This window comes from Eublepharis macularius, chromosome 1 (genome assembly GCF_028583425.1).
Source record: "Eublepharis macularius isolate TG4126 chromosome 1, MPM_Emac_v1.0, whole genome shotgun sequence".
NCBI classification, from domain to species: Eukaryota; Metazoa; Chordata; class Lepidosauria; order Squamata; family Eublepharidae; genus Eublepharis; species Eublepharis macularius.
Genome location: NC_072790.1, coordinates 253,682,248 through 253,752,264, shown reverse-complemented (window position 1 = coordinate 253,752,264; position 70,017 = coordinate 253,682,248). Strand labels below are relative to the sequence as shown.

The window sequence follows — 70,017 nt, the reverse complement described above, 5'->3', positions numbered from 1 at the left end:
ATTTTTTGCCCCTTTCAGCCATTTTGGTCCCAATTCTGGCCCCAAAAGTCCAGGATCGGGCCCGAAATGGCCAGGATCAGGCCTAAAACGGCCAGGATTAGCTCTCTTCCGGGCAAGGGAACACTCCCCCGTTCAACAGTCATCTGATCCTGGCCATTTTGGGCCCCTTCAGCCATTTTGGGCCCAATTCTGGCCCCAAATGGCCAGGATTGGGCCCGAAACAGCCAGAATCGGGCCCAAAATGGGCAGGATCAGGCCACTGCCAGATGGGGGAGTGCTCCCCATGTGGCAGCAGCCTGTTCCAGGCTGATCCGGGCCATTTTGGACCCGTTTTTGCTCAATTTGGGCTTGAAATGGCCCAGATCTGGCCACTGCTGGGCAGGGGAGTGCTCCTCCGTGGCAGAGCGGCCTGTTCCGGGCCGATTCAGGCCAGATCCGGGCTGAATTTAGCCTTATCCAGGCCAAATCAGAACACACACACACACACCATGGAGCACAGGAGCACTCCCAGGGTGGCCACGGCCTGCATGATGATGTCACTTCCCGGAAGTGATATGATCATGCAGTCCCAGGAGCACGTGCGCACACACGCGCATGTCGTGACAGCCCCATCACCTCCTCCCAGGAGTTGCCCTGGGTGAGAGTTCCCCCACCTCTTTCTCCAGAAAAAAAGCCCTAGTCTTAAAGGTGTGACCAGACTCTTTACTATTTTGCAACTACAGACTAACACAGCTAACTCCTCTGGATCTATTCCCTGGTAAAGCACCTGAAGAGGGTGCCCTGGAGGTGGACTTTGATCTTTGCTTTCACTGCTGCTCAAACACCAAGGATGGAGGAGCGGGTTGCACGTCTGGCTGCCAGTCAGTCAAGCATACAGAAGGGGGCAAAGGTCTGCAGCAATCAGACCATGTACAGGTCCGTATGCAGCAGGCTTTGATGCGTGTATGGATGTGTTCCAGGTAGACATTGCCACGCACAGAATTTCACTGAGAAAGCGCGACTATAAATTTATTTATTATTACATTTGTATTCTGCTCTCCCTGAGAACCAGGCTCAGAGCAGATCACATAAAATAAATAGATACGATCCACACAATCATATACTTGTATTATGGGGCTGTTAACGGTTCTGGCTTGTCTTCCAGGGTGACCGTAAGGAGTCCTGAGGGGGCACGCAGACCTCGGTCATTCAGCAACCCGAGGCCTCCCTGCACTCTGCACTGCTGGCAGGGTGGGAACGAATGTGAACACTCGGACACAGCGTATTTCCCCGTGCCTGCAGCTGCCAAGACGGAGCTCTTTGTGAGGGAGAAGCAAGGGGCAAGCAGCCCTAGGAGAGGGTGCCCTGAATGCCTTGGCTGGAGCTGTGGTTGGCTGAGCTGCCCTGATGTCACAGAAGATTCTCTGGCTGCTACGGCTGTTGACCTGCAGCGTGGCGGGGGCCTCAAGATAGCAGCAGCTCAAGGGGAGCAGGAGGTGTAGGAATGGTGGAGGCTTCTGGCTGAGCCAGAGGAACAAGGAGACCACCCCAAGCACGGATCTGAGAGCGAGGAGAGCAGCAGCGGTGCAGAGTGCTGAGATGCTGTCAAGTCGCTTATGGAAACCCGGTGAGTCGATGCACTCTGAAACATCGGGTCGTTAACAGACTGGCTCAGAGCCTGCAAACTGGAGGGCGCGGCTTCTTTGAGGGAGTCCAGCCGCCTCGTTTTCCGTCTCCCTCTTTTCCTGCTGCCTTCCGCTTTTCACAGCATTACTGACTTTCCCAGAGAATCTTGTCTTCTCGTGTTGTGACCAAAGTACGGTAGCCTCAGTTTTGTCATTTTAGCTTCTAGGGAGGATTCAGGCTTGACTTGTCTTTTGGCCACAAAACTCTCCTCCAGCGCCACATTTCCAATAAAGACTTCTGGGCTTAGCAAACTGCCTGGATGCAACTGTGGCCTCAGTTACATTACGTGATCATTATTACTCGCCTTCCGAAGCAGCTGTCATTTGGATCGCTTTCCCCCCCCCCCGGCTTCCCACCTAAAAGTATCCACCGGATGACCAGGGGGCCAACCTGCCTGCTTTATTCAAGGCCGGAAAACACGCAGGGGCTCGGGAGCGCAAGCCCAGGGGTCCCCTGCATTGTGGAGCCAAATCCCAACAATCTCTCAGCCACTCTTGGCTCCGGCCCCGAGCGAGGACAGGACAGGACGGAAGGCCAGGGGGGCGCCAGGGGGGTGTCGTCGGAGGGTCAGGCTCAGCCTGGAGAAGGGCCCTGGGTGGTAATTTACAGGCTGAGCAAGGGAAGGAAAGGGCTTTGGCATCCCGAGGAAGGCTCCGGTTTGGAAAGAGCAACCCTCTCCCGGGAGGGCAGGCAGGCAGGCAGGAATTGGCGGGAGTCGCCCTCCGCAGACTTTCCGCCACCCGTTCAGACAGAGGCTGCAGGTAGCTGTGCTGCTCCAAGGCAAACGCCATCAACAAAAGTTAGTGAAGACTTCTTCATTATAGCCAATGAAAACAACACAAAGTGGCGGTGCAGCATTCCGCTTGTTTTGAAATCTGTTCCCACCTGTTCAGCTGAACTGAAAGAAGAGACCTGTGGGATATTAAAGCCTAGCTTGTTTTCTGTTCAGAGGAGTTAGCCGTGTTAGTCTGTAGTTGAAAAATAGTAAAGAGTCCAAGTAGCACCTTTAAGACTAACCAACTTTATTGTAACATAAGCTTTCAAGAACTACTGCTCTCTTAGTCAGATGCAAGTGACAAAGAGCTGTGGTTCTCGAAAGCTTATGCTACAATAAAGTTGGTTAGTCTTAAAGGTGCTACTTGGACTCTTTACTAGCTTTTCTGTTAGAGAAGCTTCTCCTGGGGGCTGGAGTCCTTCTACCCTTCGGCGGGGAGTCCTGGCAGTAGAGGAGGTAGGGTTGGCAGGGTTGGGAAACACTTGGAGATTGGGGGGGGGGGGTAGGATCTGCAGAGTGTTTGGGGAGAGAAGGGACCTCAGCAGGCTATTAGGCCATAGATTCCGCCCTGCACAGCAGCCATTTTCTCCAGGGGGACTGATCTCTGTGGACTGAAGATCAGTCGGCGTTCTGGGAGATCTCCTGGCCTCACCTGGAGGCTGGCAACCCTTGGAGGGCTAGTCTCAACCAGAGCCGTACTTGGAGGCAACGTGGCTTTTAGAAAAGAACCAGGTGCAGAAGTGTGACTTTGCAGGCTGACGCTTCCCTCGCCCGCCTGAGGTCCCTCCGCTTCCTCAGCCATCGCAGTTAAGTTTCCCTAAAGCGGCAAGTGTGCCGTATTTCTTGCACCACCAAGGGGGCCAAGGGGGTGGCCCTGTGCCCAGAACCCTCCGCAGCACTCAGGCCTCTGCATGCAGACGTGGCAGGGTCTCTCAGCAAATGAGTCAAAAAACCCCGGGGGAGAAGACCCCCCCCAAGCAAGGCCCAGAGACCAGCCCCAGCACCCCAGCGCAGGAGCCAGGAAGGGGCCCAGGCGCTCTGGGCAGGCGTCTGGGATGCAGGGTGGGAAAGCGACAGCCCTGTCAATGCGAAAAGCCGTGGACGAGGCAGGCCCTCTGACACCCGACCCTCCTGTTTCCTCGTCCGGGAAGGAGTTAATTATTCACGTAAAATTATGGCTGAGCTTGGCGTCATGAAGCCAGATTAATCGGTTCCTGTGCTGACCTTGTGTTCTCTGCTAGCTGGGGGGGGGCTCATTCTTCCAGCCCCAGGATTGTATTGGAGCTTGCCACGTCAGGCCCTCCCACCCCCTTTCTGTGTTCCTCTGAGAAGGGTCCCAAAAGGTTAGCCCAGCTGGGACTTGAGGCCTGAGAAAACGGAGCCACCACGGCAGAGCACCAACCACGGCTGTTGCCTTTGGCGGATGACCCTGGCTCCCTCCCACGTAGGGTTGCCAGCTCCTGGTTGAGAAATTCCCGGAGATTTGGGAGTGGGGCCTGGAGAGGGTGGGGTTTGGGGAGGGGGGCGACCTCAGCAGGGTGTAATGCCATGTAGCCCACCTTCCAAGACAGCCATTTCCTCCAGGGACGCGGATCTCTGCAACCTGGAGATCAGTTTTTAATTCTGAGAGGTCTCTAGTCACCAACTGGAGGTTGGCACCCTCACTCCCCTGAGGTGCAGGGCTGAGCTGGAAGCCAGAGCACATCCGGGGGTGGAGCTGTTGCTCCTCTTTGCTCTGCTCCCATACAGTGTCAAGGACATTTCCGTGAACAGTGTCATAGGGTGGATGAGTACAAGTTTACAGAGACAGAGCATTAGCAAGGATCCAATACGGGGCTGAAGGATTGATGAAACAGAACATAATCCATTCTACAAGTTCCAGCTAGGGTAACCAACTTCCAAGTGGGGCCTCAAGATCTCCTGGAATTGCAAAGGATCTCCAGGGATCAATTTCTCTGGAGGTAATGGCAACGTCAGAGGATAAACCATAGATTCTAGGTGAAGCCCCCTTTCACAGGCCCCACTCCCCAAATCTCCAGGAATTCCCCAGGCTGGCGTTGGCAACCCTAAGTGAAAGCAGGTTCCGGGCTCAGTGATGCTTGAGCCCAGGCCCAGCTGAAGACAGAGCAGGGCGGCGCATGGTTCTCTGGCACAGCCTCTCGAAAGCGCTGAGCGACTGGCCCCCCTCTTTCCCAGGGAGGGGACGGCTGCTGGCTGATTTACTCAGGACATTTGACAAGGATGCGTTTTCCAGATACGCCAAATGGGAACAGGACCGGGGTGGGGACGGCATCCTTCCAGATCCTCCTCTCGGACCCCTTTGCGTGGATTTGCTCCCTTCAGAGACCCCTGCAAGACCACCCAGATCAGGGGTGGGGGAAGGCGTGAGCGGAGCTTTCCAAAGTGTGGGGTTTGCTGAGCTGAGCCATCCTGGGGCAGGCGGGCGAGAGCCCGGGAAGCTGAGCTCAGCCAGAGGCCCACTGGTTTGTTGAGGGTAGGAGGTGGGAACGTGCCCCGAGCCACACGGCACGGCCTCAGCCCGAGCCACTCAGTGCCTTTTGCGTATGAACAGCGGCAGCTGGAGCAAGAAGCAGCATCCGGCTGGCTCTTGGGTCAAAGAGCTTTGGCCAATTTGCCTCTGAAACCAGATTAAGGCACCAAGGGAATGAAGCACCTGAAGCAGGGACAGGTTGCAGTCTTGGAAACTTCCACAGCTATTGGCTGTAATGCTCTTCTATCCAACGGAAGGGAGTTCCACAGATGTATGGCAGACATCGATCTGTGTCACATGGATAGAAGAGCAGCTGATCAAATGGCTAATTGTTGGTAGTTGCAGCAGCAACGAGATATGATAATGATAATAATAATAATAATACGTTTGCTGAGTAGCAGAGTTTGATAATAGCACAGCGGAAATAAGTAGACAGACTTCTGTGATTCTAGCTCTATAAAAATACTTTACTACATAATAGGGTAAAAAGGGTACATTTGGTAGGGAAAACAACAGTTTCTGACTACATCTTGATAGTCTCAATAGGTACTAGAGAGAGAGAAGCTTAGACTGCATGGTCTAGTGAAGTAGTAGAAGTGTAGTAGCGGACTGAAGGAAGAGCAATAAAACCTTAGCATATGTTGCTAGCTAATTGCCCCCCAATGAACTGGCTCATCCAATAGACAATCCTGGATTCCCTCATTAAGACTAAAGACTCCCTCTTTCTCTGGCGGGAACTTCTCTCCAGCCCTAAGAGGTCCTACGCTAACTAGCTCTCTGACTAAACAAACAGAACAACAATTTAACTCCTTCACGACTGAGCGTAGGACACTCGCACAGCTTCCAACGCTAATCTTGATGGGGCTTTCCAGGGGGCTACCAGGCCCCTGCAGACCATGCTGGGTACCAGTAAGCTCAGCTCAGCATGAGAACAGGTGGGCAGCCGTGTTGGCCTGCGGTAGAGCAGCAGCATTTGAGTCCAGTGGCGCCTCAGAGGCCAGTGAGGTTTTCAGAGCGGAAGCTTTCCAGAAGAGCCAGGGGAGGAGCCTCTCTGCAGAGTGGGTTGTGTTGGGCTGCCTGCCCCCTCTCAAAGCTCCCGGGCCACATGCAAACCTCAGACAGAGCTACTGGGGGACTCGAGGGCTCCTTTGAAACAGTGGCGGCTTTTGCCCTGCAACAATAGCCCTGAAGCCGAGAGCTGGACCGCCAGTCGGACTGTGCCCAGGCGGGGCTGGGGTAGCCAGGCCTTGACACGGAGGCAGTCAAGCGCCTTCCCAGGGCTGACGTCTCGCAGCTACTTCTTGGATTCATTGAAATCATCTTTACAGACCTAGTTGGAGCCCTTCCTGCACAATTCAGCCGTTGGCAACGGATTCCCTGTCGTTTATCCACTTAAGACAATCCCCCCTTTCTCCCACAAGGACTCCAGGATACTAAAGCCCTTCCACTTACAAACCAGTGAAGCACAGCGATGACGCCTGGCCCAGCAGCGAAGGTTGATATCCACGGCAAAAGAAGCCTTCCGCAATTCCCTTCAGTAGCCGCAAAGCCCCTCGCCAATCGCTCAGGAAGCGCATTCCACAGCAGGGCACAGCACCTCATTTCTGTCTTGCCATCTTCTGTCATTCGCTCTCATCCTGTCCGACGCTCTCTCTAGGTGCTGGTTCGAGACCTCCACTGCATTATGGGACAGCGAAAGGGAGGAGGACATCACCGGCCTCCTGCCCATAGGATGTGCCAGCTCACCCCTGCGGAGGGGCCTCCAGAAAGAAGTGAAACAGATACGGGTCGACCAGGGCTGCCGGCTCCAGGTTGGGGAATTCCTGGAGATTTGGGGGCGGGGAGCTTGGAGTGTGTGAGGTTTGGGAGGGGAGGGGCCTCACTGTGGTATAATGCCATTTTCTCCAGGGAAACTGAACTCTGTCGGCTGGAGATCAGCTGTAATTCCGGGAGATCTCCAGCTGCCACCTGGAGGCTGGCAACCCTAGGGTCAACTATTAAAAACAGTTCAATCATAACTAATGGTAATGTGAGCCGTGTCATTCACATAGCATTGGAAGATGTAAGAGCATAAGAACATAAGAGAAGCCATGTTGGATCAGGCCAATGGCCCATCCAGTCCAACACTCTGGGTCACACAGCAGCCAAAACCCAGGTGTCCTCAGGAGATCTGCCAGTGGGGAAGGGACACTAGAAGCCCTCCCTCTGATTGCCCCCCCCAAACACCAAGCAGACAGAGCCTCACTGCCCTAGACAGAGTTCCATCTCTACCTTGTGGCTAATAGCTCCATATGTTGATCCAGTCCCCTCTTGAAGCTGTCTATGCTTGAAGCTGCCCCCACCTCCTGAGGCAGTGAGTTCCATGTGGAATTAATCACCCTTTGGGGGAAGAAGTACTTCCTGTTATCCAAGCTTCCAAGACCTATGGAAGGCCCTGGAGACTTGACCCCAAGCTCTTCCCCTTCATTCACCTGGAGCAATCATTCATGCACTTATTTTATTTATTCATTTATATCCTGTCTTTCCCCCCAGTGGGGGCTTAAAGAAGCTTCCATCATTTCCCCCTTCTTTTTATCCTCACCACAACCCTGTGAGGTGGGTTAGGCTGAGGGTGTGACTGGCCCAAGGTCACCCGGCGAGCTTCCATGACAGACTGGGGATTCGAACCTGGGTCTCCCAGATCCTAATCTGACAATGTAGCCACTGCCTCGCACCTGGAAGGGCAGACACAACCCGAGAAGAGAGAGCTCAACTGAAGTGGTCACAAGAGACCCGGAGCATCCAGGTGCGAAATGCCCCGAAAGGGGGAATGTTGGGAGCAGGCTGTTTCGCTTCTAGTATTTTCTTCGGGGACGCAAAGACCTGCAGAGTCCTCCTGGGGTCTGGGGGAGCGGGGGGGGGGCGCTTGCTTGCTCTGGGCCTCCTCGGGGCAGCCGGAATGCAAGTTTTGTGGTATGCAGCGAAGGCACGATGGAACGTGTCAAGCAGAGGGCAAGGGAGGTTGCGACCTTTGCCGGAGAACAGAGGCCCGCCAGACACGACAAGGGAGCTTCTTGTTTCGAAACCGAAAAACAAGGAAAAGCTGTTCGGCGGAGGGGGAGGCAAAGGGTCGCGTGGGGGAGGCTGCAGCGGGCGGGCAGCAGCAAGCTGCAAAACAGGGCGGCTGTTTCCAGGCACTGTTTTGCTGGTGGAAAGTTCAAGAATCAAGTTGGTGACGGAGTGGCTTGAGGCCCACAGCAGTGGCCAGGTGGCTCTGGCCCCCGAGCCGGGAGGGAGCCCCAGTGTGGGCCGCCAGCGTCCATCTAATCTGGCATCCTACATCCAGCTGCAGGTTGCCCCTCTGCAGCAGCTCAGGAGCTCCACATCGCAGTGCAGCCAACGGCCATACTTTGCTATTCCCCCCACCCCCCACCCCTCATATGGTATTCACGGCCTCTGGAGACAGAAATTCCATTTTGCTATCCTATCATAACTAACTGCCCTCCTCCAGAAACCATCCGATCCATTTCGAATTCCACCAGTTAATTACACTGTGTGTAAAGTCGGAGGTAATGCCGGTTGGGAGGCCGGAGGCCTTGAAGGACGTGGTGCTTCCCAGGGGTTTTTTTCTGGGAAAAGAGGTGGCGTCACTCTCAAGAGGGAAACGAGGAAGAAACACACGGGATTCTTTGAAATCATATTATTTTCAAGCACTATTGCCGAGTGTTTTCAAGAGGTGCCGGAGCTCCGTTCCCCCTGAAAAAAAGCCCTGGTGCCTCCATTTTTCGAGGGAGATCAGTTAACCCTGGTAACTCCGTTAAGAGCTTACTGGACCCAGCATTGCTTCTGAAGAAGCCAGTTAATGCAGCTGCAGAAAAATGCTTTCTTCCAACTCAGTTTAGCCCAGAAGACGGCCCCCCCTCTCTTGACGTGGCCAGTCTAGCCACTTGGGTCCACGTGGTAACATCAAGACTATCTGTTATGGAATGACCTGCCTAAGAAACTCAGGTTGATCAGCAGGGCATTATAGGCAAGAATGCAACGGTTCAAGAAGGTATTTTAATAAAGAGAATAGTAAAAAGTCCAGTAGCACCTTTAAGACTTACCAACTTTATTGTAGCATAAGCTTTCAAGAGCCGCTGTGGTTCTCGAAAGCTTATGCTACAATAAAATTGCATCTGACGAAGAGAGCTGTGGTTCTCGAAAGCTTGTGCTCGAGAACTAAGTTGGTTAGTCTTAAAGGTGCTACTGGACTCTTTACTATTTTGCTACTACAGACTGACACAACTAACCCCTCTGGAATAAAGAGAATGAGACACTAGGCTTCACAGCCGGGTATGGTATATATTGATGTATTGTCGAAGGCTTTCACGGCCGGAGAACGATGGTTGTCGTGGGTTTTCCGGGCTGTATTGCCGTGGTCTTGGCATTGTAGTTCCTGACGTTTCGCCAGCAGCTGTGGCTGGCATCTTCAGAGGTGTAGCACCAAAAGACAGAGATCTCTCAGTGTCACTGTGACACTGAGAGATCTCTGTCTTTTGGTGCTACACCTCTGAAGGTGCCAGCCACAGCTGCTGGCAAAACGTCAGGAACTACAATGCCAAGACCACGGCAATACAGCCCGGAAAACCCACGACAACCATGGTATATATTATCTGCCTGCTGTATTATCTTGCTCTTACTATGTAGTTTTCTATGTAATCCCACCGTTTGGTGTAATTAACATACTCCATCTAATACTTATGCTTTGATTTCCAGTTTCTGTAATCATAGTCCTATTACTTTGCTTATCAGATGTGCTGACTTACGTTATGGAATTTGCCTTGAGTTCCGATCAGAAAGGTGGACTATAAATAATGTAAATATATAAATAAAACACATTTCATTTCCCCAGGATCTGTAGCTAAGTTGTTTGCTTGTTTTGGCCCAGTCCAGAAAAATCTTTGGACAAAAGAACATGGCTTTTTGAGGTCAAAGGATAATGTGAAAAAGACTGAAAAGAAATTAAAGGAGACCCATTGGGAATCATTGTAATCTATCCAAGCAAAGCAGGTGCTTGAAACTGAACATCCGGAAAGGGGGAGAACACCCCCTGGCTTGAAGCATCTGCCTGGACTGGAAAGAGGCCGACTTCAGTCTGTTCTTTCACCACCAGAAAGTGGGGAGAGGGGAAGAGAGAGAAAGAAAGAGAGAAAGAGAAAAAGAAAGAACTTTTCTATAGCACCAATGCCACTTTTCAACATAACTTGGTGCTCAGAGCAGCTTGTCTGAGTGTTTAAAAAAGCAATGGAGTGTTTTACAAACAATAAGAACTAATAAAACGAACAAAATCACAAGACACCAGAAAAAACGTGCATTCCAAGAAGAAGGTTGTGTGTTGGTGCTAAACAACGGCCACCTAAATTTCCATCTCTTTTTTTTAAAAAAGGTTTTATTAGAAAAGAGAGGAAAATATTAAAATTTGCAAGCCACCGTGACCAAATCAGTTTTGAGTATCAAAACCTCCCATTCAGACTCAGGCGTGCTAATTCACTGAATGGAACCTCAAGACTGGACTACTGCAACCGGCTCTGCATGGGGTTGTCCTTGAAGACCTCACAGGAAGCCACAAATGCTGCAGAACACAGCAGAGGAGAAGCATTCTTCTAAGTGTCTCCCCCTGAGTTTAAGATCACTACATTGGCTGCCTCTGTCCCCAGTTCAAGGTACCCGTATGAACCTTTAAGGTCCTTCGTGTCACGGGAGCCTCATATCTGCAGGACCCCTCCCTACATACATGCCTTCAAGGCAGCTCCAACCATTAGACCAGGACCCAGGAGTAGTTCCTCCACTCTGGTCAGCCAGGACGGATTTACTTGGGCTTGGACTTCCTAGGGGGTGTCTCGTCTGCTTAGGAATGGACTTGCTGAGAAAGTGAGGAAGGCCCGGACCCAGCACAGATTTTGGAGACTCTGTAAAGTGGAGCTTTTCGGATGTGACTGTGACGGCTCTTAAGTACAGGTTGTGGTCCCCTTTTTTTGTATTCCTGCAAATTGTACTTTTAATTGCTTTCAGTTGTTGCAAGCCATTTCAAGTCTTGTTGAGCAGGAGACAGGTGAGATATAAATATTTTACATAAATACAGATGGTAGAGTTGCCCAATGGTGAGAAGGACCAGCGCATTCGGGGAGGGCTAGGGTCTGAAAGGCAGCAGGGGGAGAGACCAGGGTCTCAGCAGAGGCCAGAGAGACCCACTGCCTGCCAATGGGGGTTGTGTCTTTGTGTAGAACAAATGCCAAGTCCAGGGGCACCTTAAAAACCAACTCAATCTTCCAAGGTAGATGCTTTCAGCGTTCACTTAGTCGGATAACTAGTTCCTCACTGAATGGACTTCAAGAGTTAGTGTTGGAGACCAGTGGTCTTTGCAGTGGGAACTATTTTTTTCTTAAGTCAAACATTTTATTATTAATTATTATAAAACATACATAAATCACAACCAACCACAACACATCAAATTCAGAATCAATAACTACGACATACGAGCCAGTTTGGTGTAGTGGTTAGGAGCGTGGGACTCTAATCTGGGGAGCCGGGTTTGATTCCCCACTCCTCCACTTGAAGCCAGCTGGGTGACCTGGGGTCAGTCACAGCTCTCTCAGCCCCACCCACCTCACAGGGTGTTTTGTTGTGGGGATAATAATGACATACTTTGTAGACCACTCTGAGTGGGCATTAAGTTGTCCTGAAGGGCGGTATATAAATTGAACGTTGTTGTTGTTATTACAACCAGGATTCAAAGTAAGTTAATAACTTCTTTTAATCATTCCCATGGTTTGATGTTATTATAGTATAAAATAACAGGTTGCCAGATTTTTGTAGATACTGTGCACGTTTGTTCCCATCTCAAGATTTCTGTTATGTGCCTTTATGTTATAATCTTCCCACACTTTATGTTTGTCTTACTGCCAGACAGTAAAGAGTCCAGTAGCACCTTTAAGACTAACCAACTTTATTGTAGCATAAGCTTTTGAGAACCACAGCTCTCTTCGTCAGATACATCTGATGAAGAGAGCTGTGGTTCTCAAAAGCTTATGCTACAATAAAGTTGGTTAGTCTTAAAGGTGCTACTGGACTCTTTTTGATTTTGCTACTACAGACTAACATGGCTAACTCCTCTGCATCTATGTCAGAGACTTGAGTCTCCTGGGCATTAAGAGGGACGGCCCACCTCCCAGGGCCCTCTTCTATCCGCAAAAGCTGGCAGAGAGGAAATCAGGGACCGAGGAAGCTGCTCGTGTCTCTGCGCTCTTGAGCATTCCCCCCCCCCTCACACACACACACCATTTTGATGTCCCATCCCACCTTTAGCACACGTGTAATCGGGCCATAAGATGCTGCTGGACTCTTATTTTGTTTTCTGCGCCTGCTAGCTAACGCTGCAACCCCCCTGAAACTATGCTTGTGTGCGTGTCTGTGAGAAGCCCGTGGGTGCATTGGGTCACATGTGTAAAGCTGAGTGACAAACTGGGTGGAATCGCCCCAGAGCGGTCTTTGCATTGGAGGCAATGGGGAAGTTCTGCCTCGGGGGTTACATGGGGGAGAGCTCATTCACACATGCAAAGAATCTGTGGATGCTGGAACAATTAAGCCTGGCAGAGTGAAGCCCTGCCTCTCTCCTCTCCCTGTGTAAGACTAATGGGAGGGGTGCCCAACAGGACCCCCACAACAGGGCTTGGGGGAGTGAGGGGGTGTGGGGCTCCTGAAGGACTGCACAAGAACCTTGAGGGGGGGGGTAACCTAAAAATGGGAGGGAGGAGGGGCTGCCCTGGGTATTTCCTGTTAGCTACTTGATGGCCATGTGCCGTCCCCACGGCCGGCTCTTGTTGCTTCTTATTGCACAGCCAGCCAGCACTGTCCTCAGGCCATTTTTTGGTTTAAGCCTCTGGCCCTTGGGGTCAAGGGTGCCCCCCCCCACTTGATACTTTCTGGCAGCTGATCTAATTCCGAAGGAGGCCCTGCTAGCGGTGGCCTGACCTCCCCTGACCCTTCCGCAAGCAAATCTCCTCTTCTACAGTGGGAGTCTCTCCCTCTGGGGTCAGGCACTGGTCAAGGAATGCCAAAAACAGGCTGCAACCACTACTGGACGTTTGCCTTTCCAGGGGAAACAAAACTCAGCCCCTTGCATGGAACGCAGGACCACGGCATTGCTGGCTAGGGCCACACCCCTGCAAAATGCCCCTCGAAAGACACTCCGCAGTGGCAAGCCTGCCACCAAGGCGACCGAAGCCCAGCCCGGACCTCTAGAATCCCAGCGCTGCCGTGGGAGGCTCCAGAAGGTTCACTGCTGACTGCCAACTGCACAGAACCGCGAGATGGCAGCCTCTGGGGCCTGCGGCATCCCGAGATCATTGCAGGTCATTCCAGCACTGCCCAGAGGAGTAGGTTGGGACCCCCGAAACCAGAGACAGGCCAAGGGACTCTCCCGCCTATTCGATCAATCCTTTCCTTCCTATTGTCTCGCAGTGCCTGTTGTGCCAGCAATATATTAGGTGTCTGGTCCCGTTCTGGGGAACCACTCTCCTGATACAGCTCGGGGGGGGGGGGTTAAAACATTTAATTAACTTATTTAAAGTATTTATATCCTGCCTTATCTTTTCAGACTCAGGTGGCCAGTGAGTTGCTTCCCGTCTCGCTACCCCTGCCCCCAATAATCGCTTATTGAAATATATATTCATAGAATCCGAGGGTTGGAAGGGACCTCCAGTGTCATCTAGTCCAACCCCCTGCACAATGCAGGAAATTCACAACTACCTGCCCTTCCCCACCCACCCCCAGTGCCCCCTGCTCCATGCCCAGAAGGTGGCACAACACCTCCAGGAGCCCTGGCCAAACTGGCCTGGGGAAAATTGCTACCTGGCCCCAAGATGGCAGTCAGCATTACCCTGGGCATGTAAGAAGGGGCCGTGAGAACTAAGCGCTGACGCAGCCCTTCCTGCCCTCCCCCTCATGATCTGCCCAGGTTCACGGGATCAGCACTGCTGTCAGACGGCCCTCTAGCCTGATGGCTATATTGTTGACTACACAGACAGAAATCTTGCGGGACGTTCAGCATCTTTCTGCTGCCCCCAGACTTCTGTTTACTTTTGCTGCGAGGGACTGACTTGGCTCAGACGAAACTCATTGACTTCTAATGGACTTAGACTGGATTAACTCTGTTTAGGATTGCACTGTATGCTGTGAAGCGTGCTTGAGCGTCTCTTCCATACCTTAAATGCTTGGCTCATGTTTTTAAAGAGATTAAGAGGGCTCCCTCTTAGAATCAACTCAGCTCTTCTACAATTACCGGCTCCGCTGTGCAGTCAAGCCTCTGTTAGGCTTGCCTAAGGAAGCGAGCGAGGGAGCGCAGCCGGTTCACGATCGGGACTGTAGGCGGCTGCGTGCGGTCTTTCGCTGCCATTATGTCCCAACTAGGTAGCTTCTGCAGCGTTTACTAGGTCAGTTTTAATGGCTTGTGCTGCGTTTCAGCATCACCTCAGCTGTGTATCCGATTTCTGCTCGTTTTCAAATTTCTGCACATTTGCACCCCCCTTGCATTTTTGACTGCCCCTGCCGTTCGTCCTGTGGACTTATATTGGGTCAACTGCCCTTACTCGGGGTGAGACAGCTGGACTGGAAGTAACCTAAATCAATAAACAAATTAAGAAAAATATCAGGGACACGCCCGAGGCAATGAAGGGTGTCAACCATCACATTCATTTAGGTTTAATTCATTCCCAGCCCCAGTTCCTAGAAGGCTTCGCGAAGAAATAGCTTGTAGTGCTGGATGGGAAGCGCTTGGTGCCCTCAGATGCGCGCGGCTCTTTCCAGAGGTCCCTGCCCGGAGGAGCTTCCAGTCAAGAGCTTTTTCTGGAATTTGTCCCCCCAAGTTGAGCCGGATGTTGAGAAGGGCTGCCCCGATTCGCAGCCCCTCCTCTTCGGTGCCAAAAGGGTCCTCTGTGCTCGGCAGGAGCGGTCCGGTTTCAAGGCAAGGGCTGGGGAGGGGGGGGGGTTCGAGGGGCAAGTTCGCCCCCTCGTGGCCAGCCTGCCTCAAAGCACAGGCCGCCCGCAACTCCTCGGACTTGCCAGGGAGGGGGCGCCGAAGGAGGTGCCCGCTGCGCCCCGCTTCAGTCCCCGGCCGGGGCGGCTGCCTGCGCTGTCCTCCCGCCGCGGCTCCACTCGAGGGCGCCGGGAGCGCAAAGCTGCCCTCGAGGCCCTTTCGCGGTCCTGCCGCCGGGAGATCTTCGGGGGGGGGCGGGGGGGGACTTGGCCGCCTTGCAAGACGTGGCCAAACTCCTCCTTGGCCGCTGCGAGGCACGGCGCGGCCCGGCCTTTGCGCACAGGCTGCTCCTGCCCAGGCGCTGCCCGCGGAGGTTTCGCAGCAGGCAGCGGGGCAGTTGGAGAGGGGCGCCCCCCCCCCCCCAGCGCTCTTGCGGCCCGGCCAGACCCGATTTGCTGCAGCCAAACAGGGGCAGGAGACACGGGCAAGAGAGCCCCCCGCCCGCCACGCCCCCGGGCTGTCGGCATACGAAGCCACGAAGAGGAGGCGAGGCGGGCCGGGCCGCTCGGCAGGAGCAGGGCGCGGGGCAGGCCATCGCTGCCGGCCTTGGAGGGGTGCCAGTTGCGGGGAGTGGCAGGACTTCTCTGCTATTAACTGCCGGCCAGGCTTTTCCTGTTGGATTTCTGCCTGCTGCACAATTCTGAAAGGCAACCGCAGGCGGGATCCGGCAGGCCTTTCCCTCCCTCTGCGGAGGCGCCGGAGGACAGGGCGGGGGAGCGACCCCGGCCGCCCCCTCCACGTGCGCGGCGCTTCGCAGAGGAGCAGCTGCGGGCGGCTCCGGGGAGGCGGCGGCGGCGGGCCGAGGGAAAGGCGAGATTGCCACGCCAGGCTGCCAACGGAGAGGCAGGACGGCCACGTAAAAGCCCCCGAACCGACCCCCGACCCCCCCGCCCCGGGTCGTTCGAAACCGGGCGGAGCGGGTCAGAGAGCGCTCGGATGCGAGCGGCTTCCGAAAGGCTTTGGGGCGGGAACCGCACAGGACTACAATACCCAGAGGGCAGAGGGAGGGGAGAAAGGGAGGCCCGGCCGAGGGTGCCCCGAGGCCTTATGGGGGGTGTAGTGCTGTTGTTCCCGCGGATCAGGCGCGGGGAACTACATTTCCTACAATCCTCCGGGAAGAAGAGGAAGGTTGTCTCTGGCGGAGGAGGAGGAGGCAGGTTGGGTTTTTGCACCGAAGGTCAGGGGAGGGGGCGTCTTGCATGCGGGCGGGGGGGCGTACTTTCTCCATTGCATTGAGTGGCATTGCAGGCAGACTGGGGCAAGCCCCCCCCCCCTCCCCGGGTGGCAAAACTCTTTCCAGGCTGCCTCCACGCCCCCTCCTTCGCATCTGCGTAGGCAAGACCTTCCTGCGCTGCCAGCTCCGGCGGGGGAAAACCCTGGAGATTTGGGGGTGCCGTCTGGGGAGGGGAGGGTGTAATGCGCCAGAGTCCGCCCTGGGAAGCTGCCGTTTCCTTCGCGTAGCCTGGAGATCAGCGGTCATGGGGGGGGGGGGCGGGGGGGCTCCAGAACCCACCCGGAGGTTGGCAGCCCTTACACTGGGACATAGGCTCGCTTTCTTCCCCGAGGAAAGACACTCTGCACATGCTCAGAGACCCTTCTGTTCTGCTTCTTCCATGAACTTGAGGATGAAAAGAGATTCCAGGGCTCAAGCCCCCCATCCCCAGGGCATGTCATACCCGTAGGGCAAGGGGCAGCACGGGGTGGCAGCCCTTCCATTGCTTGGAGGGGCAGCACGGGGTGGCAGTCAGAGGTTGCCCTTGGCCTCAGCCTTGAGCCAGTCTATCTCTGCGTCCCTACCCTCAGGACTATGGGGGCGGGGGTGGCTGCCCTGGGCTCCTTGGAGGGTGCCCTGCGCCTGCTACGATGGAGCCAACACCCCCTTTCTGTCTTGCAGCCCGGTTCTCTCGCTCTCCCTCCGATGGTGCCCTCCCGACTCCTGTCGCTTCACCGCCTGCTGCGTTGGCCATCCCTGGCCGCTGCCTACTCGGCAGGGGGCGGCCCTTCCATGGAGAAGCCGGTGGAGTCGGCCATCCGGGCCAAGCTCCAAGAGGCCCTGCAGCCCGTCCACCTGGAAGTCATTGACGACAGCCACATGCACGCCGTGCCCCGGGGGGCCGAGACCCACTTCCGGGTGGTGGTGGCCAGCCGCTGCTTCGAGGGTCTTCCGCTCATCCACCGCCACCGGCTGGTGAACGACATCTTGCAAGAAGAGCTGGCCGGCCCCGTCCACGCCCTCTCCATCCAAGCCAAGACCCCGCAGCAGTGGGAGAAGAACCCCGTGGTGGTCCAGAGCCCGGAGTGCCTTGGCGGATCCAAGCATGACCCGCACATGGTGGGCAAAGTGGGAAAGCGGGACTAACGTCAGCCGGGGGAGGATGGGGCTCGCAGGAGCCATGGGGAGGGGCTGGGGGGGGCCCTGACCGCCTTGGCAGCTGGAACCGGTCTGCCGCTGCCACCCGAAAGCTTCGCCTCACTGCCGTCCCTTGGAGGAATGTTTCCTGGCCAGCGGTCTTTGCTCGGCTGGCTTTGCTCCTGCGGGCTCTCTCGTTTCTCTCGCAGGAAGGGGCTTGGGCTTCCTCAAGAAGAGATCGGGGTTTTGTGTTCTCCAAAGCAAATTAAACATCTCTGTCTCATTAAAAGGTGTGGCCTGGTGCTGCCTTCATGGGAGGAACTGGAGACCCTGTCTGCCAAAGGAGGGAGGGAGAGAATTCCCTGGTTTTAGGGCCTTAAATCGCTTCCTTTGGCTGACTCAGGCCCAGGCAGTGACCTCCTTCCGAAGGGAGCTAAACAGGATCTCGGCAGCTGGAGGCTTGAGGTGGGGGGCTGAATTGCTGTGGGCCGAAGGCTGAGCCAGGAGACCGCCTACGGGCTGCTGGGTGCAGGGCCTGGTCCAGTCCTAGGCTTTGAGGCCTAAGGGCCGCTGCTGGGGTAGTTCGCTAGGCTTAAATTGCAGTCTTCTGCCTTCGAGAAATAGAAACGTAGAGCTGGAAGGGATCCCCAGGGGTCCTCTAGTCCAGCCCCCTCCACAGTGCAGGAAATTCACAGCTATCCCCCCACTCCACCTCCCCCAGAGACCCCTCCTCACTGCCCAGAGGAAGGCAAAAACCCTCCAGAATCCCCACCCAATCTGGCCTGGAGGAAAATTCCTTCCTGACCCCAAAGTAGCGATGGTGGGCACTTTGTTTGAGAGTGTATTGAGAATCAGGTGGATTATGCAGCACCCCCCCCCCCCAAGCAATTATCTGGAGACATACGCTGGGTCTCTTGCTGTCGTAAGGGCTCTGTCCGTTTTTTTAACCACAGCAGCATCCATTTAATAAGGAGCACCATTTCCGGACAGGTGGAGAGACTGCAGCGAGCATTGCTGTGCACTCCAAGATTGTCCATTAAAATCCGTCAAAGTTCGAATAAGATAGTAATGTAAGGTTGCAGCTGGCTGCTCGTGACTCAGAGAGGCCTCAACGTTTCTTTTACATTTCTTTTGCAATAAAAGATCCCCCTCGCTCTCAGCTGCACGTGGACTTTGAAGTGGCAAAAGCCTCTTAAGGACGAGTCAGAAAGGAAGCCGTGGAAGGGGCTATTGGTCATCGTCATTAAGCTGGATCCGGCCAAGACTGCTAGTCTGCCTGTGGCTATTCTGGGGTGTTTGCAGATTAGAGATGGCCATTGCCTGGTGCTTGCCCTCAGCATCCGGTACTCAGAGGTAGACCACCTTTGACTAAGGAGGTTCCATTTCACTATCATAGCCATTCGCCGTGGATAACCCTCTCCTTCCATTGATGTGTCTCGTAGAGAAGGGGGAGCATTTCCACTGCAGTTTCACCCCAAGCCACCTGGGCTCACTCTTGGCCCACCTTTAAACTTCCTTTCCTGGGAGGCAGAATTAGGACACGGATCCCAACTCCGCTTTTCATCGTCATGTCTTCTGTACAGTCCTGCATGGGAACTGCACAGGCGCAGGCGTGCGCATGCGTAGTTCCCATGTGGGACTGCACAGAAGAACTCTCGATGAACAACAGTTACAGGTAGGTGTAACCTTGTTTTATTTTCTACTGCCATGTGCACCTAATACTTTTTGGTTCTGCTGTGGGTGTTCATGCTCAGACCCATTTCTTAGACGGGTGAACGTGTGATACGTCTTGAAGCTGGAACGGCTCGATTTCTGCCTGCCATACAGCTGTGGAAAGACAGGGGGACCTTCTTGGAAAAACCCAGGGGCAGCCCAGTTCACCTGCAGCTTGCTGGAATCTGGATATTCCTGTTCTGACGAGCCGGCCGTTCTCTTTGCCCCTCCTGATTTTTGCTTCTGGCTGGAGAAGTCCGAGTGAGTTCACAGACGGGTCTTTGCATGTTCAATCCCTTCCTGTCTGGCCGTACAGCTTGCACGCACCACTTATGGACAGCAGTCATAGAATGCTCTTATACATGTGAAGCATTCACACACACACCAGTGGCTGGGTAACGCCTGGACAGGGGCACCTGCTCTCTTCACTTTCACCCCCTTCTGCCCTCAGGCCTTATGTGCTAACAATGTTACATTCTCAGAAGTTCAAATGTTGTTAAACATTCCATAACAACTCGGCAGCGGAGCCAAGGCCTTGGGAAGGTGCATGTCGGTCAACTGTAGGCAGAGGTATTGCAGGCAATAGCCACATAGTTTTCAAGGGCTGCAGCTTGGGGAGGGGTGGTGGTGGAGCTGAGTTTATCCACCTGCTGTATTGACCAACGGCGGGCTCGGCCAGTCAACATGTTCTTTCATGTGATCATTTCCTCTTTGCCCCCTTATTAGCACTCGAGATACTTATCCAAAAACAAAACACCATTCAAACACTGGCCCGATGATTTTTCAATCTTTTTATTGCATTTTTGGGGTAATTTTTACATGGATTTTTGTTGACTGTGAGTTCATAATGCTGGAAAAGAGTCATTGTGTGGCCAGCGATAGGCACAACTTCCCTTTTCCTGCTCCTCAAATGGCGCACACAACCTCTTTGTTAAAATCTTAAATTGTTATCAGTTACGCTCGGCGTGTCGTTTGTCTTTTTTCCCCCTGTTCACAAATGACATTTTGAATTGTTGCCATATCTCCTCAGCATCCTTGGCTTTTGTTTTCTGTTTTTCTACAAAATGAACAAACCCAAGACCACAAGCTGAAGATTCCCTACCCCTGATATTTTTGTACAGGTTTTGTTTTAAAATTTGTTCTTTACAAACATCTAAAAACTACACCACAGCACAGCGTTTTGCATACAGACAGTTCTACGTATGTTTGTGTGTTGGTTTTGTTTAAAAGACCAGCTACATTGTTAGGATAGAAGGAGACCAGTTTCAGGGGCACCACTTGGGAAGAAACAAGTAACTGGGGGGAGAGGGGGGCTGGATTGCTCAGGACTTGGATACGTTCACAAAGAGGTGGATCTGTTTCTTGCCAGAGCTGCCATAAACGGGAACTAGATCCAGAGGAGTTCGTCTGTAGTAGCAAAATAGTAAAGAGTCCCAGTAGCACCTTTAAGACTAACCAGCTTTACAATACAACCACAGCTCTCTCCAGCGTCTGATGATGCATCTGATGAAGACAGCTGTGGGTCTCGAAAGCTGACAATGCATCTGACGAAGAGAGCTGTGGCTCTTGAAAGCTTATGCTCCAGTAAAGTTGGTTAGTCTTAAAGGTGCTACTAGACACTTTACAATAAATGGGAACGATATGCAAGTTTTTTGACAAAGCAAAATGGACATGATGAAGAACGCCCCACTAGGTCAGACCAAGGCAGTCCATTTTGCCCAGCATCCTACTTTGGAGGAGGGAATTTGTGGGACTTTCAGAAGGTCCGTGCAACAGACTCCAAGACTGGGGAGCTGCCTGCTTCCGGGCCCGGATCTCCCACTCTTGCTGGCTTTGGCACCTAAGCAACCCCGGCAGCCTCCGGGTCGGTCTAAGAAAGCACCAGGAACCACCCTGCAGTCTGTTTCCAATGCTTTCTCTTGCCCAGCAGACCAGGGGGGAAGCAAAGAATCTTCCCACCGTCTGAACAAGACAGTCTCACACCTGACCATCAGAAGTCAACATTTTACAAAAATGGTTTAGTTGCACGAGCCACGGAAGGCAACCAGGGCCTCAGACCACCTTTGGGCCATGTGGCAACTTGCCACGGCCAGATCAGCTGCTCTGAGGCCCTTCGGTGCCCTCACAGCAGGCCCTGCGACAACAGCTGGTTGAGTCCCGCCTGATGTTGAAGGAAGAATGGCGTCTCTGAAGCTATCCGTTAAAAGTGCTCAACCCGTGCGGCTCTAAGCAATAGGTGTTGTTTTGCTGGATCGGACCAAGGGTGGTCCTGTGAGCCAGTTTCCACCAGAGGCCAGCTGGATGCTCCCCGTGGTGCTCCGGTGCAGCTAAAGGGGATGGTGCCCTCCCCAGGGCCTGGCACTTGCAGGCATGCCCCTGCTGCCCACGGAAGGGGGCAGCGGCGCCTCCTCTTTCGCTGCCGGCCTCTCCTCCATGGTGTGTGGGCTTCCTCCCGCTTCGGGGCACTTGCACACCCAGTCTGGCCCTGGAGCTAAAACATTACCCAAAACCATTTTTTTAATGTGATGAAGGAGAAGGCCGGGGTCTTTATCCTAGAGTGGCGCTGGGGGAGGAAGGGAGGCCTAGAGACTCTGGTTTGGCCTCCCATGGTTGCCCCAAGGCTAAGTTTGGTCTAAGCGACAATCTTAGTTCTCAAAGTATTTTGTGGTCCTACCTTGGATCCAGCTGAGGGCAGTGCAAGCCTGGGAGGGGGCAGCCATCCCCTTCCACGGGGCTGGGGGCTGATGCATCGAGGACCCCCTCCCTGTGCTTCCCGGAGCAGTGTGTGTGTGTGGCTTGGCTGGAAAACCAGACACACTTGTGCCTTATTCTCCTTGTGCTTAGAAGAGAGGACTAAGACTCTCGCTCTGGACGGGAGTTGCCCACCTCCCCCAGAGGGAGCGAGCAGAAGGGCGGGACGAGCGGCAAGGCCGCCGGGCGGGAAGGAGCCCGTTTTCCTTTCAGGGCATAACAGCTCCCTTGCTGGGCTGGACCCAGGTGTGTCGGCCCGGCCATGTTCTGTAGCCAGCAGCAGAGAGCCCGACAGATGGCCGGGCAGGGAGGCCGTACTCGGGGGTGCCCTCTCTCTGTGCGTGGAAGTTTTGAGGCTGGCAGCCATGCAAGGTTTGTGTGGATTCAGCTGTTCCTTTGCAGAAGACCCCTAAGCCAGCCGCTCTTCCTGCATCCTGTGGCAGTGAATTCCCTACGTTTGCTAATCACGTGCAGACGTGCTAAAGGGAGCCCAAGATCCAGTACTCGGGGAGAGAGAGAGAGAGCATCTCTGCCTCTTCTGTGCTGTTCATAGTTTTCAAAGCCTCTTTCCTATTTCCTGCATGTACAGCTCCATTCCCCAGACCCCAGCTATGATGCAAAAAGGACTTCCTTCCATGTTCCATTGGGCATTCACGTTCAGAAGTGGCACACGGAAGATTAACAGAGATTGGGCCTGAAAGGCCGGCGCTGTGGCGGGTGGGTGCCTCCCCTCCTCCTCCTCCCAGTGGAGGCAGGTTCTGCTTGGGCCCACAGCACAGGAGGCAGGAGGTTTGCGGCAATCAGATGTCCTGTCGAGAAGCATCTGATGCTGTCCTGATACGGAGAAGGCAGCGTCATGGGCTTGGTGTGCAGTTGAGGGCACTGAGGTATAGAGCTGGGAAATGGGTCGCCCAAGACCTCCTGTGACAGCCACTCGCTGCCAACACCCCCTCTCATATGCTGGCTAAAAACAGATCCACCACCTTGCAGGTTACACAGATGTACAACAAAATGTATCCATTGCGGACAGCGGCACCAGATTTGGGGTCAGATTTGCAGACCATGAGGCCTGCCTCTGCCACCAAGAAACTGCACGGCTATTTTGCCCAGTACCGCTGCCAGGAACCAAACCGGTTGCTTGGTGCAAATGAGAATTCCACTTGAAATCCTGGAACATCAAGCTAAACAAAGTTACACCTGAATCAACACTAGCTTTACACCCAAAACGGACGCTAAAGTTGGGGTATGTTTTTGTATACATACAGTGGGACGGGTTGAGAAACCAGTGCAGTTTTGCATTGATCCACACACACATACACACTTGTGCACGCCCACCCACACACACACACACAGCGTGCCTTCTGGAAACTTAAAAAAAATAGGATCTGTTCGGAGCATATTACACATCTTAAGATCTGTGAGCTGTTTACATGGTAGTTTAAAATGTATCACGTTTTCCTCTGCAGGATATTTGAACCACCTGCCAGAATTGCCTGGCGCAGAATTGGGAATATTCCCTGAAAAGGGGGGGGGGCTCACTGCCGACTTGATGCACCCTGACTGCCCCTCTGCATTCATATGGCACAGAGAGGGAAGACCCCCCCCCCAGACACACACACACCTGGGAGTGGATTTACACCAAAGCCGGGGGAGGGGGAGAGACACAGGAGGCGGGACCTGGGGAGCAAGCAAGTGTGCAAACGAAAACCCAACGGAAGATGGCTCGGTCATCAAAATGACATTGAAACAAGACGGTCACAGTGTCTACGACTCTAAATCTCCCCCAAGTGGGAAGGGGCAAGGGTGGGAAGGGGTCAGGGACAACACTCTCTCTCTCCCGCTCTCACTGTAGAACCTGCCCCCGCGTCTCTGGCAGCTTGAGAGCCAGTGAGCTGCCCACAGCGAGCGCTGCCGAAGCCAGCAAGATGGGCACCGCTTTGGTGATGCCCACGAAGGAAGTGAAGATGCTGATACCCAGGACAGCAGCCAGCTTGCAGAGGGCGTTGAGGAAGCCAAAGGCAGTCGTCCTGCAGGGGGAAAGGGGAGACGGGAGATGAGAAATTGGGTGCCAGTGCAGCAAGTACCCTCTGGGGGGTGCCCAAAGCAAAGACTCAGCAGGCTGCTGGATAACAAGAACGGGCAAGAACTCAGGAGTGTTCTGGGTGCTTCACTTCCACAGGCACCCTCTGAGATGAGGCAGGGGGGCAGGAAGAATCGCCCCATGTCAGGTTGGATGGCCCCCGCACAGCCAGGGCACCTCGCTTCATGCGAAAGGCGCAGCGGCACGCAGGGCTCAGCTGGGCACCGTCTGCACAGGCCATGGCCGTGGGTCTGGCTGGCCAACCTCATGCCACCCTGCTCCTCCATAATCCTTACAACTCTAAGGGAAGCCCCATTGTATGTTGCCAGTTTGGTGTAGTGGTCAAGAGTGGCAGGACTCTAATCTGGAGAGCCGGGTTTGATTCCCCACTCCTCCGCTTGAAGCCAGCTGGGTGAATTTGCGTCAGTCACAGCTCTCTCGGAGCTCTCTCAGCCCCACCCAACTCACAGGGTGATTGTTGTGAGGATATTAATAGCATACTTTGTAAATCGCTCTGAGTGGGCATTAAGTTGTCCTGAAGGGTGGTGCATAAATCTATTATTATTATTATTATTATTATTATTATTATTATTATTATTATTATTATTAATTATTGCCAGTGGGGGCTGAAGGCTCGACTAAGGCTGTTAAGCCAGTTTGTGGCAGGGGTGAGATCCCAGCTGGGGGCTTTTATATTCACAGTCTACATCCTTAGGGAACTGGCTGAGCTGGGCCGCTGGGTTCTAATGTGTTTGTGAAATTCAGCCACCCCACCCCACTCACCCCCATTTTCTTCCTGGCTCCAGTCCTTACCCTGAGGAGCACTGCCCCCCCCTTCAGCCTCCCCCACTCCTTGACTCGGCCACTTTCACTGTTGCCAGAGTCTTTCCCTTCTTCCAAGTGACTGCCTGATGGAAGCTTCTCCTATAGCCAGTATTCCCTAAATGCCTCTTCCTCTTGAGTAGGCAGAAAAATCATGAAGGAGGAAGCCAGCTTTGTTTCCATGGAGAGTTCTATAGCATAGTGGCTAAGTGGTTGGGCTGTGAGTCAGCACTCTGCTAGTTCAACTCCCGCTACTGCCATGAGCTCTGCAGGTGGCCTTGGGCAAGCCCCTCCTCTCAGCCCCAGCTCCCCAGCTGTATTGTGGGGATAACGATAACATGTTCACCACTCTGAGTAGGTCACTGATCTGTCCAGAAGAGCGCTATATAAGTGCACTCTTGTATGTGCTGCTGCAGCATCGTGGTTGAGTGGTTGGGCTGCCAGTCAGCACTCTGCTGGTTTGTCTTCCACTACTACCATGAGCGCAGCAGGTGGCCTTGAGTACCCTCGGGGGCACTATGGTGAGAGGCGGTCCCACAGATATATTGGTCCCAGTCCAGTAAGGGCTGTATAGGTTAAAACTAAAACCTTGAATCTGATCTGGAACTCCATGGGGAGCCTGTGCAGCTGACACAAGACAGGCGTTGTATGTGCTCTGTCTGGAGTATCCATGAGGATACATGCCGCTGCATTCTGGACCCGCTGTAATTTCCAGATCAGACCCAAGGGTAGCCCAGCGTAGAGCGAGTTACTGTAGTCCAATCTGGAGATGACTGTTGCTTGGACCCCTGCCGTTAGGTCGAGAGGCTGGGGGCAAGCTGCTTGACCCGCCGCAGATGGAAAAAGGCAGACCTGGCAACCGCGATAACCTGGACCTCCCTAGATAAGGAGGCATCTCATAAGCACAGCACAGCTATTATTATATAAATCGAATGTTATTATTACGTTATAGGATTATTATTACCCCGGTGCAGCGGGGAGTTAACAGGTCTTGACCTCCAGCAAATCGAGCAGCTAGCCCCTGAAGGAGGATGCTGGAGAAGTGCCCAGGGGCACGTGAGCAAGAGGCTGCCCACTGTCCAGGGAAGCAGGAGGGCCTGAGAAGCCAAGGGCACAGGGTCTATAGAGAAGGCCAATCTGTTCAGCCCCAGCCTGGCCAACGGAGAGTGCTGCGTGCGTACATGCGATCGTTCTTGACCAACTCCCTCGCAACCCTCCTGGGCTCGGAGGCCCAGTTTTGCTTCCTCTGTCCCCAGTGCCACGTTTGGTGCTTCACCAGCTCCCAAAGGAAAAGCCCGTTCAGGGCCCGACTCTCTCCAGGGATGGTCCCCCTCCTCTGCTCCCCATTTCCAGGGCTGCCCAGGTCCCCCCAGGCAGCAGCCAGCCGCGTGACTGGCAGCTCCAAGTGTCAGCTGTGCCTGTCCTCATTTCAAATGCTGCACAGCAGCCCTCGTCCCCTGTGCAGTGTTTAGCCCAAAAGGACATTGCAGGGGAGATGGGAGGGGGGGACTGTGACATCACGCGATGCAGATTCTTTTTTTTAATGGAGCAGCGGGGAGGAGCTGCAGTAAGAGCCTTGGACTGCAGGTGACTCCGTCAGGGCACTGAAGCGCCTCCCACTGTGTCCTTTGCAGGATGCGGCTCCAGGTCAGCCGCAAAGGCAGAACTCCGGGAGTCTTCTGTAGCAGAGCATCGGCAGGGAGGGAGGGCAGGGAGGGTTAGTTCTCACGGGCCTTTCTTACATGCCCAGGGGGATGCCAATCGCCACCTTGGGGGTCAGGTAACAATTTCCCCCAGGCCAGTTTAGCTAGGGAACCTGACAGTGTTTTGCCATCTTCTGGGCATGGAGTGGGGGTGTGTGGGGGTGGGGAAGGGAAGTAGTTGTGAATTTCCTGCTTTGTGCAGGGGGTTGGACTAGATGACCCTGGAGGTCCCTTCCAACCCTGTGATTCTATGATTCTAACATTTGCTCAGCATTTTTAACAGAAACAACTAACACCCACTCTCTGCTCCAAACTACAGCTGTTAGTGCCTGTAGCACGGCAGCACCAATATGCTTATGCAGCAGCAGTGACCATTCTTTCAGGCAGCAAGAAAGCTGGTGTGGAAACTACCATTACCCAAGAATCACTGCTTTCTTTTGTTTAAAAAAATTCAAGTTTCTAGACCTCATGGCAGGTTGGCGGAAAAAGAACTGCCCAGTTTCAGGAAAAAATGCCCAAGCACCTCTCTGTTTTCCTCAACAGATGTGCCTTTCTTGGTATGCACGTAACGGAGGTGCTACCGGTGGCAGGAAGGTTTCACCCAGGAACGGCAATATCTCCTGTTCTGGATGGGGCACCATTCCCCTAAAGGAGCAGGTTCATAGGTTGGGGGTACTACCAGACCGAGGCCTCTTGTTGGTGGAAGGTGGAAGCAGTGGAGCTGGGTGCCTTTCACCAGCTCCAGCTGATGAGCCACTATGGCCCTTCCTAGGCAGGAAATACTTTGCCCCTGTAGTCCATACCCTGGTAACATCTGAGCGGGGCTGCCCATGAAGACTGTCCAGAGGCTGCAATTGGTACTGAACGCCGCAGCCAGAATGCCGACTGGGGTGGGTCACAGGGACCGTATCACTCCAGTCCTGTTTCATCTGCACTGGCTCCCGATTTTATCCTGGGCCCAATTCAAGGTGCTGATTTTGTCTTTAAAGCCCTATACAGCTTGCGGCCAGCATCCATGAAGGTCCGCTTTCCCCGTAGGAAACTACCCATCAGCTCTGGTCATCTTCGAAGGCCTTGCTTCAGGTGCCGTCCCCATCTGAGGCCAGAGGGATGGCAACCTGAGAAAAGGCCTTCTTGGGCGTGGCACCAAAACATTGGAACTCCCTCCCCAGCGAGATTCGCCTGTCTCCCTCTGTCAGTGTCCCCCACAAGCACGTGAAGACTTTTTTGCTTCGTTTGGTGTGCCCCCATTAACTCTTATTGGCCCTCCTCCCTGGCTCTGTGCGTGTTGTTAGTTTGTTTACATGTCTACATGTTTGTATTGTATTTATATATGCATTTATAAATGTTATTTTACTGTTTTAATCATCTGATGTTTGCTGCATTGGGGACCTGATTTGAGGTGGAAAGGTGGCATATAAATGTTTTAAATAAATACATAAAAATAAATTTTGATTTATAACTGGCCCCAAATCAAAGGGGATGTACCGCCATCATTCATTTTCTCACGGTACCTGCAGCTGGATCCCCACAGAGGAAGGGAAGACACTGGCAGAGGAAATGAAGAGGAGAAGGTTCTAACAAACCATCTCCCCCTAGGAGGAGCCGGTTCAATTCCACTGGCATCTGGATTTGAGCTCCGTGGGGCCGTAAGAACAGGTTAACTTTGGTGGGCCCTGGCTCAGGTAGCGCTGTGCTTTTGGATAGATCTGAGCCAAACCCAAAATTGAGTGTTTGGGGTCAGGTTGGGGATATCCGAAACAAACCAAAGACTCTTCAAACTCCAGGACTAATTATCATTTAGTTCCCAGAATTTCAGGAGTGTTTTGGCATTTGGGAGGTGCAGGAGTGGGGAGGGAGAGAGGAAGAGAGCCAGCAAACAGCCACTCAGCGCTACATGTGCCCTTTACATTTCAAAGGGCAGTACTTTTCTATGGGAAGATCCGGTCTCTGAAATCTGGATGCCAAGTTGACTCCAAGAATAATGGCCCTTTAAAAAGTCCAGGGCACATGTAGCGCCAACCAGCCGTTTGCACGGGTGCGTTTCTTCATTCTCCCTCCGTCCCAGCTCTTGCTGCCTCCAGGAGAAGGGCACGAATAACAATTACAAAATTGGTTGTTGTGGGTTTTCCGGGCTGTATTGCCGTGGTCTTGGCATTGTTCTTGGCATTGTAGTTCTTGGCATTGGAGATCTCTGTCTTTTGGTGCTACACCTCTGAAGATGCCAGCCACAGCTGCTGGCGAAATGTCAGGAACTACAATGCCAAGACCACGGCAATACAGCCCGGAAAACCCACAACAACCATCGTTCTCCGGCCATGAAAGCCTTCGACAATACATCAATTACAAAATTCCAGAATCTCCCCAAAATACCCGAAACGGATTCCCACACTGTTAACAACACTCCCGAAAATTCAGGATAATGAAACGAAATTAATTTGACAATTTTTGAAGGGCACACCCTTAAACTCAAGGAAGCTCACAGGACAGGAAATGCTGCCTGGGCACAAACGTCAAACGTCTTTTTGGAGAGTGGCGTTTTGGGGCGGGTTGCTTGCCTACCTTTTATCGGACGGGTACAGTTCCACTGTGAGGACGTCCAGGGCATTCCAGGAAGCGATGCTGACTCCCCCGAAGAGGCAGAGGAGGGCAATCATGGCCGACTCGCTGTTCCCAAAGGACAAGAAGAAGCAGCTCACACAAGACATGACGCTTGACCCAGCTGCATGGCCAGCAGGAGGCGGGAGGGAAGAGAGAGCGCCGTGAGTCAGGGGGCTTCAGGAAACAAGGGGCAGCGCTGCCGGAGCGGCAGGGGCATTCTGGGCCTCGGGTTTGCATCCAGCGGGCTCGACTGGGCTCAGCTCCCACCTCGACCTGAGTTGCATTGCTTAGGAAGAGCTGCAAAGTGGGGGAACTGACCGGAACAATCTCAGGGACGCCTTCTGCTGCAGGCAGCAGCACCCTCCCCACCCACCCCGCCACGCCCAGTGCAAGAAGCTTTCCCCTAATGCAAGAAGCCATTTGAGGGGAACACTCCTTGCGGAGGGGAGGGGGGCACCATTTGTGGAAAAGATCCAGACCAGAGTTTAAAGTGGGAATCAGAGAGAGAAAGAAGTCCCCACGGCTGGGTGTTCTTCCCCACTCAACAAACTTATCAACTGAGCACTTGTCAACTGAGGGTCTCTCTACACATGTGAAGAACACGTGTCGGGAGATGCAATGTTAGCCGGGAAGGGGAGTTTAAAAAGACAGAGCCGTAGGCAGGGCAAAGGCTTGGCTATACACTGGAACTGTGTGAAGGGGTTGTGAAGTGCCAGAAGGGAAACTTCAGCCCATTATAACCTCTCCAGGTCCAAGCCCTGCTCTGGAAGGCAGCTGCAGCCCATTTCCATTCCTTGCTGCCCCTCTAGTTGCCACCCCATACAGTTTTAGACTGGAGAGGTGAAATTGACAGAGCTTTCGGGGAGGCGAAGATGAAATTAACAAACCCTCTGAGGAGCAATCTCCACCTGCTCAATCATTTTAAACTACGCTTCCCAGCTAACATTGCGTCTCCCTACACTTGATGAACACGTGCCGAGGCATCTTATGTAGAGAGACTCTGGGTGGGGCCAGCCAGTGAAGCCGATGGGCTACAGGCTGTGGCTAACGGGAAACGCTCGCTTGACTCCACGTCCCATCAGCTTAGCTTGCCTGGGATGAAGGTGGCAGGCAGAGAGGTGCTTGTGGGCCCCTTGGCAAGCCACCCAGTGCTCCCCCGCTGCACTCTTCTCCTCTCTCTTTTGCTCTTTGTCTACAGAGCCTGCGAGAAGAGACTCTACAGGGCAGGGTAACTGCAGCTGGTAAGAAAGGACTGGCACGTTGGGCTGGGCAGGGCTCAATGATGGGGTGACACCTGGGCATGCAGGTGGAGGGTGCACATTGAAGGCAAGCACATGAAAAGGAAAATGCTGTGGCCCTCCAAAATACTCGAGATCCAGAGGAGTTAGCCGTGTTAGTCTGTAGTTGCACAATAGTAAAGAGTCCAGTAGCACCTTTAAGACTAACCAACCTTATTGTAGCATAAGCTTTCGAGAACCACAGCTCTCTTTGTCAGATGCATCATCAGACAAAGAGAGCTGTGATTCTCGAAAGCTTATGCTACAATAAAGTTGGTTAGTCTTAAAGGTGCTACTGGACTCTTTACTATGGTGAAAAATATTCTAGCCACCTGCCCCATCCTTGGCTTTTACAGAGGAAAATTCTGGACCCAAAGGACAGCTAAAACAAAACAAAACCAGCACAGCACAGAAGCCACCAGCCCACCCTTCGTTTCTGGTCTCTCGGCAGCCCTGCCGGGAGGACCGACGGGGCCCCGCTCTCAGCTCCTCACCCAGCATCCGGAGGCGCCCGATCTTGTCCATCAGGAGGGCAGAGACAATGTTCCCTGGCAGCACAGCCAGCGTGCCCAGGAAGCTGACAAAATAGATCATGTAGGCGCTGTTGTCGTCGCTGAAGTCCAGCTGGCAGCCCTCCTTGTTGTGCAGGAAAGTGCTGTTGACGATGCGGCAGTTGATGAACTTGTATTCGAAGAGGTCTATGGGCGGGACGGTCAAGGGGTCAGCACTCGAACTCACGCCACGTTAAAATATTTAAATAAATAGCTACACACACACACACGCGCGCGCGCCCACGGCAAGACCTTTTTGTCCCACCTTCCCTCCCAGCAGCTCTTTTTATATTTTAAGGTTTTAACAACTTTACCTTCCGGTTATCTGCTTTTTTTTTTGGTAGGGGTGTGATTCAAAATAAAGACAATTTAAAATAAAAACACAGAGAAGATGTGAAGGAAAAATATATCGGATTGGACAGACTACTTCAGAGAAACCCAGCCGGAGAGACTAAATAGGGGCTGAGAAGGGCTGGGAAGATCAGCCACGGGAGACGAGGTTTGGTCAGGCAGGACTGGACCAGTAGAAAGCTGGGGGGGGGGGGAAGCTGGGGGGGGAGTGCGCTGATCTGCAGCTTCTCTTCCCTTCTTACCCCCACACACTTTCCAGCCCTTCTTGGGCAGCTTCTGCTAGCTCCCTCTAACAGTTAACAACCATCAGGACACAGCTGTGGTATCCTTGCTCCCTGCCTCGCCAGCACCACAACCGTTCCTTTTAAGACGCCTGTGAACATTCCATAGCGCCCCAGCCACAGAGCCAGGGGCTGCAGCGGAAGGCCAGGAGAGGGTCTCAGCACAAAGTCAACCCAAAGACCACCCCCCCTTTCGTTCCAAAGCTGGGGAGGCTTCCAGCCTGCTGCCGCCCTCTCTTTTCCTCGGGGCTGCTTCTTTTTAAAATTATCTCCCCCCATCCACTCCCCTTGGCTTTCTGGATTATTTTGGGAATGCTGGTTTGGATCCTGCTCCCTTTCTGCTTACAGAAGACCTTCCTCCTCACTTCGCTCCCTGACCTGAGTGGCTCTTTGGCTGCAAGACCCCCGTCACTGCCTTCTCTCTGGTCACAGGGGGCTGGGGAAGGCCCACTTCTGCCAACGGTACAGGTGCCGAATACCACCTGCTGAATTCCTGCAAGATGGTCCATTTTCTCTGCTTCGAGCTGACACTACCGTCATGATCCCTCCACGACCATTATGGGAAAAGGCCTCCAAACTAGGTTGGACTCAGCAAACAACTCTGTGGCGTGACTGAAGCAGACCACCTGTGCCAAGCAGGCCCCTCACCTGGGGAGATCAGGTGCAGCTTCCAGGTGACAGCACCAAGCACCACCCCACAGCCTTCTGCTCCTCCTCTACCTGCTGCCTTAGCCTCCCAGGAGCCTTCTTGGTGGGCTGATAGCTTTCATCATGCACATATGATCGACAGTTGGGCCTCTCTCTATATATTTACACTATGCTGCAGTATAGCGGTTAAGTGGTTGGGTTGCAAATCAGCACTCTGCTGGTTCGACTCCCACTCCTGCCATGAGCTCTGCAGATGGCCTTGGGTGAGCCACTCCTCTCAGGGATAATAACAATGACTTTGTTCACCGCTCTGAGTGGTAGAAAAGAGCAAGAGTCCAGTAGCACCTATAAGACTAACAACATTAGTGGGTAGGGGATGAGCTTTCGTGAGCCACAGCTCACTTCTTCAGATGCAGCTAGAATGTGAGTCCATCTGTCCTTATACGTAGGAGAAAGGAGTGATTACAGAAGCCAAATGAAAAAGAGCCGATGAATGACAAAGCTGGGCATGACTGGATAGGGTGGGGTATGCAGAGAGGTGGTGGGTGTGGAGAAACCTGTATTGGTAATGAGAGAGAAAACCTAGATCTCCGTTCAGTCCAGGGGGATGCATTGAGCTTTGTTATCTTGAGCTTCATGACAACAAAGCTCAAGACAATGCATCCACCTGGAAGTGAAGAAGTGAGCTGTGGCTCATGAAAACTCATACCCTACCCACAAAGTCTTATAGGTGCAACTGGACTCTTGCTCTTTTCTACTGCTACAGACAGACTAACACAGCTACACATCTCACTCAGAGTGGGGCACTCATCTGTCCAAAAGGGCAGGCGGTATATAAGCATAGTTATTGCTGTTGTTATAAAATACAGAGGTTGAGTCTGAGCTGCAGTTTCTCCTCAGCGCCTCCAACTGCATGACAAATAAGGATCAGGACCACAAAGCTTGTGCAGAAGGAGCCTCAGCCTTCCTCCCTACACCATCTTCCCAGCCTGAAACAGACGGGGAGAGGGGTGTTCCTGGGCCAGCTGGGGAACCTCTAGGTTTCCTCCAGGAGCTCAGCTTCCAAGATGGCAGAAGGTCCCAGGTTCAATCCCCGGCTTTGCCCATTCAGGGGACCAGGTAGGAGGTGACATGGAAAATCTTTCTCTGCCAAAGACTGCCCTTGACAGCACCTATGCTCGAGAAAGCCTCTCAGGGCGGGAGCTGACAGTGTGAGCAAGGCGTCCAAGCGGTGAGATCTGGAACCACAGAGCGGCTGCCCAGTCAATGCCAACAAGCAGTTCCCATTGGTAAGGGCGGGACGACGCCTCTCTGCAGGCAGCCTAAAGCCCAGGCAGCGGGAGGGGCACTCTGCTCGGGTTAGACCTCAGCTAGGGTATGGTGTTCAGTCCTGGGGACCACAATGTAGGAAGGATGTACACAAGCTGGAAGGTGTCCAGAGGAGGGCCATGAAGATGGGGAGGGGTCTGGAGACCCAGTCCTACGAGGAAAGGCTGAAGGAGCTGGGAATGTTTAGCCTGGAGGGGCGGCGACTGAGAGGTGGTATGACAACCCTCCCCAAGTACTTGAAGGGCTGCCATATATAGAGGATGGCGCGGAGTTGTTTTCCGCTGCCCTGTAAGGTCAGACCAGAAACAACGGCTTGAAATTAAATCAAAAGAGTTTTCAGCTAAACATTAAGAAGAACTTTCTGACAGAGAGAGGGGTCCCTCAGTGGAACAGGCTTCCTCGGGAGGTGGTGGGCTCTCCTTCTTTGGAGGTTTGTAAGCAGAGGCCAGATGGCCACCTGACAGCAGTGCTGATTCTGTGAACCTGGGCAGGTCATGAGAGGGAGGGCAGGAAGGGTTAAGTCTGTGCTTAGATCTCGTGGCCCCTTCTTACACGCCCAGGGTAAGGCCAATGACCACCTTGGGGTCAGGAAGCAATTTCCCACAGGCCAGTTTGTCTAGGGATCCTGGAGGTGCCTTGCCATCTTCTGGGCATGAAGCAAGGGTCACTGAGGCAGACAGGCGGGGTGGGAGTTGTGAATTTCCTGCATTGTGCAGGGGGTTGGACTAGATGATCTTGAAGGACACTCCAACCCTACGATTCTCTGATTCTAGTGTCTTCCCCCCACTCTGCCCTTTTGGGGAGAAGGAAATGGTTTGCTCTTGAACAGATATTTCTCATGCACACTGAATGCTTGTTTTAAGTCATTTTTGTTATTTCGAGAACTATTTATTGCCCATGGGGTACGCAAATTAATTTTGATTTGTGAATAAGACTGCAATCCTCTGCACACTTCAGTGTTTATAAGTCACAAATGAACTTTGAATCTTATTTCCAGGTAATAAACCATCATGACTTTACGCTGTGCAGTAAATTTATGGCATCTCTCCAATAGCAGTATCTTTAAGTTTGCTTTATAAAACTTAGTTGCAAGGATTTAGGTGTAGATTCCATTATTAGTGTAGCAGCATTTATATACTTACTTATTTAGATATTGGGGGGGGTAGTTGTGAATTTCCTGCACTGTGCAGGGGGTGGACTAGATGAGCCTGGAGGTCCCCTCCAACCCTAGGATTCTAAGAGCCGAAGGGCTGTTTGTCCCAGGCTCTTAGCCCGCGGCTTGCAGCCAAACCAGAATGAGGTCGCAATGTCCTTCTCCTTGCCGTTACCTGCTTGACATTTGTACTGGAGGGTCTTTTGGGGGTGTGGATGCTTTTGCGAAGGACGTGGTTACGGTTATTTCTTTTTGCAAGCTGTGTTGAGTCCCCAGTGTCAAAGATAAGTGGAATAAACATAGTCTTGAAAAAGACATTTTGTTCTTACAACTCCTGCCTGGTTATTCAGGCCTCCCCTCGCTCCTCTCGGAGCAGCGCCCTTGTTCTCATGACAATCACAAGGGCCCTGCGAGGTGGAGGGTCAGTATAACCAGGCCCCTATGGCATAGATGGGGGTTGTAGGAACTGGGGCTCGGTGGGGCCTCACATTGGAGCCCGGGAGTTCACAGCTCACAGCCAGTCTCATGGTTGTCACGGCAGCCTCGAGAGGAAGCAGCAGCATCCGAGATTACCTGTGTTGTAGAAGATGCTGGAGACAAAGGTGCAATTCTTGAAGAAAGTATTGCTGGAGGTGACATCTTCGAAATAGCATTCCTCAAACAAGGTGTCCACGAAGGAGACTGACTTCATCTTGAGGCCTATGAACCTGCCCAAGGGAGAGGCACCCACTGAACGCTTCTCTGGGGTAAGGAGAGGCAATGCAATACACACACACACGCGCACACACACACACACACACACAGAGCTGTCTTCTTCAGGCACAGGACACAAGAATAGAAACCAGAGGCCAGGCAGAAGGACATCATTTGTCCAGTTACAGCCATGACTGGGGCGTGTGATCCGGCATTTGTAAACTGGACATAAAGCGAAGTATATGCCAGTTCAGCCTAATCCACCTATGCCGGTTCAAACTAGAGAATCCTGAACCAGATTGGGATGGCCAGATACTGATGGGCTGGATTAAACCATGTTAATTCAGGACAGGACAGAAGAAGACGAGACCAGAGGCCGAGAAGAAGGGTGCCACCGGTCCAGCTGCAGCCACGACCCACCGAGCAAGGCCCAGGCCCCCCCCTGCCCACCCACTTGCGTGGTCTCCGTGGCCCTGCAGTTTGCAACCCCCAGCACCTACTTGTCGTTGAAGTATTCCCCGCGGCTGTGGATCTGGTTCTCCAGGGTGAAGTTGAAGGTGAAGTGATGCACCTGCTCCCGGTCAAGGACTTTGGTACGCGAGGCGTACTCCAGGTTCTGAAGGTGCTTGATCATGTCTGGGAACCAGACGGTCAAGCCGTAGTAACTGTCAGAAGAAGGAAGAGTGGAAGGAGTGAGGGAAAGAAAGACACAGAGAGAGGGAACTGAGGGACAAGCTCCAAATCAAGACCCGTCACTGGGTCGCATCCCGCAGGTCTGTGCCGCTAACTGTGGTGCTTTCCTCCAGGACACAGAATGGTCCTCCGACACTGAAGGCCCGTGGCAAAAGAGCATCATGCACCAGACTCCGTGCGCTGGAGGAAAGCACAGCGGCTGGCACTAATCCAGGGGATTCAAACCAGTGATTAATTTCTAGGCTGAACCTGGAAACTCCCTTGCAGGCCCGGAAGGGCCCCCCCTCCAGCGTCCTGGCTTGGATCCCACCAAAATTATCGGCAGACTGAGGGGTTTCCATCTGTGTGGCTCTTCCCCCTTCGTGCCACAGAAATGGCAGGGATGGAGGACAGGAACTCTGCCACGGGACAGAGGAATCAACAAAAACCAACCCTCTGCTCAGGGGAATCGTCCCGTGGGAGAGGCCAGGCACCCTTTCTCTGGGACCAGCACAAACTGGTACTCACACACGTGCACACACCATCCTGCCCATCCAATTTATTTTTAAATGAATTTTATTTTATTAGAGGGTGGTATTGTAGGAAAGGGATCCCAGATGTTTCACTAATGAGTTAGAAACCATAGATTTCACCATTACGTTGCCTGACATATTATCTGTTGCTTTAAATATGTACTCCTGTATGCTACCTGTGCTTCACGTTGTCTAATGTAAGTCCTAGAATTGATTATGTTCTGTTTCAGCAATTCCTCAACCCCATGCTGGATCCTTGCTAATACTATCTCTTTGTAAACTTGTATTCACTTACCCCATGACATTATTTTATGGAAATGTTCTTGACAGTGTATGGAAATGCCTGCCCTTGTCCTTGCCACTAATTGTACTAATCTCACACTATGTAATCCGCCTTGAGCCTCAGTGAGAAAGGTGGAATATAAACAAACAAATAAATAAATAAATAAAATTTATATCCCACCCTCCCCGTGAATGGGTTCAGGGCAGCTAACAACATCAATAAATAACAATAAGTGCCAGCTTAAAAACATAAAACCATAAAAGGCAAATTGCAAATTACAATAATCCAATTTCTGATTTCAGGCGTCGTCGACCAGGAATCCGGAAAGAGAAAAGGTTCTGTTTGATGGCGGAAATACCACAAACCGAGCACGCCATGGTGAGGAGCCCGTAGCTTGTCTGCGAGCCCCAAAACTCCGAGGCCCAGTAAGGTATACCTGTCCCCGTCCCCCCAGTGCCTTTTGAGAGGAACATTGCCTCTGCACATGGAGGTGCACGGAGCCAGCCAGCCACCTCCTGCCAACCTCTCAGTGCCAGAGGCGAGAGGGATGGCAGCAGTCGCAGGGGGACGGTTGGTAGCGTCAGTGGGATCGCTGAAAAAGTGTCGCTTCTAAGCTGCAAGTGGGATGCCACACGCTTTAAACTCCCTGCATATAGAAAGGCAACGTGTCAGAGAGAAGGGTTCAACTACCTTTCACTTTGATATGCTACTTTTCTACATGAAGGGAGGATTTGTTCCCACCCACCCTAGTGGAGCAGTTCTCACATACAATCTGAGACACCACTGGACTCTGTCAGTGGCAGTCCCAGAGGCAGTAAACAAAAAGTACTCTGTACATGCTCAGAGGCACACACTGATTATTTGCTGTAAGCCAGGCATCCTTGCTCAAAAACCTCAGGTAAGTGATGAGGGAGTTGGTTCATTTGGTTCTCAGCTGCTGTGCCACGTTTCCGTGGCCCCCTTAGTCAGGAAATCCTTGGCACGCTTGTATGTGGAGCCTCTGAATGCTTTGCACATACGTTCCGTGGCAGCTGCCAGGACAGAGGGCAGGAAACTGCAGCTCTGGTCTGAGCCTCTGGCAACACCTGTAGGGTTGCCAGCCTCCAGGTGGTGGCTGGAGATCTCCCAGAATTACAACTGATCTCCAGGCCACAGAGATCAGTTCCCCTGGAGAAAATAGCTGCTTTGGAGGGTGGACTCTGTGGCATTATACCATTCTGAGGCCCCTCCCCAAACTCTGCCCTCTCCAGTCTCCACCCCCCAAATCTCCAGGAATTTCCAAACCTGGACCTGGCAACGGTAACCACCTGGCCTCTTCCAGCCCTGGAGTTCTCTTGGTGGAGGAGCTGCGTGGCTGCTGCCTCCGCAAGAAAAGAAGAGCGCAGCAAGCCGGGCTCCTCACGCCGCAGCCCCAGGCGGAGGCCTTTGATGCTCCTTGTGCTGTACACCTTGTAGCATGAATGACGCAGCATTTCACGCTTGAATGGCAGCGGGGGCAGAACTCCCTCCTGTCAGGCATCACACAGGCGGAGAGGGAAGCCGCTGTGGAGGGATCACACAGGTCCATTCAACCAACAGCAGCTCTTTCCTCGCTGCAAGGGGTCTCCTCTGGCAGGGGCAGCTGCCTTGTGGGGGGCGGGGGAATGACCAGTGGATCCATGGGACCCCACTCACGGCTGTTTGGAGTGCGATGGGCAGGGGGCTGTTGGGAGATGGGTCTGGATTTCTGTTTAAGTGCCATTTTCAGTATTAAAGGCCTTGGGCTCTCCTGCCATGGCTGGTGATTCTACGGCTGTCCCGAATCTGATTGAAAGCCCCAGTGTCTACTGCAGCTTTTGGAAAGCCTTTCCAGGCCGCTGGGGCATCTGTCCTACAGTAGGCAACACAAGGTCTTTCGTGCATGCTCCTTCATCAACAGGGGGGTTACAAAGGAGACGGCTCAGGTTCCATCATGCACTCCTGGCCCAAAAGTTCAACAACGTTGACAGTATTTGCTAGCCATTGATCTCCAAGTTGGTGGCTCTTTCCTGCAGCTTCCTGCCTCTTGCAGCAGAGGAACCATCCCTGCACGGGGGAAGGCAGTACAGAGCAATGGGATTCAACCTTGTGTGCTGGTCAGAAATGCCCTGTTGTTTTTATCTTATTTTCCAGATGAAGACCTTTGAGCAAAGCAGGAGAGAGTATGTCTGTAATAACAAAAGCCTGCCTCTCTTTCTCTTTTTCTCTCCCTGCTCCACAGGCCAAAAGCAAACCAGCCCTCTGGCAGTCCAATCCCACCTGCCTGCGGGAAGGCAGGCGCGAGCAGAAGTGGTGCAGCAGGGAACTTAATGGCCTTATCCAGACCCCTCTTTGGACAGAAATGAAAAGCAAGAGCCAGGTTATGGGGTGGGGGCCTGCTTAGCCCCAAAGGCCAGCCCCAATGGCCCTACGGCACTCAACAGCCAGGGAGAAGCCTCGGCCAGCCTGCTTTCCGGTGTGTAATGCTTCAGTGGGTGCGGAGATCCAGGATGTGAGAATCTTGGTTGACAGCCCTAATTGAAAGACGTTACAGACCATTCGGTCACTTTAGGAACATCAAAAGCGGCCTGCTGGATCAGCCCATCTAGTCCAGCTCCCCATCTCACCCAGTGGCCAACCAGTTGCCCTTGAGGGCCAACAACAGGGCACAGAAGCTGAGCCCTCCCCCTGCTGTTGCCTCCTGGCACTGGTATTTATTTTAAGGTTGACTGCTTCTTATCATGGAGGCTCCCTTTAGTCCCCATGGCTAGAAGCCACTGATAGACCTCCCCTCCGGGAAGCTGTCTAATCCCCCTTTAAAGCTGTTTTTTATTCTTGCTCTTAAGGCTCCTTGAGATGAAGCTGGGACCAGTTTGAACATTCAATGCTTAAAATATGGGTCAAAAATTCAAATTGGGGCAGGACCTCAAACATTCCTTCCACTAGAATCAGCAAAGAATATCGCTGGAGGGACCGTCAGGGCCTACGAAGTAACAGTCCCCACACTCAACTGTCTAACAATGTCTAACAACCCCTGGCCAAATGACCTCTGGATCTATGGCCAAATGACCGCCGTTCTTAACAGGATGGGAAGCAAAGAGGGCAAGAAAAGTTCAAACAGTCGCCCACTCAGCGCAGAATTAGGGCCACATTCTCACATGGCTCACAACATGCAGAGTTTCAGCCGAAGGTAAACAAATTTGTCCTTTAAAAGCCTTCCTTCCTTTTTTTTTAAAGGCATTTTTTCACTAGTTTTGATTTTAAAGGTTGAGTATTTTCAGAGCGGCTTTTAATGACGAAGACAGGCAGGCTAGAGGCAACCCTCCCACACTTGCAAGACGACCAACTGCACTGGTGGGGGGGGGGGGAAATGCCTGTAGAGAAGGCGCCTATTAGCCATTGTCCATGCTGTCACCAACCCAGTTTCCTTCTCTCACCCACATAACAATTTTATAACTTTTTTAAAAAAACGGTTTTGGCGGGAGGTAGAATAAAGAGAACACATAAGCTAATACAAGCAAGCAAGTCTGTGTCTATGACTCACAAAGCGAGGAACAAGACTGGAAGGTATTTTGTTTCACATTTGGTCATGTATCACCTGAGCATGTCTGTGGAAATCATAAAGAGTCCAGTAGCACCTTTAAGACAATCCAACTTTTTGTAGCATAAGCTTTCGAGAACCACAGCTCTCTTCATCAGATGCATCGTCAGATACAACTGATGAAGAGAGCTGTGGCTCTCGAAAGCTTAAAGGTAAAGGTAGTCCCCTGTGCAAGCACCGAGTCATTACTGACCCATGGGGGGGATGTCACATCACGACATTCGAAAGCTTATACTACAATAAAGTTGGCTGGTCTTAAAAGTGCTACTGGACTTTTTACTATTTTGCAATTACAGACTAACACGGCCGACTCTTCTAGATCTAAAACTATGAATATAGTCTGAACCCAGCGGAACCACATTTCAAAGCCACTTTGCATTAACTGCACAAGTGTCCTAAACATGAAGTTCTCAGCATTTGAGAAATCAAAATTATCCATGAAACTGATCAAGCAGGAGAGACAAGAGGGGGGGGGTGTCCTTGTGGGCAGATCTCAGACCCCCCCCCAACTTCTGCAGAGGGAGAGGCCGAGAGCTTCCAGTCACCCCCACCCCCAGTGCCTTTTACAGCCGAGCTGCGGAAGAGGGCTTTGCATCGCAGAGTTATGCAAAGATTCATAGGAAGATGCTCTGGTTTGCATCCAGAAATCGAACTGCTTACTTGCGGAAACCATTTGTCCAAGAACCACAACCTCTGCTGCACTTATATGTTCAGCAAGTGACAGCTCAGGTGACATGAAGTAACACACATGACAGTAAGCTCACGTAAGACTCCCTTCATTGTCCTCTCTTTCACTGGCGGCTCTTGCGCACTACTGAAAGTTAGTCGCTAGGGCACCGAGCCATCAACGGGAAGCCTCAAGTTCAAGCCTCGCCTCGGCCACCCGCTCCCTCGGCTCGTCCCGGCCTCTTGCACCAGGGGAAGGCTGCTTGTGCAGGAGAAAATCACCGCTGCGAATTGATCAGATCTGTGGAATCCAAACCATTGCCTGCTCAGGCTCAGGGGCCCCCCAAGACGAGAATAATACTGATCTACCTCCCCAGGGTGCTGGAGAACTTCTGCATACACAATATACACTCTTGTGCTTGCTGCTTTTTATGCTATAGAATTCAGAGTTCCCTAGAAAAATATGATGAACTCCGAATGTCCCCCAAGTAGGCAAGAAGGGAGATGAGGCTGAGATACCTTGGAATTCTCTGCTTCTTTGAACAGAGGTTGTTCTATCAAGCGAACCCTGCCTTTACAGAAGAACAAAACTTCCGAATCTTTATTGCACATTTGAGCCCTGAAGGTGACAATTCCACCCCAATGACCGAACAAGCCAAGCCATGAAATCTAGTGGAGACAATGCACAGTGGAAGAAAAGCCGAGGACGCATGCACCGCCCCCTACTGGAGGATCCCACAGTAGCCCCCGAAGTGCCCCACCTGAAAGACATGGTGAACCAGACTGCCATCATCATGAGCGTCACGCGGCGATACTCGGGAGCAAAGCACTGGTGAAAATTGGCCCAGACCTGGAAACAGCAAAAACAAAACCTGTCGTGTATGACACGAACTCCGCTCCTCTTGTATTGCTGCCTGCTCTGAGGTCACGGAATGTCTGCAAACGTTCTAGCTGCTCAGGATGAAAGCCTTAGCAAGAGAATGTTGCAGAGCTACGGAACCCTCTGGGTGGACAGCAAGAAGAGAGTTCCGGTGGGCCAACAGGGGCTCCATTCAGGAGGCCACACTGCACACCCCCTCTCAGTTCCCCAGGTCAGGCCACATACTTGCTGTGAAAGGTTTAAACAACGGACCATCCAGCGCCGATACCAGGTGCCCGTGTCGGACTGGATCTCTACTAGTTCATCCTCCTGCTTGATGGTCTTGATATGGGTGACCTGCAAGAGAACGGAGGGGAGAGCGGGTGACCTGGGGCACAAGGTGTCGCTCTTACTTATCTTTATACCATGGGTAGGATGCCCACCCACCCCAAAGGCGATGCAGGCTTCCCTGGGCTCAAGAGTGCTAAACATTGCCCAGTAGTGAAGAGTCCAGTAGCACCTTTAAGACTAACCAACTTTATTGTAGCATAAGCTTTTGAGAACCACAGCTCTCTTCGTCAGATGCATCGACAGCTTTCGAGAACCACAGCACTCTTTGTCAGATGCATCGACAGCTTTCGAGAACCACAGCACTCTTTGTCAGATGCATCGACAGCTTTCGAGAACCACAGCACTCTTTGTCAGATGCATCGACAGCTTTCGAGAACCACAGCACTCTTTGTCAGATGCATCGACAGCTTTCGAGAACCACAGCACTCTTTGTCAGATGCATCGACAGCTTTTGAGAACCACAGCTCTCCTGTGGTTCTTGAAAGCTGACGATGCATCTGACGAAGAGAGCTGTGGCTCTTGAAAGCTAATGCTACAATAAAGTTGGTTAGTCTTAAAGGTGCTACTGGACTCTACTATTTTGCTACTATGGACTAACACGGCTAACTCCTCTGGATCTATAAACATTGCCCAGTGTTTAGCACATTGTCCAATGTTTAGCGCATTGAATAAGTGCTAAACATTGCCCAGATTCTTAATGCAGTCACCTGGGAATGCAGGTGACTGAAGGGAGAGGCTGAGAAAAGGAAGGAGTGGCTTCCCCCGGCATAAGAGACTTCAAGATGAAGTTCCCTGGGTCAGGGGGAGGCCCCACGGTTAGTGTCCCAGGACCACTCCCCTGGGAGATTTTGGGAAGGACTTCTGCATGTTTCACTACTCACTGAGAAGACCCGTTCCGGGTGCCCCTTGGCTCTCATATTGGTGTCATGGACCTGCTTCAGCACCATCCAAGCCTCGTCATGTTTGCCATTCTAGAAAGACAAAGAGGAGATGCTGAAAAAGAAACTCCCCTCCACCTTTTCTGGAGGGATAACGTCTAACTGGTGTGCCAACAACGGGCAATATGTTGCCATGGACAGGGACCGCTGCTGGGGCTCTCAGGGCTGCCCCCCAAACTTGTTTTCAGGGCCAAGAATTGCACTGCAAAATGGAAAGCTGTGGCCAGTGGCTAAACTGTTTATTTTATTTATAAAATATTTGTTCCTCACCTTCCTCATCATTAGACAATGGCTCATGGCACCTTAAGGGTCTGCCTTTTGCAAAACACCTGATGTTCACAAGATATTTTGGACTGCATAGTTTAGAAAAACAAAGAAAAAAATACATCCTTTCGTGTCTCTCCTAAGCCGCTTGGAGTGGGGAGAAAAGCAGGGTGGAAATGCACGTACGAATACTTAAGCTGTGACACGCTGGGCTCTTGGGGCATGCTTGCAGGACTGGCTGAGGGGCTTTGGAGGAAGCCGGGGGGCATCTGTCAGGCAACCTATGCATCACAAACCCCCAGGCCTTGTTCTCTGCACCCGCTCTGTTCAGGCAGTAAAGGTAAACTAGGAAAGCCACTAACTTTGTGGCCAACAGAATATGCCCCAATCAAGGGTGAGCTTCACCTCTGCAGCTGTCCAGCAGTTTTGTAGCTGTGCCTGACGTGTTTGTTGCATTTCCTTCTGTTTTGCAAGCCACATCTGTGTGTGCGCAGTAGGGATTCTCCCCCACTGCCACAGATAGTCAGGTCAGAGGATTAAATGATACGGGGGCAAAATGAACTTCTAGGATAAGGCAGTTTTCAGCTCCCAGGCAACCTCTACAGAGCAGAGAAGGTGCTGGACTCGGGCTGAAGCCCCTGAGAGGAGGCAGAGCTCGCACTTGGCAGCCCCTCCAAGGAAGCATGTTGGATTTAAGCAAGGCAGGGCTCGGCTCCCTTCTCAACAGATACCTGCTGCGGCACCCCCTCCCCAGGGCTGCCAAGCTGGACTGTCCTTTGGCAGCCCCTTGCCCCCTGCCCTTGAGGGGGACTGGACTTTGACCAACCCAGCTTTGGTACTGGTAGGAACAGGGCCTCCATGCGCAGGGGCAGTATGCATAGGAGTTGTCCGGAGCCGAGTAGAGGAGCCTCTCAGATTCACACGCTGCCTCCAGGGGCCTGATCCAGCTGGGGTTCTCTGGCGTTCCCCTACTGCGCCTGCTCCTTCCCCTGTCCCCTCCCGGGCCAGGCCCTCACACCCACTCCTGGCCGTGCAATGGGATGGATCCACTGGACCTGATCTGCAAGCGGCTGCGCTCTCCCCCAGAGCAAGGAGCCTTCCCTCAACCCAAGAGGTCCTCTGAGCTGGGGTGGGAGTGCCACCATTGGTGGAGGAGGTCTGTGGGATCCAGCCCACGTTGGGGGCCCCGTTTACCTCCAAGAAGAAGCGTGGGCTCTCTGGCATGGTGGTGAGAGCCCCGATGGCGAAGACGGAGGGGAAGGCACAGACCAGGACGAAGACACGCCAGCTGTGGAACTGGTATGCAGAGCCCATCTGGAAGCTCCACCCTGTGGCAAAGGGGGCAAGAGGAGGTCGGAAGAGGGGAAGAGGAAACGGAGAGCTTGAGGCGAGCGCATCCCCTCGGGCACTCCTGGCTCCCTTGCTCTTCAGGCCTGCCCAGGGCCACTTGGGACTTCTGGAGATTCCCCTCTAACCCCTTTCAAACTTATACTGGATGAAATTTAAGATTAAATACCCATGCGCCTAACCCTTATGGCTGGCGGGGCCAAGAAGTCCCAGGAGCACCATTTACTTGAGGGTCAAGACGGCTCCCCCCGTGGGCACCTCCCCGTGGCTGCCCACATCTCACCATAATGGGGGATGATGGCCCAGGCCATGGCGGATGCGTAGATGCCCCCGATCATCCAGAACATGCACAGCCAGCTGAGGTGTTCCCCTCGTTTCTCCTGGGCCAGGAACTCAGAGTAGTAGGAGAAGACAATGGGGATCGAGCCCCCGATGCTGCGAGAGAGAGAGAGAGAGAGGAAGAGGCAGGTCGGCCCCGATGCTCAGAGACAGCAGAACTCTAGGCCGGGCTCCTTGGGGGGCTGTACCACTTCAGGCTGTGGAGGGGAGGGAGCATTTGGGCACCTGCCCAGCACTTCTTCCAACTGCAGGGTATGGGTGCCACTGTGAAGCCACCCCTCATTTCATAAAAACTTTCCACCCAGAAAAAAAAGTGGCACAGCACGGAGCGGCCTGTGCCAGCAGAAGAGCCACAAGCCGGATGTTCTCGTCTCTGACGTCCGAAAGGGAGCAGCACTGGCCAATCCATACAGGGAGCTACCCTGAGCAGAGGCCTCTACCCCTCCCCACCCCAGGATTGGCCCAGGCCCCCCCAGGGTGGGCTCTTGCCCATTGCAGACCCCTGGAAGCGGTGTTCAGGGCAGAGCTCTGCTCCCCAGGATCTCCAGGGTTCATTTCAAATGCACGGCACAGCAGGCGAGTTCCTCGCCCACAGGACGGCAGAGGAGAGTCTGATGGCACGTGGGCAGCATCCACAATGCCTGCTGAGGGTCACTGTGCCATTCCAGCAGGACTGATGGCTTGACAATGCCCTTACCCCACGCCAGAGAGCAGCCGGCAGAAGAGGAAAGTGCCGTAGCCCTGGACGAAGGAGGAGAAGAAGGCGAAGACACTGTTGACAGAAAGGGACATCAGGAGGCACTGCCTGCGCCCGAGCCGATCCGCCAGGCCGCCCCACAGGAACGCGCCGACCATCATCCCCAGGTAGACTATGAGGCCTGGGGGAGGAAAGGAGGTAAGGCAAAGCGAGCAGACCGCGGGCTCCCCCTACTCACACACCCCAGCCGTGGGGAGGAAGGGGTCCTGCGTTCCGGCCAGGCTGGCAGCATCGGTAAGGTGGGTTGTGCGAAGAGACCCCAGCTCCCGCCTCCCCAGGGCCAAAGGCGGCTCTTCCAGGCAAACGACAATGTCTGTGCCCCAGTGAACACCCTCCCTTACGGAGGCTCAGTCCTTCCCGCCAGAAAACCTGGATGGATCCCGGCCGAGTGGATGTTTTGGAACGGTCAAGAGGAGGACCGGAGCCCAGAGGCACCGGTGCCTTTGCTCTTAGGTGGAAGGGTTGTTTTTTAAAAAAAAGAAGCCATCTGTCCCGTTTTCCCACCTTCCGAGCACTGGCAACCGGGCACAACAGATCAGGGACGGACAGGGTCCCGCTGGTTTGGGAGAGGGGGGCGCTCCCTGCTGGCCCATTGTTTGGCCTGACCCATCCCTTGGGAAGACGCTGGCCGGCCTTGAGGGGGGGAGCAGAATCTCCCCCAGTCTAAACCCACCTCTGCTTCCACCCCAGCTCAGGCTAACCACACTGCCGAGAGAGAGAGAGAGAAAGAGAATATTAATGCATTTGGATTGCCTGGGAGGGCGGGCTCCGGCCATGACATTGTTTGGGGCCACCTCACGTCATAACCCAGCCCCGGAAGGGGGTGTGAAGGGCCAGTGATGCCAAGGGCACGTGCTGGCCTGCAGGGGGAAGGGGCTGGTGCCACAGCGCATGGCTTGTGGCCCGCAGAGCAGGAGGCTGGTGGAGATCGGGCAGTTTCAACTGTGGCGCAACCCAGCCTCGCCGCAAAGTCATGCATGTTCCAGGAAAGCGGGGGGGGGGGGGGAGGACATCGCCGCCTGATTTCTCACAGTGTGGGCAGCAGGCGCTTAATCCTTGTGGCCAGGCCTGCCGGCGGCGGAGGCTGAGTAGCTCCTCTTAGTGGCGCTGAGCCCTTCTCTCCTGCTGCCTAATCCCTGGATTAATGTGCCAAAAGCCAGGCCAATTATACTGCCTGCCAGATGCTTTTCTGGGGAGGGGGAAGAGAGGGGGGAACCCCTGCACTTTGCCAGCCTCGGCTTCCCACCTCCATCAGTGCCAAAGAGTCTGGGTTCCTGGAAATCATCGCAGCGCCTCAGGGGACTCTTCCTCCTTTGCGCCAGTGTGCGGCACATCGCATGGCTATTCCCAACAGCTCTACGGCTCTCCCTCCCACACCCTGTTCTTGTGCACGCTGGACTTCGGACATTCAAGCTACAAAGACACAATCCCATGTCCCATGAACACAGAAACAGAGGGCTGGAAGGATTCCCAAGGGTCAACTCGTCCAACCCCCTCCACAACGCAGGGAATTCACAGCTATGCCCCCCACACCTGCCTCAGTGACCCCTGGTGTATGCCCAGAGGAAGGCAAACAACCTCCAGCATCCCCAGGCAATCTGGCCTGGAGGAAAATTCCTTCCTGACCCCAAAGTGGCGATCAGCATTATTACCCTGGGCATGCAAGAAAGGTCCACAAGGGCTATCCCTTCTGGCTCATCCCTTCTGCCCCTCCCTCTCCCGATCTGTGCACATTCATATTGAGTCAGAAAATCATCATAGCTGTCAGGGGACCACCTAGCCTCTTCCTGAATACCTCCAAGGAAGGTCTCCCGGCCAAATCCACAAGACTTGCTCTCTCTTTGTCTCCCTCCGCTTAGAGCGGGTTTGTGCTTAGCACGTCCATCAAGCACACTGACTCCCCTGTGGGCAGGCTCCCTCACAGACAGCGCACATCGGATCACGGAGCTATCATGTGGCCTTTGCACACCACACTTTTTCACGGAACCAATTCACACAACCAGCTGCAAGTCACCAGCTGTGTGTGTGTGTGTGTGTGTGTGTGTGTGGTGTGTGTGTGTGTGTGTGTGTGTGTGTGAAGGGCATTCAAAGTCATAGCTGACTTATGGTGACTCCTGCTGCGGTTTTCAAGGCAAGAGGCGAACAGAGGTGGTTTGCCTTTGCCTGCCTCTGCATAGCAGCCCTGGTCTTCTCTGGAGGTCTCCCATCCAAGCACTAACCAGGGTTGACCCCGCTTAGCTCCCAAGGGCTGATGAGATGGAGCTAGCCTGGGTCATCCCGTTCAAGGCCACCACGCAATGCACATGCATGTGTGAACGAGCCCTCCAGTGGCCACGGTCATCACTGGAAAGTGCTTGTGTTACTGAGAGAGGAAGAAACCTGACACACAAGCTCATGGCTGATGCACGCCAGCTCTTGGTGCAGGGGAAATGCCTGCGTGGCAAAGCAGCCCTCGGCCTGTTCCCGAGGCTGGCCCTTGCCCGTACCAGCCCCAGTCTTGTGGGACTGAATGGCCTTACGACGTGGGAGGGGGCAACACAACGTGTTTGGGGATGCAAGGGAGGGAGAGTCTGTCTATCCCAGATGGATGACCTGACGGAGAAGAAGAACGCCGTAGCGGCAGAGGCCAGCAGAGCCGGAAGGCCCAGCGCCCGCAGAGCCGAGAGAGGGCTATTTTTAGCCTGACTTCCAGCTCAAGCTGAACTGCAGTCACACGACTGGGACCTCGGCGATGCAAAGTGACAAGCGGGCGGGCGGAGGACGGCGGAGATTGAGAGAGCCTGAGATCAGCAAGTCTTCCTCTTCCAGAAGCCTGCCATCCCGCCAGCCCCCCCCCTCCAAATGCCCCGTGCAGGTGAGCCCCTCGCCAGGCAGGAGCTCCCGGTTCAGGCCAGAAAGCGCCACCGGGGCTAATTCCTGACCGAGACGGGGAGCCTTGTGACGCTGAGCAGGTGCACCACTAATAGGGTTGCCAACCTCCAAGTGGGGCCTGGAGACCTTCTGGGACGGAAACAGATCAATTCCTATGGGGGGGGGATGGCTGCTTTGGGAGGTAGACTGTATGGTGTTATACACCCTGCTGTGCTCTCTCCCCTCCCCACACCCCAACCTCCCAGCCAGGCTGCCCCCCAAAATCTACCGGAATGTCCTAGCCCATGGATCCCAAGGTGGGGAGGGAGGGAAAGCCTCCCAGGAGGGGCCGGGCCCTTGTTCACAAGAAGCAACTAGGAAGGCAGCCCGGGGCCGGGATGGTTGGCAGGGACCCCCGGAAGCTCTGTCACAAGTGTCTAAGGCCCTTCACAGCTCTCAAGAGCTACGGTCATCTCTTTCTAAACAACTAACATTACACAGCAGGACAGCGAACGTAGCCCGTCATATCAGAAGAAAAGTTTTGCTCAAAGCCACAGAAATGTTTGGCATCTCCTGTAGGAGCTTAATGGAGAGGAACCTTCTCTCATCCACTCCACTGACGATGCACTGACGAAGAGAGCTGTGGTTCTCGAAAGCTTATGCTACAATAAAGTTGGTTAAAGGTGCTACTGGACTCTTTACTACCATCCGCTCCAGGAACTGAGGCCGAAGGACAGGCAGCCACCCTCAATGGTCCTCCACTAAAGGAACATCCCCCAAATAGTCCTGCTGGTACGTGTCTCCCAAGTCAGGGGAGGTCTTTAAAGGGAATCCCAGCAGCTCAAACTGATCTCAGATGAAAACAGAGGACCAGGCCCGCTGTCTCAAGCCCAGATGAGTCCGGCCGAGCTTTCCAGTATGAGGCAGAAGGCGGGCAGCTGTCCTGCACCAGAGAAAGATTCCAAGTTGTCTTCAAGGGCTGCCTCATGTAGAGCATGCTGCAGTAGTCAAGCCTGGCAATGATCAAAGTATGGATCAGTGCAGCCGGATCTGACCAGTCCAGGCAGAAAGTGAGCCTTTGAGCAAGGTTGAGTCAGAAAGAGGCACTCCGGGCCCCACCCTCTTCCTCTTATTGGAAGTGTCGGCCTTTATTCAGACACTTAACTTGAAGAGACGGGCAACGGTAATCGTGTATGTAATCAGTTGGTCCATCACTGCCAGAGCACCTGCTCCGCTTCAGTTCCACTCTGATAATCCACCGGCTCAGGATGGAGCCGAACAGCAATGGAACAAGCCGTCTTGGGAGGGAGCCTGCAAGACCTCCCCACTCGGAGAATTCGAAACAGTCTTCCTCGGGACCAAAAATTGCACAGGACCACACCTGGTGATTCCCCCAGCCAGTGTGCAAAAAGGAAGCCGACATGAACAGGGGTTGGCTGGGGCAGGGCTAAAGATCTGGGGGCTTTTCAGTCTTGAAAAAAGGCAAGCGAGGGGGCGGCAGGATAGAGAGACTCTGGCTGGCTATTAGCAGGAGAAAGCTTCAGCCAGCAGACCCTGCCTTTGGGCTGCCTGGAGGTGTCCAACTAGCCGCTGTTGGAAACAGGCGTCTGGGAGAGAGGGCCTCTCCATGGCTGGCTCCAGTAAGACGGCTCCTCTTTATGCCAAGCCTGGTACCTGAGCAGAATCTGGCACTACAGGCATAGCTGAGCTCCACCACCACCTTCCTTCCACTTTCTTTTCAAAAATTTGTGGCAGCCACTTGAAGAAGGCCAGTTTATGGAGGGGGGGCAGTTCAATCCCACGGATCTGTTGCACGAATGCTGATGCTTTGCTCTGGTGCAAGAGGTTCTCACATCAAGAAACAGCACCAGAGGACAGCATCCTACCCAATCCCTGACGAACCTTTCGAAACAACTCTGTACCCTTTCTTATCTTCACTCTCAATATTACAAAATTAGGAGGGGGGAACCAGGCCAGAGGGTGGGTTGCCAGGTCCCCCAGGGGCCAGTCTAGGGGCGGGGGGCAGCGGGTATTTATCCCTGCATGTGCAAAGTACATGAGTGCGCCTGCACCCACCCATCGCTCCAGAAAATGACACCATTTCTGGTCATGCGCTAGAGTGACCAGTTGCAGGCTGGGAAATTCCTGGAGATTTTGGAGGTGGAGCCCGGAGAGGGAGGGGTTTGGGGAGGGGCCTCAGTGGGGTACAATTCCATAGAGTTCACCCTCTACGGCTGCCATTTTCTCCATAGAAACTGATCTCTATGCCCTGGAGGTCTGTTGTAATTCCAGGAAATCTCCAGCCACCACCTGGAGGCTGGCAACCATAGCTTGTGCCAGAGGCCAATTCACTAAAATTAATTTTTATTGAATCAGCTCTGGTGCAACCCGACACTTTCATGTCATACCAGTTTGGTATGTAGTGGTTAAGAGCATGGGACTCTATTCAGGAGAGCCGGGTTTGATTCCCCACTCCTCCGCTTGAAGCCAGCTGGGTGACCTTGGGCTAGTCACAGCTCTCTCAGAGCTCTCTCAGCCCCACCCACCTCACAGGGGGATAATAATGTTGTTGTTGGGGGGATAATAATGACATACTTTGTAAACCGCTCTGAGTGGGTGTTAAGTTGTCCTGAAGGGCGATGTATAAATCGAATGTTGTTGTTGTTGTTGTTGTTATACCCCAAAATGACATCATTTGGGGGCATGACAAGGAAGGCTGTGTGCACCTTTGGCATGGGACTTCCCACGCAGGTGCCCCTTCCACCCCACTGGCCAGGTAGCAGCTGGGGGCCGGGTATCTCCTACCCCAGCAGGGGAATGGCGACCTCGGCTGCAGCTCATATTGGAGGCATGCTTTGAAGCAGCAACACCTGGACGTTCTGCTCAAGCTCTTCACATTGCAGCTGTATAAGAGGAAAAGCAAAAGACAGATTCCACCCCGCCGAATGTCGCCGACGCCTCGCAGCATCCAGAAATCCGGCCCTCCCCCTGCCGCTTCCTCAGAATTGCTCTTCCTTGGAACATTCCACGGACTTCTCCTCTCTGCTGGGATGAGTCACTCTTTGCTTCGCTGCTGTCCAGCATTCCAGGCTGATTCGACATGGCAAGTCGCTCTGTGCGGCTGGAAGAGGGGAGGGGGACTATCCCAGCCCCAGCCCGCCAGCTGGAGAACCCCTCCTGCCGAACCCTTGCCTGCCTGCGTGCTCAGGGTCTGGCTGATGCCACGTCGCAGGTCTAGGCCTGGTGGCCAATGCCTGGGTAGAAAACTGCCCTGGAAGCCTGCACCCGCTGCTCCAAACTGCCGTGGAGGCGCCTGGTTCTGTAACCACCGACTCACAAAGGGGGCCTGAGGCAAGCTACAAGGAGATTTGGGGGTCTCAGCCTTTCATCCCACATCATCGGGGACACGGGAATAACTCTGGGTCTACTGTATGGGTTGCCAAGATGATTCACATGAAGCCATCTGAAAACTTCCACAGGGTTGCTAAATCCAAGAGAAAACCTGCTAGGCCCCAAAGGGCCCGCCGAGTCCACCTTTCCGTTCACAGCACAGCCCAACCAGGCTTGCCAGGAAATCTGCAACCAGAGCCCCAGGGCCGGATCGCCCCTCCCACCCTGTGGTTCCTCCTCTCCCCCATCTCCGGCAGCCAGTATGCAGAGGGACATGGAGGGTTCCTTTAGCTGGCAGTTCTGATCTGCAGATAAGACCGGCCTGCCGTAACAGTTTCCAAAATAATCACGTGAAGCTTTTCGAATGCCCAAAGTGTGCCTGCAGCTCTAAGTAGGACGCTCCTCCGCCAATCAATTGTCTGCGCCCCGTCGATGGCCCTCTCAGCTAGTGACCATCATTATCGGCTGGATTCTGCTGATCTGGTCCACCAACTGTGGTTCTTCTCCAAGTCTCTTTCTTCAGCTGAAGGCTCCTTGCGCCAGGGGAAATCTCCACCAGCAGTGGAACAGATCCACGGTGACCAACCCTACGAACATACCATGGCCCCCACTGCACCCGTTCAGTCCAGCATCCTGTTGCACACAGCAGCCGAAGCAGTGTGGGGGGGACCAAAATGGCACGGAGGCTGCGGCCTTCCCCTGGCACTGGGATCCGGAGGTTCGCTGCCTCTGAACGTGGAGGTTCCCTTTAGTCACCCTGGCTAGTAGCCACTGACGGACCTCTTCATCCTCCACAACTGAAATTCCTTCTAAAAGCCGTCCATGCCAGTAGCCATCACTGCCCCCCCCCGATGGCAGTGAATTCCACAGTTTAATTACTAATCGAATAATGAATTTTTCCATTTTGTCAGTCCACAAGCCATTTCACCAACAACTTCATTCTCTCTCTCCACTTTCTTGACCCCATGAATAATTTTATAAACCTCTGTCGTTCCCCCCTTTATCCACCTTTTTTCTAGACTGGGAAGCCCCAGCCTCTTCAGTCTTTCCTCCTAGGAACGATGCTCCAACCGCTTAATCATCTGGGTTGCTCTCTTCAGCATTTTGTTCCAGCTCTGCAGTGTCCTTTTTGAGATATGGTGGCCAGAACTGCACACGGTTTTCCAAATGAGGCTGCACCATAACTTCATACAAGGGCATCATAATATTAGCCCTTTTGTTTTCGATCCCTTTCCTAACAATTCCTAGCATGAAGTTTGCCTTTGTCACCACAGCTGTACGGTGGGTCGACATTTTCACTGAGCTTCCGACTGCAACCCGAGGTATCCTCCAGTCTCCGCCTGTTCACACCCCGTCAGCAGATATTTAACATTAAGATTTTTTGTTCTAATGTGCGTTGCGTTGCCTTGCTCTTACCTACATTTGCCACGTTGCTGCCCTCTCACCCAACTGAGCCAGGTCCTCCTAGATCTCTTCACAAGCCACTTTGGTGTTCACCATCCGGAGTAATTTGGCATCACCTGAAAACTTGGTTACTACACTGCTCACTCGCAGTTCCAGTTGGATAGTTCGGTGGGTAGCCGTGTTGGTCTGCAGTAGAACAGCAGGATTTAGGGCTGCCAGCCTCCAGGTAGTGGCTGGAGATCTCCCAGAACTACAACTGGTCTCCAGGCCACAGAGATCAGTTCACCTGGAGAAAATGGCTACTTTGGGGGGTGAACTCTATGGAATTATGCCATGCCAAGTTCCTTTCCCTCCTCAAACCCCACTTTCTCCAGGTTTCACCCCCTAGATCTCCAGGAATTTCCCAACTTGAAGCTGGCCACCCTAGCAGGACTGGAGTCCCGTGGCAGCTTAGAGACGCACAAGATTTTCAGAGTGTAAGCTTCCAAGAGTCAGGGCTCCCTTCTTCAGACTCTTGAAGGCTCACACTCTGAAAATCTTGAGGGTCTCTAAGCTGCCACTGGACTCCAATCCAGCTTTTCCCCAGATCCAGAGCATTTATGAACAAATCAAATTGCACCAGCCCCGGTATCGATTCCCTGTGAGACCCCACTGCTCGCTTCCCTTCTCGGCAAGAACCGTCCACCGGTTCCCACAGCCTGCTCCCTGGCCCGTCCTCTTATCCCAGGACAGCTAAGCTTCCTCAGAACTCTACCACATGCCTCCTTTATCATGGTTTTCTAATAACCCCAACGCTCAGCCTCTTTTCCTGCACCCCCTCCGGCCCTACCATATCCTTTTTGAGACGGGCCGACACCCTAAGTCCACGGTATTTCAGATACAGCCACACTGTAAATGTGATTTAGGATGATCCTGCTCTGGGCAGGGGGTAGGGCTAGATGGTCTGTATGGCCCCTTCCAACTCTATGATTCTATGATTCTATGCAGGGCTTTTTTTCTGGGGAAAGAGGTGGTGGAACTCAGTGGGTTGCCCTTGGAGAAAATGGTGACATGGCTGGTGCCCCTGCCCCCTGATCTCCAGACAGAGGGGAGTTGAGATTGCCCTCCGTGCCGCTTAGTGGCGCGGAGGGCAATCTCAACTCCCCTCTGTCTGGAGATCAGGGGGCAGGGGCACCAGTCATGTCACCATTTTCAAGAGGTTCCAGAACTCCGTTCCCCCGCATTCCCCCTGAAAAAAAGCCCTGATTCTGTGATTAAGGGTATTCGGCTATTGGCCAGTGACCCATCACTCCTTCTCTTAATCTTGCCTAGCTTTGCACTGGCCTGTTTTCACTGAGGCCCGGCATGACCCTAAGATCTTCGTTTCGGACACCCTCCAAACCGCAGCAATGCTCAGGTTAGGGCAAGATGTTCTCTACCGTGACAGGCACTGCTGAGCACCTTTCTAAAGAGGAACTATTTTCCTGTTCCGGAGGCTCTTCAAGTTAAGTCAGAAAAGATAGTTAAGAGCTACAAGTGATGGACTTTTCTTCTGTTTTGTTAGGGGCTTCATAAATTGAAATTCTTTTCGTCAGGGTCCCCAGCCAACCAAGCACTGCAGAGTCCGTCTTTGCTGCCACCTCTAGGGCTCTAGAGCGGAGGAAGGAGAGGGGGAAAGGGGGCCGTCAGGTGGAACGGCAGGAACACTGTTGGCGGACAGCAGGCACCGGGGCTGCATGCAGAAATCATCGAAATTCATCTCTGGCCTTGTGCATGTGAGTTTGTTTCACTGCTTTCGTTTTTATTAACAATTCCCAAAGAGACTGTTTCGTTATTGGGTTGTTTCGTACGGTTTTGTTTCATCTTTCATTATTGTTGTTTCATTTTCATAAACAACAACCCTTTTTGGCATCTGATACCTTCCTGCAGTGGAAAAGAGCAAGAGTCCAGTAGCATCTAGAAGAAGTGAAGAAGTGAGCTGTGACTCATGAAAGCTACTCTTTTTGATTTTGCTACTACAGACTAACACGGCTAACTCCTCTGGATCTATGACCATGGAAAGCACCGCATTCAGCCGAATGGAGAGGAAATCCATCAACCTCATGAAGAAACTGGCACAAATACAAACAGACATCATCTTTCTTTCTAAATGCAAAAGACTGGACATTCTACCCAAGGGACTTCGTGTGAGGAATCCATTGAAATCCACTTACTACACAGACTACAGTGAGAAACTATGAATGGTTATCACATTATCACAGGTAACAGATTTCCTTTACAGAGGCGTGGTCTAGGGGAGCCCAGTGATGCCTGGTGTGGGCTTTCGGGGACCACAGTTCTCTTTGTCAGATGCATCTGGCAGGGAGAGCTGTGGTTATCGAAGGCTTATACTACATAGTAATTGGATGCTTTCACTGCTGCAAACTAACACGGCAAACTGACTCCACACCAAAAGGAGATGTTTACATTTACTAGCAAAGGAATGTTTGGGTTGCCTCCCCGCTAATTGCATCCTGTCCCTTTGTGATATATGTCCCCTTCTTTCTCCCCTCTCTCCCCTCCTCTTCTGTATTTGACCAGTTCGGATCATGCATCTGACGAAGAGAACTTGATTCTCGAAAGCTTATACTACAATAAAATTGGTTAGTCTTAAAGGTGCTACTGGACTCTTTTTGATTATCCTACAACAAATTTTGTTAGTCTTATAGATGCTACTGGACTCTTGCTCTTTTCACAAACTAACATGGCTGCCCATCTTGGACTATGATGTCTGCACTGCCAAATATCAGACAAACAATAATAATAATTGCTCTTATATAGCACCCCTCTAGACAGATTAGTGTCACACTCAGAGTGCTGAACAAAGCCAGTGTTATCTTTATCCCCAAAATACAGCTGGGGAGCTGGGCTGAGAGGAGTGGCTTCCCCAAGGCCACCTGCTGAGCTCATGGCAGGAGTGGAAGTCGAACCAGCAGAGTGCTGATTCGCAACCCAACCACTTAACCGCAATGCTACAGTAACTTATTTAACTGTGCACTTATATACTGCTCTTTTAGATGGATTAGAGCATGGTCAGAGCAGCTAACAAAGCCAGTGTTGTTATTATCCCCACAATAATAATCCTCTTGCTGCATTTTAAATTGTGGTTTTAACTTTTGTATTGGAACTATGAAGTTGTATATTTTATCTTTTATTGTGTATTGTTATTTTAATTTATTGTACAGTATGAGCTGCTGTAGCACAGTGGTTAAGTGACTGGGCTGCAAATCAGCCCTCTGCTGGTTCAACTCCCACTACTGCCATGGGCTCTGCAGGTGGCCTTGGGTTAGCCGCTCCTCTCAGCCCCAGCTCCCCAGCTGTATTGTGGGGATAATAGTAACATTAACCGGTTCACCACTCTGGATGAGGCACTTATCTATCTAGAAGAGTGGCATAGAAGCACAGTTATTATTGTTGTTGTTATTAATATTAATAACAACATTTGATTTATATACCGCCCTTCAGGACAACTTAATGCCCACTCAGAGCGGTTTACAAAATATGTTGTTATCCTCACAACTATCACCCTGTGAGGTGGGTGGGGCTGAGAGAGCTCTGAGAGAGCTGTGACTGACCCAAGGTCACTCAGATGGCTTCAAGCAGAGGAGTGGGGAATCAAACCCAGCTCTCCAGATTAGAGTCCTGCCGCTCTTAACCACCACACCAAACTGTATCGTCATCATCATCACCACCACCACCACCATCACTGTATAATGTTGTAACCTGCCTTGAGCCTGCTTGCCGGGGGTGGTGGTGGAATCTAATAAATTAATCCATCTGAGGAGCCGGGACTGAGAGGAGTGGCTGACTCAAGGCCACCTGCTGAGCTCATGGCAGGAGTGGGATTTGAACCAGCAGAGTGCTGATTCACAGCCCAGCCATTTAACCCAGGGGTCCCCCTTTTGGAGACAATGAAAGAGCCCCGGGTTCAGCATTAAAGTCTGAGGGAGGACTGACAGGAACAGGAGACAGCAACACGTGAAGCATGTTGAGGAACTGGCGCCGCAGCCGCGTCACGTTAAGCTTGAGCTTGCTGGGGGACTCCCAGTGCCAGGCGGATCGTCGCCCCTGCTGGCCGCTGCTGCTTTTTCATAATCTCCCCCTCCCTCTCCCTCTGCCAGATCTGCCCCCACCAAGCCACAGATTCTTCCCACCAGATCCCGAAGATCCCCTGCCAGTTATGATGTGGTGTGTTTGCTTGTTCGTGCCCAGATGTCAGATAAGATACTGCAAGGTGTGTATGAAAAATATGTAAATTTTATTACTGATGAAATAAATAAAATTAAAATATTGTGCTTGGGTTACACTTGGGACACCCAGACATGCAACACAGACTGAGTTACGCTAGACAGACAAATCCCCAATTAATTGTAATTCCCAAAGAACCATAGCAGCTTTAGTTGAGGAGGCAGTTAAAAATCAAAAGGGTTTGGTAGGAGAAGGATATTCATGCAACACACAATCACAGTAAGTCACTCACTGAAACAAAGAACTAATGAAGCAGACAAGACTGAGGAGGGATTAAATCAAAAACTGGGCTCCAAAGAGCCAGAAAGGACAGAAGGAAATCGGAAGGCAAGCCACAAATTAAATAATAAGGCAAAGAAGGGGGGAGCGATCAGCAAGTAAAATTTAAAAAAATGCTTCAGAAAGAATTAGAAAACACAAACAGGAAACTATATTCAAGAAGAAAGCTAAGAAAGGAACAATATGTATAAACAGTATAAAATGGTACACTATACTTTGGCAAAAGAAAATTTGCCAATTATTCCTTTTCCCTTTGAGTTGCTTCCTTCTTTCCTTCAAATGGGCAAGATGTAGTATGGAAAACAACTCTCATCTGATAGAAAGTCTCACCCCATATGCTTCAGGACTGGACTACCTCACACACAGGGCTTTTATTCTGGGAAAAGATGTGGTGGAACACAGTGGGTTGGCAGCACAGGGGGCAACTCCTGGCAGGAGGTGGTGCCCCTGGGACCACATGTGCGCTTCTGGGACCGTGCAATGACATCACTTCTGGGAAGTGATGACATTGTCTTGGCCCCCGATTCCGGCCGAAACGGGCCCAAAATGGCCTTTTCCGGCCATTTTGGGCCCATTCGGCCTGGATGGGGGCCGAAACTGCCTGGATCAGGTTGGTGCCTGGCGGGGGAAGCCTTTTGAGCTCCTTTTGGCCTAGATTGGGGCCAAAATGGCTCTGATCGGGCCACTGCCAGGTGGGGGAATACTCCCCCCTCCAGCAGCAGCCGAATCCTGGCCATTTCGCAAGTCAGCTGGAGCTAGTCAGCTGGAGCAAGGGGAAAGTTTAAATAGCCTTCCGGCCCCTCCCTTCCTTGCTGGAGCAAGGAGCAAGATGCTTCCTTCACCTGGTGCGAGAGGGGCAAGGGGATTCCCTTTGTCCCTCCAGCACTGGGCAAAGTGGGCTTTTTTTTCTGGAGATCAGGGGGCAGGGCCACTGGCCACATGACCATTTTCAAGAGGTTGCCGGAACTCCGTTCCTCCAAGTTCTGGCTGGAAACAAAAGCCCTTCTCACACATACGTGTCATCTTAGGGCTACAGTCTGCAGTCAATCAAGAAGCCTCAGAGGCCCCCTCCCCCCTCCTGCTAAAAACGCGGCTTTGTGTGCCCTTATTAGGAAAATCCAGCGGAGACAGAGAGAAGCCGAAACTCCCTCCTGCAATAACGGAAGCTCCTAAACAAAACAAAAGAAAATCCTGGGCTGTTATAGGTAAGGAATTTGTTTCGTTTTCCTATTAATGACTATAATTAGGAAACACCTCATTTTTGTAATTATTGTAATTAACAATGAAAGAAATGTATGTGTCTAATGCTGACCCGTGAGTGGCTCAACTCCGTGGACAGCAGCTTCGTGCAGTATTTAGCCTCTGCTCTTCTGCTCACACTGGACGTGGTGGCCTCCCAGCCAAAGCCGCATCAGCAGACCCCCCCCCACCAGACATTTGGAGAAAGGGACTAGCCAAGCCGGGAAGCAAAAGACGGTACCGCTGCCTTCTCTCATCTCCTGCCACCCCCCCCCACCGCCCCCCTCAAACCCACTGTCTCCCAGCAAGGCACTGCACAGCCACGAATCTCAGATCCATTTCCAGGTGAGTTCCTTTTCTCCCTTGTCCTTGCGAGCACACCACAGGCCTGTCCCAAACAAAGCAGTTCAGAAGAGCTAAGGGCCAAGCTACAAGTGACGCCTTACACGGGTGGGACACTTGTCAGCTTCCCTCAAGTTTTGATGGGAAATGTAGGCGTCCTGGTCTTGCAGCTTGGCTCTCCATTACAGCTGCGAGACCAGGATGCCTACATTTCCCATCAAGATTTGAGGGAAGCTGACAAGTGTCCAACCTGTGTCAGGCGTCACTTGTAGCTTGGCTCTGAGAGAGGACAGTATGCCATGGGGAAGTGGTGGATCAGCCAGGGAGGCAGAGCACCTGGCTACAACCAGAAGGGCAATCAGGCCACAAGGTGTTGCAAGGGAACAGGCAGAGCGCAGACAGAGGGAGGGAGGGAGGGAGGGAGGGAGATGTTGTTGTTGTTGTTATTAGAATGCCAGCCCATAGCAGAATATGTAGTTGAGGGGCAGGGATATGAACCAATCAGCTGGCTCAGCTCTTAATGGCTTCCATTCAGTTCTATGGTGCAAAATAGACTCATCTGGGACTCGGTTAAGGAGGAGAAACACCTGCTCAACTCAACTGCTGGGGGCCACCGCAGGCAACTTCCTCCACGGGATGGGATGCAAATGGTAACAGGGAGGTATCCAAAGTGGATAGGGTTGCCAACTCTGGTGTGGGAAATTCCTGGAGATTTGGGGTAGGAGCATGGGAAAGTGGGTTTTGGGGAAAGAGCTCAGCAGGAATTTGATTCCGTGAAGTCTACCCTCCAAAGGTGCCCCTCCCCTCTGTGATGATCAGTTGCAATTCCAGGGACACTTCATGCCTTGCCTGGAGGATGGCAACCCCGGAAGTGGGAACTGTTAAAAGCCATTCCCAGTTCCCTAGTAATGTAGCTGGGACAGGGGAAGAATCCAGGGGCCAGGAAATACTCAGCACCAAACCATAATTCCTGGGACACTTCGGGCCATGCCCCAACAGCCCAAACTGGTACATAGCCAACAAACGCCTTAACCTCCACAGGTGTCAGCTTTTTATACCCACAACAAGCAGTATAGCTACCCAAGAGACAGTGTGATAAGAGCAGAAAGAGGGTTCCCGCCCTCCAGTAAGAATTCAGGTTCCATATCAGGGCAAGGGCGGCCCACATTCAAAAGAGCTGGAGCCAAGCAAGAAGAAACAGCAGAGGAGGTCACAGAAGGTGGGCAAAACTGTCCCATTCCAGTTGCCTGTCGCTTGCAGGACCCACCCTGAGGGGGTGGCAGTTCTGTTTCTAAGCAGAGAGGCGTTGGGGTTCTTTTGGCACCAAAAGGCTGCCCCCTAAACGCAGCCATGCAGAGACTGGCAGTGACTACTCCTGGGGGGCTTCACTTAAGGGCATGTGGCACTCACTGGCACTCAAAAGAGGGCACCTCGAGCGGCATCTCACCACTAGAATTCGGCCTCCTCATCAGCATGCAACCCCAGGAGCACGGCCAGGCCTCTTTCTCCAGAAGGGGCCAGGCAGGCTACTCTTCCCTTAGGGTTACCAGCTCCAGGTTGGGAAATTCCTGGAGATTTGGGGGGTGGAGCTTGAAGAGGGAGGGGTTTGGGGAGGGGAGAGACTTCAGCAAGGTGTAATGCCATAGTGCCCACCTTCCAAAGCAGCCATTTTCTCCAGGGGTATTGATCTCTGTGACCTGGAGACCAGTTATAATTCCGGGAGATCTCCAGCCACCACCTGGAGGCTGGCAACCCTATCTTCCCTCCCTGTGTCCTCCGGGAACTGCTCCCTTTGGGTGCCCTGCGAGCTGACGTAGGAGGAAGGGGATGTGCCGCAACGGAGGGATTTGTGCCGCCGCTGCCGCACTGCGGTTCACGGGTGCCTAGGAATCCAGACCCGAATTCGCGTCCGAAGCCAGCATCTCCCCACAGGCGTTCCGCACCACCCCCGCACATCCTCCTCATTTCCCCCACCCCCACAGTTTCTTTCATGGGGATTTAATTCCGCCTAAGCCTTTTTCCGCTGCGGCAACCAGGCCCCGGCGGTGGCTCTGTGGTGCGGAGAGATAAGCTCAGGGCCACTGTGATTATGACACATCATTCCCAAGTTTGGGCAGAGAGGGGGGAGAAGGGATGAGTCAGAGGCCAGGAGAGTCTCGAGGCAGGATTCTCCCTCACCAGAGGGGCAGGAGGCCCTGCAGGATGCAACCCGCCCCCTCAGGCCCTTGCCACGTGGGAAGGGGCTGGCAGCAGCTGGCAGCTTCCATTCTCAGCATCTCCCGTTCAAAGATCTCGAGCCTCAAATCTGTGTCTGTGTGTGTGGGGGGGAGTCTTTCTCTCCCGGAGACCCTGGAGAGTGGCCCCCAGTCACGGAAGGGAGGAGTGCTTGGCTCAGGAGTAGGCAGCCTCCCACCTTCCTACCCTCGGGGGTCTCTTCACAATAGGCCCCTGGACCACCTGGAAGACGGAGCGTTGTAATAAAGGAGAGAGCACCTCTGAGCATACTCAGATGTCCTGCAGCTTAAAGCTGGTTCTCTCTCTTACAGAGAACGAGGTGGCAGCAAATGCCCTGTCCACAACAGACCGCAAGCCTCAGAGGGCTATTCAACATATGACCCTTCTCCTTCCTGTACTCTGCAGTGGTACAGTCCAGACCGGGCAGAACGACCCAGGAGTAGGCACCCTTTGGTTTCTTGGGCCTCATTCTCCAGTGGCACTTCTAACGTGGGTCTGGGAAGCTCCATTTCGAAAGGCAGATGGGGAAAGTTGCACGGTTGACTGCGCTTCCACATGGGCACAAAATGCGATCGCCTGCAGAAAAGATGCCTGTTGGGGGGGGAAGGCTGGGGGAGAGCCCAGCGCCCTGAGAAGCTGGCTCACTAAGTGCAGGGGCGGATCTGTTTTGACGGAGACTTGCAGTCTCTTGAGTGCTGTTTATGAGAAGCAGGTACTGGGCAGGGCTTTTGGTTCTAAGGATACCAACCCCTTCCCGTAGTGTGTTCAGTCCCAACCGTAGCCTGACTCCCCTACCACATCCATCCGCTTTTCCCTCTCTGGGTACCATTGGTAACCATGGTAACCTCAGGATGTCCCCTGCTGAACTGCAGGCCTCCGGGCCTAGAAGAACGAACACCCATCTGCCACAAGTGCGAGACACAAACGTGCGCACACCCTGAAAGCGTTCAGACATTTCTGCTGGGGTCGGCCGGGTTACCACCCACTTGAACAGAGGCATATCTTTTTTATTAAGGTTGATGAAGAATTCTGTGTGGGCCCCCCCCCCCACCAAAGGTTGTTTCAAGGATTCTCCCCCTGCTGCCTGGAGATCAGCTGGTTCCTTTCCCACCACGTGTTGCCATCATGGTACAGAGCTCCGGAACGCATCTGAAACTGCCCTTTTCCTGGTTCCCCCCATGATGCCAAGAAGTCCCTGTTAGAAATGTCTTACCCCCTTGAGGGTCAAAAGCAGGTTTATATATTTGACTTTTATCATCCCGCAGACTGCCGTTTCCAGACAGCTTTCCTGGCTCCGGAACGTTGCGCCGTCTTGCGGGGAAAACGCGAAATATTGCGTTTTCTCGCGCGAGTTTTGCACGACGTCGCGCAAAACTCGCGCGAGAAAACGCGATATTTCGCGTTTTCCTCGCAAGACGGCGCAACGTTCCGGAGCCAGGAAAGCCGTCTGGAAACAGCCTAGGCCACAGAGAAGCCTGCCTCATAAGCGCAAGACAGCCCTGTCACCAAAGCTGGCCCTTTCCTCAAAGCCCCGCCCTTTCCCTTCGCTCCCTGCCCTGCTCTTTCCTCCCTCTGGGACTTCAACAACCAGAAACGCAAGAGTATCGTGTTGCGGGGAATACGGTGAACCCCCAGACATGTGGATGGTGCCTGACAATGCCTAAGAGTTCATTACGCATCTCAAGATCCTGTCCCAAGATACTTCCCCCCTCCCACAAAGAAACGCACTGCCCCAAACACTGCTGCGCAAAATGGACAAAACCCCAATGAGCAGAAATTGCCAAGGGAAGTCAGCAATACTCCCCCCCCCCCACACACACACACACCCCGCGCCATCAGCCCAGCCACATGTCACCATCCTGCCACCTCCTTGGGGACTTACCCAGCATTCCCTTGTTGGAGTCTGACAAGCACATATCCTTCTCAGCGCTGGGAAGGACAAAGCCCACCACAAAGATCTCCACCCCGTCGGCCATGAGGGCAAGTCCAAGCACAAAGTACAGGGTCCACTGGAAGCGCCCGTGTCCACACTCTTGCAGAATGAGCTCGTACTGCTGGGATAACTCCTCCTTCTCCTTCTTCTTGTCTCCTTCCAGATCGTCAAAGTCCCTGAACTCGCTCACCACCTGCTGGTTGGCCGTCAAGTGGTCCCCCCCTTTGAGGGAGTCGTTGCGGGGGATGCCTTGGTATTCGCCCTCGTAGATCTCGTCGTCTTCGTCGTGGCCTTCGGTGGCATCGCTGGAAGCCCCTTCGTCGTCGACCGCCGGCTCCCCACGGTAGTAGCCATCTTGGGGCTGGTAGTCTTCATCGTCATCGTCTTCCTCGAAGCGTGCGTAGGAGCGCTTGGTGTACTCGTCTTGCACTCGGTCCACGCTTTTGCCCACCTTCTTGGTCGCATGCTTCTTGACTTCCTTGGCGATGTCCTTTGCCCCACGAATGAAGGCCGTCCGGTCTCTGAAGCCTTCATCCATGGCTCTGGCCTGGCTCGCAAACCCCTTTCAGGTCTTGAGAGTGAAGACAGTCAGAGAAACGAAGGTGCCGAGCAAACGGTTATGGCTCCCCACCAGCAGTCCGATGGGTGGGCAGCTCCGTGCTCTGGAGGACTGCCTCCACTGGAGAACTAGCCGCCCCGTCGAGCTACAGGGCCAAGCTGCAGCCTTCCGGTGCGGGGGGAGAGCAGGTCTCGATAGCTGTCCTAGGGCCGCTGCGTGAGGGTGCAAAGTGGCAACCCATCCGTTTGATCTCCACTTGAGGTTGGAAAGCAGAAGTGCTGGCAAAGGGAGAACCGTTGGGGTGAATGGAGACGCTCCTGCCAACAGGACAAAGCAAAACCAGAAAGCGTCAGGCATTCATTCACAAAAAATTAAAAATCAATGTTAAGTGTGGCATTTGCAAGATCTGAGCAATTATCTATTAACGATAAGATGTTCTGGAGCTCTTTCTTTCCTAAGGTTGTCATAGGTTGGAGGTGGCTTGGTTGCATAATGCATATTAAGAGGGGAGGGCGAGGGCCGAACAGTCACGGGATAATTGTGGCGACCAAACGGGCAAGGTTGGATTATGGACTTCATGAATCAGGGCCCAAATTGCACACACAATGCGGGCGTCACGCTACACATTTCCCCTTTCACACAATCTAAATTTCATTCTGTCACAACATTGGTCAGATCTTGTCAACTGATTCCCTCGTAGTGGAAGTTCAGAACACTCTTCCTCCATTGCAGGTTTATAGTGAAATCACTGACACATGCGCCGCCTGCTCCCAGGGGGCGCGATGACATCACTTCTGGAAGTGACATCATCACGTCCACCGTGGGAGCGTTCCTGCGCTTCGTTTGGGGCTAAAATCATCCCCACACAGAGCATGGGAGCACTCCCATGGCCAGCGAGATGGTGTCACTTCTAGAAGTGACGTCATCGCGCAGGTGCTGGAGTGCATGCGGGCCGGCATGGGATAAGTGCTGGTCTGCGAATTGGCTTCCTGCTGGTTCGAATCCCACTCCTGCCATGAGCTCCGCAGGTGGCCTTGGGGAAGCCCCTCCTCTCAGCCCAGCTCCCCAGCTGTATTGTGGGGATAATGCTACGGACTTTGTTCACTGCTCTGAGTGTGGCACTAATCTGTCTAGAAGAGTGGTATAGAAGTGTAGTAGCAGTAGTTGTTATTAAAGATTAGCAACAAAACCTGTTGTATTTAACAACACAACGGGCTGTAGCAGGGCCTTGTGAGGGCATGCACTGCGACGACAGCATTCCTACACTCCGCACCGGCCCCATTCGGCCTCGGATGGGCAAAAATTGGGCTGGTGAGGAGCGCAGAAGTAGTCTAGGACCCCTCATATCACCATGGCAATGTCCACACAAGCACAATTTGACCTCAAATGAGCGGAAATTGGACCAGTGTGGAGCCCAGGAGTACTCCAGGGCCCATCGTGCTGCCCCGGTAGTGTTCCTGCGCCTCGCACTGGCCCGATTCAATCTCAAATGGGGGGACATTGGGCCCGTGCCTTTGAGGTGTGGGGCAGGGCAGGGGAGCAGGGCACACCTGCCGCTGCACATCCCCTGGCCCAATCAAGGCTTTGGGGCAGACACACACACACACACTCACACACACACACACCATGAACCCCCCTGCCTCAGATCACAGCTTGGGGGGAGGGGAGTGCAGGCAAGCCGCACTGCCCCCCCATGGCCTCCCCACCCCAGACTGAGGCTTGGGAAGAGGGGACCATAGGCAAGCTGCGCTGCTCCCCGTCCCAGATCAAGCCTTGGGGGTGGAGCGCAGGCCTGCTGGGCGTGCCCCACATGCCGTAATTGTAGCTGGGGAGAGTAGAGCTGACCTGCAGGCCCTTCTGAGGCCACAGAGGCTTATTCAGGCTGCACTTGCGCCAGGATAAAAGGGTGAGTCGTCTGAAACACGCCCCCCTTTTTATCTAGTAAGATGAGGCGCCTGTGTCTTCTAGAAAACTGGCACTGTTGCCGTTTGAATTTTTGATGCCATTCTAATAAACTCAGGCTCTTAATTTAGACCAACAGAAAAACCACCCGTCTTTGGCGATTCCTGGCCCAGCTGGCACAGCTGTGCTACAAGCAGTGGTTCAAATCTGCCGCAGCATTCTGCTTTGACTGGAACTGGACAGCACTGGCTCACCTGCTTGGAAACCCTTTGGCTTCTACATTTCTTTGCCTACTGGCTTTAATAATAATAACAACATTCGATATATATATCACCCTTCAGGACAACTTAATGCCCACTCTGAGTGGTTTACAAAGTATGTCATTATTATCCCTGCAACAAAACACCCTGTGAGGTGGGTGGGGCTGAGAGAGCTCTGAGAGAGCTGTGACTAGCCCAAGGTCACCCAGCTGGCTTCAAGTGGAGGGGTGGGGGACGAAACCTGGCTCTCCAGATTGGAGTCCTACTGCTCTTAACCACTACACAGAACTGGCTTTCTAAGACCTCTGGAACCCTGCTTAGGAAAGAGACAAAACGGCCCTCTAATGAGGCTGCCCTCAGCATTATTAAGGGCATCTGTTCTTCTTGCATATAAAAATCACATTACATCCCCCAACGGGCTCCAAGAGAACCCTATTACCCAAAACAAATCAGAGGGCAATTTGCCGCAATGAAAAGGAACAGACAATGATGTGTCAGCCCCAGCAAGGGAGAAATAAACCTGCCACCGTATACTTTAATATACTTGTTATTCATGAACTACCGCACAGCTCCCTTGAACTGTTTGAACTACAGTTGCAAAGAGTCTCATGGAAGAGAAGGAAATTTTTGGTGCTTTGGGGGCACAAAGAGGCCGCAGGGAGATGGAGGGGGGCAGCAATTGGCCAGTCAGTGCTCCAGAGAGTTCGTATGGTTAGATTGCTGGTCTCAAGCCAGGGAGGCACCAGTTCAAATCCCCACTCTCCCATAAATCAGACCTTGACCCAGTTTTCTCATGTCAACACAGAATTGTTGTGAGGATAAAACGGGGCGGGGGGCATTGGAGGAAGGATAGAAATGGCAAGCTTGTCCATGTACTCAAGACGGGCAGCAGCAGGGAAAGATCATTCCCAGTCCTGTTACTCTCAACCTTTTAAACTAGGACACCTGGAACCGAACCCACAACCTTCTATATGCAAAGCAGGTGTCTTGCCATTGAGCCACGGCGCTTCCACCCAAATCAGGAGCTAGGCCAGGAGACTCCATCAGGCTGTGGGGTTTCGGGGCCAGTGGGGCGATGAAACTCCCTTCCAAACAAAAAGCCATGCGGGGTGTCAATTAAGGCCTTCAGATTCCCAAGAGAAGGGAGTTTATCTGACAACATAACGTGCGGATGGCTTTTGAATAATTTACAAAAAGATGACAGATGGAATCAAGAGATGAGCCAATAGGGTAGCGTCAGAAATAGAAATCAAAGCTGACTGGGTTGCATCTAGAACAAGCCTCCTCTTCTGTGCAGAGTAATGGAAAAGGAGGGAGCCAAGAAGGGCCTGGAATGGCCAGGGGGCTGAGGAACACTCCCAGGCCCTCGTCCACCAGCAGGTTATGCATCCAAGCAGGTAAAAAGGTCAGAAGGGACCTGGGGCAGCCCATTCACACGTGCCAGTGGTCTGTTGGACTCTGCGGCAAGCCCACCTCCTGTATTCTGGAATGCCGTGCCTTAGGCAGGATTTTCCATTTGTTTTTCTCCATTTAAGACTAACCAACTTTACTGTAGCATAAGCTTTCGAGAACCACAGCTCTCTTCATCAGGTGCATGCATCTGATGGAGAGAGCTGTGGTTCTCAAAAGCTTACGCTACAATAACATTGGTTAGTCTTAAAGGACTCTTTATTATTTTGCAACTACAGACTACTCTGGATCTTTATCTCCATTGTTTTCCATTTCTGCAGTCTAGTCATACTGAATTGTTGATTGGATCTCTTGTGCTGCCTAGGGCTGCCAGTCTCCCAGTGGGGGCAGGGGATCCCTTCCTCTCAGCCTCTGCCTCCCCCTCCCCAGTGCCACTCACCTGGCTGGCGGGGGGGGGGGGAGGCCCTGGAGGCAAAAAAAACTCCCAGGCCAGCACGCAGCAGGCACGCTCCCCATGGGAGCAATGACATCACTTCCAGGAGTGATGTCATAGCATGCCTGGTGGCGGACATGCTCCCGCCCTTCCCAGGAGCCCAAATTGGAGTCTAAAAAGGTAAGTGCCGAGTCCCTCACCGGGGGGGGGGGGGGCCTAAGGGGACTTGGCAACCCTAGTGCTGCCTGATTGAATTACGTTCTATGTTTTGTAACCTGCCTTGAGTCTCAGCATGAAAGGCAGGTTGAAAGTGAAATAAGTAAATAACGAGATCTGAACATCCTGAAAAAGTGGGCAGATTTGAATAAGATGTGATCTAACATGGATAAGCGCCAGATTCTCCACCTGGGTAACAAAAATGCAAAGCATACATGCCGGAAGGGGAATACACTTCTGAGTAGCAGTTTGTGTGTGAACAAGATCTTGGGGTGCGGGTGGACGGGAAGCTGAATAGGAGCCCTCAGTGTGACGCAGCAGCAAAGAAGGCAAAGGCAGTTGTGGGGTGTATCAGCAAAAGCATAACCTCCAACTCACAGGGTGTCCTTGTCCCACTGTACGCCACGTTGGTCAGGCCCCACTGGGAGTCTTTGTGTGCAGTTCTGGAGGCTCCACTTCAAAAAGGATGTGGACCAACTGGAGCAGGTGCACAGGACAGCAACCAGGAGGATCGGGGGCCTGGAGACCGAGCCCTACGAGGGGAGACTGAGGGACCCGGAAACGTTCAGTTTGGAGACGAGGGGAGACGTGATTGCTCTCCCAGGCTGTCACTTAGCAGAAGGGAGGGAGCTGTTCCCATTGGCAACAGAGGATAGGACTCAAAACAATGGGGTTAACCTACAGGAGGGAAGGTAGGACATCAGAAAAAATTCCGTCACATTAAGTGTAGTTCAGCAGTGGAATCGGCTGCCAGGGGACGTGGTGGGTTCCCCCTCATTGGCCGTCTTCAAGGAGCAGCTGACGAATCCTTGTTGGGGATGCTTTAGGCCGTTCCTGCATTGGGCAGGGGCTGGACTAGATGGTCTGTAAGGAGGGTTACCAGACCCCAGTGGGAGCAGGCGATCCCTTGCTCCCACCCTCTGCCCCCTCCCGCTCTCACTCACCTAGACGGGGGGGGGGGGAGGTGCAGGAACGGGCCTCCCAGGCATGCTCCCGGGGGCAGCGCAACCATGTCACTTCCCAGGAGTGATGTCATCACGTCACCCCCAAGAGCACTTCCTTGTATTGTCGAAGGCTTTCACGGCCGGAGAACGATGGTTGTTGTGGGTTTTCCGGGCTGTATTGCCATGGTCTTGGCATTGTAGTTCCTGACGTTTCGCCAGCAGCTGTGGCTGGCATCTTCAGAGGTGTAGCACCAAAAGACAGAGATCTCCCAGTGTCACAGTGTGGAAAAGATGTTGGCCGGTCATTTGTATCTACTCAGGAGGGGTGGGGTTGATCTGAGTCATCCTGTAAGAGTTTCCCAGGGTGTGGAATGCTAATGGAGGGAGGCTTCACTGTATCCTGAGGAGGTTCTTTTGCATATGGATTGGTGCTTGATGTGCTAATCTTCCCTGCAGGGCT

The 70,017-nt window shown here is 53.0% G+C and overlaps 2 protein-coding genes across 4 annotated transcripts; one reads left to right on the top strand and one right to left on the bottom strand.

Moving 5' to 3' along the window:
* The first annotated feature begins 16,087 nt into the window (after nt 1–16,087).
* BOLA1 (bolA family member 1) lies at nt 16,088–17,624 on the top strand. Of its 3 annotated transcripts, none has more exons than XM_054987500.1 (2): nt 16,088–16,138; nt 16,880–17,624. In XM_054987500.1, exon 2 carries the CDS (start codon nt 16,904–16,906, stop codon nt 17,342–17,344), a length of 441 nt encoding a protein of 146 aa, XP_054843475.1. In that variant the 5' UTR covers nt 16,088–16,138; nt 16,880–16,903; the 3' UTR covers nt 17,345–17,624. The 3 variants fall into 3 exon arrangements, with proteins under 3 accessions (XP_054843475.1, XP_054843459.1, XP_054843468.1); XM_054987484.1 differs by having other exon boundaries at nt 16,090–16,162; XM_054987493.1 differs by having other exon boundaries at nt 16,094–16,142.
* A 6,018-nt stretch (nt 17,625–23,642) lies between these two features.
* Nucleotides 23,643–64,371, bottom strand: SV2A (synaptic vesicle glycoprotein 2A). The gene is made up of 12 exons (XM_054987270.1): nt 63,783–64,371; nt 45,836–46,016; nt 45,083–45,234; nt 44,647–44,780; nt 43,132–43,221; nt 42,146–42,256; nt 41,802–41,890; nt 35,789–35,953; nt 35,169–35,302; nt 30,777–30,980; nt 28,967–29,126; nt 23,643–23,826 (listed from the first exon to the last, which is right to left on the bottom strand). Exons 1-12 carry the CDS (start codon nt 64,369–64,371, stop codon nt 23,643–23,645), a joined length of 2,193 nt encoding a protein of 730 aa, XP_054843245.1.
* Nucleotides 64,372–70,017: the final 5,646 nt, after the last annotated feature.

Coding starts and splice junctions, on each gene's coding strand:
- BOLA1 (XM_054987500.1), top strand. CDS start 16,904: ATGGTGCCCTCCCGACTCCTGTCGCTTCACCGCCTGCTGCGTTGGCCA.
- SV2A (XM_054987270.1), bottom strand. CDS start 64,371: ATGGATGAAGGCTTCAGAGACCGGACGGCCTTCATTCGTGGGGCAAAG. Junction 30,981..35,168: donor CAGCATCTTCTACAACACAG/GTAATCTCGGAT, acceptor TCCCGCCCATAG/ACCTCTTCGAATACAAGTTC. Junction 29,127..30,776: donor CGGGCGCCTCCGGATGCTGG/GTGAGGAGCTGA, acceptor CTGGCCATGCAG/CTGGGTCAAGCGTCATGTCT.